This window comes from Zea mays, chromosome 1 (genome assembly GCF_902167145.1).
Source record: "Zea mays cultivar B73 chromosome 1, Zm-B73-REFERENCE-NAM-5.0, whole genome shotgun sequence".
Lineage (NCBI taxonomy): Eukaryota > Viridiplantae > Streptophyta > Magnoliopsida > Poales > Poaceae > Zea > Zea mays.
The window spans coordinates 297,430,929-297,502,373 of NC_050096.1; the positions used below are offsets into that span (position 1 = coordinate 297,430,929).

General features: G+C 45.4%; 6 protein-coding genes and 2 pseudogenes across 6 annotated transcripts; all 8 read left to right on the forward strand.

The window, feature by feature from the left end:
* The first annotated feature begins 14,237 nt into the window (after nt 1-14,237).
* LOC103645695 (rubredoxin-like) lies at nt 14,238-14,927 on the forward strand (annotated as a pseudogene).
* A 905-nt stretch (nt 14,928-15,832) lies between these two features.
* LOC103645696 (uncharacterized) lies at nt 15,833-16,502 on the forward strand. The gene is given in 1 exon segment (XM_020544550.1): nt 15,833-16,502. A coding segment is annotated over 1 exon segment (612 nt). The 3' UTR covers nt 16,445-16,502.
* On the forward strand, nt 17,510-19,290 carry LOC103645697 (tandemly duplicated rubredoxin pseudogenes; annotated as a pseudogene).
* On the forward strand, nt 22,138-23,000 carry LOC109943812 (rubredoxin). Its single transcript, XM_020547315.1, has one exon. It carries the CDS (start codon nt 22,240-22,242, stop codon nt 22,849-22,851), a length of 612 nt encoding a protein of 203 aa, XP_020402904.1. The 5' UTR covers nt 22,138-22,239; the 3' UTR covers nt 22,852-23,000.
* A 155-nt stretch (nt 23,001-23,155) lies between these two features.
* Nucleotides 23,156-24,336, forward strand: LOC103645699 (rubredoxin). Its single transcript, XM_008668713.2, has 2 exons — nt 23,156-23,208; nt 23,886-24,336. The coding sequence occupies exons 1-2, from the start codon at nt 23,156-23,158 to the stop codon at nt 24,247-24,249; spliced, it is 417 nt and encodes a 138-aa protein (XP_008666935.1). The 3' UTR covers nt 24,250-24,336.
* A 997-nt stretch (nt 24,337-25,333) lies between these two features.
* LOC103645700 (uncharacterized) lies at nt 25,334-25,870 on the forward strand. The gene has a single exon (XM_008668714.1). The coding sequence runs from the start codon at nt 25,334-25,336 to the stop codon at nt 25,868-25,870; it is 537 nt and encodes a 178-aa protein (XP_008666936.1).
* A 5,417-nt stretch (nt 25,871-31,287) lies between these two features.
* On the forward strand, nt 31,288-32,261 carry LOC100191984 (photosystem I reaction center subunit II). Its single transcript, NM_001137408.2, has one exon. It carries the CDS (start codon nt 31,408-31,410, stop codon nt 32,005-32,007), a length of 600 nt encoding a protein of 199 aa, NP_001130880.1. The 5' UTR covers nt 31,288-31,407; the 3' UTR covers nt 32,008-32,261.
* A 22,820-nt stretch (nt 32,262-55,081) lies between these two features.
* Nucleotides 55,082-57,137, forward strand: LOC100279743 (uncharacterized). Its single transcript, NM_001152701.1, has 2 exons — nt 55,082-55,412; nt 56,505-57,137. Exons 1-2 carry the CDS (start codon nt 55,232-55,234, stop codon nt 56,963-56,965), a joined length of 642 nt encoding a protein of 213 aa, NP_001146173.1. The 5' UTR covers nt 55,082-55,231; the 3' UTR covers nt 56,966-57,137.
* Nucleotides 57,138-71,445: the final 14,308 nt, after the last annotated feature.

Here is a 71,445-nt window from a genome sequence, read left to right on the forward strand (position 1 = left end):
GGCTCTAATGAAGCACCGGGCTCCGATACCAATTGATAGTCGCCTAGAGGGGGGGTGAATAGGGCGAAACTGAAATTTACAAATATAAACACAACTACAAGCCGGGTTAGTGTTAGAAATATAAACGAGTCCGAGAGAGAGGGCGCAAAACAAATCCCAAGCGAGTAAGCAAGTGAGACACGGAGATTTGTTTTACCGAGGTTCGGTTCTTGCAAACCTACTCCCCGTTGAGGAGGCCACAAAGGCCGGGTCTCTTTCAACCCTTCCCTCTCTCAAACGGTCCCTCGGACCGAGTGAGCTTCTCTTCTCAAATCAAATCCGGGAACAAAACTTCCCCGCAAGGGCCACCACACAATTGGTGCCTCTTGCCTTGATTACAATGGAGTTGTGATCTCAAGAACAAGTGAGAAAGAAAAGAAGCAATCCAAGCGCAAGAGCTCAAATGAACACGGCAAATCACTCTCACTAGTCACTAGGGCTTTGTGTGGAATTGGAGAGGATTTGATCTCTTTAGTGTGTCTAGAATTGAATGCTAGAGCTCTTGTAGTAGTTGAGAAGTGGAAAACTTGGATGCAATGAATGGTGGGGTGGTTGGGGTATTTATAGCCCCAACCACCAAAAGTGACCGTTGCTGGCAGTCTCTGTTCGATGGCGCACCGGACAGTCCGGTGCACACCGGACAGTCCGGTGCCTCTGCCACGTCACCATTGCCGTTGGATTCTGACCGTTGAGGCTTCTGACTTGTGGGCCTGCCGAGGTGTCCGGTGCACACCGGACATGCACTGTTTGATGTCCGGTGCACCGGTATGGGCAGCCCTGACGTCTGCGCGCGCTGCGCGCGCATTTAATGCTGCGCAGGGAGCCGTTGGCGCCGCAGAGAGCCGTTGCTCCGCTGGCACACCGGACAGTCCGGTGCACACCGGACAGTCCGGTGAATTATAGCGGAGCGGCTGTCGTGAAAACCCGAGGATGACGAGTTCCGGAGGCCGCGGTTCGTTGGCGCACCAGACATGTCCGGTGCACACCGGACAGTCCGGTGAATTATAGTGCGCCGGCCTCCGCGAATTCCCGAGGGCGAAGGGTTGAAGTCGAAGTCCTCTGGCGAAGGGTAGAAAACGAAGTCTACGGGCGCACCGGACACTGTCCGGTGCACACCGGACAGTCCGGTGCCTCCAGCCAGAGGTGCCCTCGGTTGCCTTATTGCTCCTTTGTTGAATCCAACACTTGGTCTTTTTATTGGCTAGATGTGAACCTTTTGCACCTGTATAACTTATACACTAGAGCAAACTAGTCAGTCCAATATTTGTGTTGGGCAATTCAACCACCAAAATTATTTAGGAACTAGGTGTAAGCCTAATTCCCTTTCACATATGATGAACAACATTTATCCTAGACATATCTCTATCATGCATATAGGAAGAACTAGAAGCAAACATAGCATATGAATCAAAAGTATCATAACTTCTATAGGCATTTCTAGAATGTCTCCTATCATGATACATAAAGGCATGGTTCTTTTTAGCATTACTAGACATAGGGGCCTTCCCTTTTTCCTTGGCGGGAATGGGAGTCTTATGGCTTGTTAAGTTCTTGGCTTCCCTCTTGAAGCCAAGTCCATCCTTAATTGAGGGGTGTCTACCAATCGTATAGGCATCCCTTGCAAATTTTAGCTTATCAAATTCACTTTTGCTAGTCTTAAGTTGGGCATTAAGACTAGCCATTTCATCATTTAACTTTGCGATAGAAGCTATGTGTTCACTACAAGCATCAATATCGAAATCTTTACACCTATTGCAAATTATGACATGTTCTACACAAGAGTTAGATTTATTTGCTACTTCTAGTTTAGCATTTAATTCATCATTAACACCTCTTAAAGTAGAAATGGTTTCATGACATGTAGATAGTTCACAAGAAAACATTTCATTCCTTTTAATTTCTAGAGCAAGAGAATTTTGCGCGCTAACAAATTTATCATGCTCTTCATATAAAATGTCCTCTTGCTTTTCTAATAATCTATTCTTATCATTTAAAGCATCAATCAATTCATTTATCTTATCTATTTTGGTTCTATCTAAACCCTTGAATAAACATGAATAATCTATTTCATCATCACTAGACTCATCCTCACTTGAAGAAGCATAAGTACTAGTATTACGAGCGCTTACTTTCTTTTCCCTTGCCATGAGGCAAGTGTGATGCTCGTTGGGGAAGATGGCCGATTTGTTGAAGGCGGTGGCGGCGAGTCCTTCATTGTCGGAGTCGGAAGAGGAGCAATCCGAATCCCACTCCTTTCCAAGGTGCGCCTCGCCCTTGGCCTTCTTGTAATTCTTCTTCTTTTCCCTCTTGTTCCCTTGTTCCTGGCCACTATCATTATCAGGACAGTTAGCGATAAAATGACCAATCTTACCACATTTGAAGCATGAGCGCTCCCCCTTCGTCTTGGTCTTTTTGGGATGCTTTTTGCGTCCCTTTAGCGCCGTCTTGAAGCGCTTGATGATGAGGGCCATCTCTTCATCATTGAGCCCGGCCGCCTCAACTTGCGCTACCTTGCTAGGTAGTGCCTCCTTGCTCCTTGATGCCTTGAGAGCAATGGGTTGAGGCTCATGGATTGGACCGTTCATTGCGTCGTCCACATATCTCGCCTCCTTTATCATCATTCGCCCGCTCACGAACTTCCCAAGAACTTCTTCGGGCGACATCTTTGTGTACCTAGGATTTTCACGAATATTGTTCACAAGATGTGGATCAAGAACAGTAAAGGACCTTAGCATTAGACGAATGACGTCGTGGTCCGTCCATCACGTGCTTCCGTAGCTCCTTATCTTGTTGATGAGGGTATTGAGCCGGTTGTATGTTTGGGTTGGCTCCTCTCCCCTTATCATTGCAAATCTCCCAAGCTCGCCCTCGACCAACTCCATCTTGGTGAGCATGGTGACGTTGTTCCCCTCATGTGAGATCCTGAGGGTGTCCCAGATCTGCTTGGCATTGTCCAAGCCGCTCACCTTATTGTACTCTTCCCTGCACAAAGATGCTAACAGGACAGTAGTAGCTTGTGCATTTTTATGGATTTGTTCATTTATAAACATGGGACTATCCGAGCTATCAAATTTCATTCCACTCTCTACAATCTCCCATATGCTTGGATGGAGAGAGAACAAGTGACTACACATTTTGTGACTCCAAAATCCGTAGTCCTCCCCATCAAAGTGTGGAGGTTTGCCAAGAGGAATGGATAGCAAATGTGCATTTGAGTTATGCGGAATACGAGAATAATCGAAAGAAAAGTTTGAGTTAACCGTCTTTCTTTTGTCGTAGTCGTTGTCGTCGTTGTCCTTTTGGGAAGAAGAGGACTCATCGCTGTCGTCGTAGTAGACGATCTCCTTGATGCGCCTCGTCTTCTTCTTCCCATCTCTTCGTTTGTGGCCCGAGCCTGAGTCGGTAGGCTTGTCATCTTTTGGCTCGTTGACGAAGGACTCCTTCTCCTTATCATTGATCACGATCCCCTTGCCCTTAGGATCCATCTCTTCGGGCGATTAGTCCCTTACTTGAAGAGAACGGCTCTGATACCAATTGAGAGCACCTAGAGGGGGGGGGGTGAATAGGTGATCCTGTAAAACTTGAACTTAATGCCACAAAAACTTAGTTAAGCGTTAGCACAGTAATGCCAAGTGGCTAGAGAAGAGTCTTAGCGAAACACAATAACCACAAGAGAATCAACACAGATAGACATAGTGGTTTATCCCGTGGTTCGGCCAAGTACAACACTTGCCTACTTCCACGTTGTGGCGTCCCAACGGACGAGGGTTGCAATCAACCCCTCTCAAGCGGTCCGAAGACCCACTTGAATACCACGGTGTTTTGCTTTTCTTTTCTATATCCCGTTCGCGAGGAATATCCACAACTTGGAGCCTCTCGCCCTTACACTTTGATGTTCACAAAGAAGCACGGAGTAAGGGAGGGATGATCAACTCACACAAGACACAAAGATCACAGCAAATACGCACACACAAGACCCAGACTTGAGCTCAAGAGACTATCACAAGTTTCACACTAGAACGGAGCTCAAATCACTAAGAATGTCGAACAAGTTCGCAAGAATGGAGTGTGAGTGATCAACAATGCTCAAAGGATGCTTGGTGTACTCCTCCATGTGCCTAGGGGCCCTTTTATAGCCCCAAGGCAGCTAGGAGCCGTTGAGAGCATTTCAAGAAGGCAATTCTTGCCTTCTGTCGCCTGGTGAAAGGGAATTAGGCTTACACCTAGTTCCTAATTGATTTTGGTGGTTGAATTGCCAAACACAAATAATTGGACTAACTAGTTTGTTCTAGTGTACAAGTTATACAGGTGCCAAAGGTTCACACATAGCCAATAAAAAGACCAAGTATGGGGTTCAACAAAGAGAGCAAGGGATAACCGAAGGCACCTCTGGTCTGGCGCACCGGACTGTCCGGTGTGCCACCGGACAGTGTCCGGTGCACCAGGGGACTTCACGCTGAACTCTTCACCTTCGGGAAAATCCAGAGGCGCTCCGCTATAATTCACCGGACTGTCCGGTGCTCCAAGGAAATGCGACTCTGGAACTCGCCAGCTTCGGGAATTTGCTCCGCTATAATTCATCGGACATGTACGGTGTACACCGGACTGTCCGGTGAGCCAGCGGGGCAACGACTACTTCGCGCCAACGGTCACTTGCAGGCGCATTTAATGCGCGCCAGAAGCGCGCAGAAGTCAGGCACGTGCGAGATGGTGCACCGGACAATCTACAGTACTTGTCCGGTGTACACCGGACAGCCAGGCGGGCCCAGAAGTCAGAAGCTCCAACGGTCGAATCCCAACGGCCTGGTGACGTGGCTGGCGCACCGGACATGTTCGGTGTGCACCGGACTGTCCGGTGCACCATACGACAGTCAGTCACCACCAAACGGCTAGTTTGGTGGTTGGGGCTATAAATACCCCCAACCACCCCACATTCAAGTCATCCAAGTTTTCCCACTTCAACTACTTACAAGGGCTCTAGCATTCAATTCTAGACACACCCAAGTGATCAAATCCTCTCCAAACTCCACACAACGCCCTAGTGATTAGTGAGAGAGATTTGCTTGTGTTCTTTCGAGCTCTTGCGCTTGGATTGCTTTCTTCTTTCTTTGAGTTTTTATTGCGATCAAACTCACTTGTAATTGAGGCAAGAGACACCAATCTTGTGGTGGTCCTTTTGGGAACTTTGTGTTCCAAGTGATTGAGAAGAAAAGCTCACTCGGTCCGAGGGACCGTTTGAGAGAGGGAAAGGGTTGAAAGAGACCCGGTCTTTGTGACCACCTCAACGGGGAGTAGGTTTGCGAGAACCGAACCTCAGTAAAACAAATCCGCGTGTCACACTTCTTATTTGCTTGCGATTTGTTTTGCACCCTCTCTCGCGAACTCGATTATATTTCTAACGCTAACCCGGCTTGTAGTTGTGATTATTTTTGAGAATTTCAGTTTCGCCCTATTCACCCCCCCTCTAGGCGACTTTCAATTGGTATCAAAGTCGGTGCTTCATTAGAGCCTAACCGCTCGAAGTGATGTCGGGAGATCACGCCAAGAAGGAGATGGAAACCGGCGAAAAGCCCACTACAAGCAATGAGAAAGCTCTATCGGGAGAGTCCCGCAACAAGGAGAAGAAGAAGGAAAAGAAGAAGGAAAGGAAGACTTCTTCTCACAAGTCGCATCGGAGTGGCGACAAAATAAAGAAGATGAGGAAGGTGGTCTACTACGAGACCGACACTTCATCACCTTCTACCTCCGGCTCTGACGCGCCCTCCATAACTTCTAAGCGCCATGAGCGCAAGAAGTTTAGTAAGATCCCCTTACATTATCCTCGTAATTCTAGACATACTCCATTACTTTCCGTTCCATTAGGCAAACCGCCAACCTTTGACGGTGAAGATTATGCTAGGTGGAGTGATTTAATGAAATTTCATCTAACCTCACTCCACAAAAGTATATGGAATGTTGTTGAGTTTGGAGCACAGGTACCATCCGTAGGGGATGAAGACTATGATGTGGATGAAGTGGCCCAAATCGAGCACTTCAACTCCCAAGCCACAACCATACTCCTCGCCTCTCTAAGTATGGAGGAGTACAACAAGGTGCAAGGATTAAAAAGCGCCAAGGAAGTTTGGGACGTGCTCAAGACGGCGCACGAGGGTGATGAACTCACCAAGATCACCAAGCGGGAAACGATCGAGGGGGAGCTCGGTCGCTTCCGTCTTTGCCAAGGGGAGGAGCCACAAGATATGTACAACCGGCTCAAGACCTTGGTAAATCAAGTGCGCAACCTCGGGAGCAAAAAGTGGGATGACCACGAGGTGGTTAAGGTTATTCTAAGATCTCTTATTTTCCTTAACCCTACTCAAGTACAATTAATTCGTGGTAATCCAAGATATACACTAATGACTCCCGAGGAAGTAATCGGGAATTTTGTGAGCTTTGAATTTATGATCAAGGGCTCACGGAAGATCAACGAGCTTGACGGTCCCTTCACGTCCGAAGCTCAACCGGTTGCATTTAAGGCAACAGAGAAGAAGAAGGAGGAGTCTATACCAAGTAGACAACCAATCGACGCCTCCAAGCTCGACAATGAGGAAATGGCGCTCGTCATCAAGAGCTTCTGCCAAATCCTCAAACAAAGGAGGGGGAAGGACTACAAACCTCGCTCCAAGAAAGTGTGTTACAAATGTGGTAAGCCCGATCATTTTATTGCAAAATGTCCTATATCTAGTGACAGTGACAGGGGCGACGACAAGAAGGGGAGAAGAAAGGAGAAGAAGAGATACTACAAGAAGAAGGGCGGCGATTCCCATGATTGTCGGGAGTGGGACTCCGACGAAAGCTCTAGCGACTCCTCCGACGATGAGGACGCCACCAACATCGCCGTCACCAAGGGACTTCTCTTCCCCAACGTCGGCCACAAGTGCCTCATGGCAAAGGACGGTAAAAAGAAGAAGGTTAAATCTAGATCCTCCAGTAGATATGAATCCTCTAGTGATGAAAATGCTAGTGATGAGGAAGATAACTTGCGCACTCTTTTTGCCAACTTAAACATGCAACAAAAGGAGAAATTAAATGAATTAATTAGTGCCATCCATGAAAAGGATGATCTCTTGGACTCCCAAGAGGACTTCCTAATCAAGGAAAACAAAAACATGTTAAAGTTAAAAATGCTTATGCTCTAGAAGTTGAAAAATGTGAAAAATTATCTAGTGAGCTAAGCACTTGCCATGAGACAATAGACAACCTTAGAAATGAGAATTTTAATTTGGTAGCTAAGGTTGATTCTATTGCTTGTAATGTTTCAATTCCCAATCTTAGAAATGATAATGATGATTTGCTTGCTAAGATTGAAGAATTGAACATTTCTCTTGCTAGCCTTAGAGATGAAAATGAAAAATTGCTTGCTAAGGCTAAAGATTTTGATGTTTGCAATGCTACTATTTCCGATCTTAGAGATAAAAATGATATATTGCGTTCTAAGATTGTTGAACTAAAATCTTGCAAACCCTCTACATCTACCATTGAGCACACCTCTATTTGTACTAGATGTAGAGATGTTGATGTTAATGCTATTCATGATCACATGGCTTTAATTAAACAACAAAATGATCATATAGCAAAACTAGATGCTAAGATTGCCGAGCATGACTTAGAAAATGAAAAATTTAAATTTGCTAGAAGCATGCTCTATAGAGGGAGACGCCCTGGCATTAAGGATGGCATTGGCTTCCAACAGGGAGGCAATGTCAAAATTAATGCCCCTCCTAAGAAGTTGTCTAATTTTGTTAAGGGCAAGGCTCCCATGCCTCAGGATAACGAGGGATACATTTTGTACCCTGCCGGTTATCCTGAGAGCAAAATTAGGAGAATTCATTCTAGGAAGTCTCACTCTGGCCCTAACCATGCTTTCATGTATAAGGGTGAGACATCTAGTTCTAGGCAACAATCCCATGTTAAGTTGCCTAAGAAGAAAACTCCTAGTGCATCAAATGACCATGACATCTCATTTAAAACTTTTGATGCATCTTATGTTTTGACTAACAAATCCGGCAAGGTAGTTGCCAAATATGTTGGGGGCAAGCACAAGGGGTCAAAGACTTGTGTTTGGGTACCCAAAGTTCTTGTATCTAATGCCAAAGGACCCAAAACCATTTGGGTACCTAAAGTGAAGAACTAAACTTGTTTTGTAGGTTTATGCATCCGGGGGCTCAAGTTGGATTATCGACAGCGGGTGCACAAACCACATGACAGGGGAGAAGAAGATGTTCTCCTTCTACGAGAAAAACCAAGATCCCCAATGAGCTATCACATTCGAGGATGGAAATCAAGGTTTGGTCAAAGGATTGGGTAAAATTGCTATATCTCCTGACCACTCTATTTCCAATGTTTTTCTTGTAGATTCTTTAGATTACAATTTGCTTTCTGTATCTCAATTATGCAAAATGGGCTACAACTGTTTATTCACTGATATAGGTGTCACTGTCTTTAGAAGAAGTGATGATTCAGTAGCATTTAAGGGAGTGTTAGAGGGTCAGCTATACTTTGTAGATTTTGATAGAGCTGAACTCGACACTTGCTTAATTGCTAAGACTAACATGGGTTGGCTCTGGCACCGCCGACTAGCCCATGTTGGGATGAAGAATCTTCAAAAGCTTCTAAAGGGAGAACACATTTTAGGATTAACAAATGTTCATTTTGAGAAACACAGGATATGTAGCGCATGCCAAGCAGGAAAGCAAGTTGGTGCCCATCATCCACACAAGAACATCATGACGACCGACAGACCACTAGAGCTCCTACACATGGATCTATTCGGCCCGATTGCTTACATAAGCATCGGCGGGAGTAAGTACTGTCTAGTTATTGTGGATGACTATTCTCGCTTCACTTGGGTGTTCTTTTTGCAGGAAAAATCTCATACCCAAGAGACCTTAAAGGGATTCTTGAGACGGGCTCAAAACGAGTTCGGCTTAAGGATCAAGAAAATTAGAAGCGACAACGGGACGGAGTTCAAGAACTCACAAATCGAAGGCTTCCTTGAGGAGGAGGGCATCAAGCATGAGTTCTCTTCTCCCTACACGCCACAACAAAATGGTGTAGTGGAGAGGAAGAATCGAACTCTATTGGACATGGCTAGAACCATGCTTGATGAGTACAAGACATCAGATCGGTTTTGGGCCGAGGCGGTCAACACCGCCTGCTACGCCATCAACCGGTTGTATCTACACCGAATCCTCAAGAAGACATCCTATGAACTCCTAACCGGTAAAAAGCCCAACATTTCATATTTTAGAGTCTTTGGTAGCAAATGCTTTATTCTTGTTAAAAGATGTAGAAAATCTAAATTTGCTCCTAAGACTGTAGAAGGCTTTTTACTAGGATATGATTCAAACACAAGGACATATAGAGTCTTTAACAAGTCCTCCGGACAAGTTGAAGTCTCCTGTGACGTTGTGTTTGATGAGACTAACGGCTCTCAAGTAGAGCAAGTTGATCTTGATGAGATAGGTATTGAAGAGGCTCTATGTATCGCGCTAAGGAACATGTCCATTGGGGATGTGTGTCCTAAGGAATCCGAAGAGCCTCCAAATGCACAAGATCAACCATCCTCCTCCACGCAAGCATCTCCACCAACTCAAAATGAGGATGAGGCTCAAGTTGATGAAGGAGAAGATCAAGCAAATGAGCCACCTCAAGATGACGGCAATGATCAAGGGGGAGATGCAAATGATCAAGATAAAGAGGATGATGAACCAAGACCGCCACACCCAAGAGTCCACCAAGCAATCCAACGAGATCACCCCGTCGACACCATCCTCGGCGACATTCATAAGGGGGTAACCACTAGATCTCGTGTTGCACATTTTTGTGAGCATTACTCTTTTGTTTCCTCTATTGAGCCACACATGGTAGAGGAAGCACTTCAAGATTCGGATTGGGTGGTGGCGATGCAAGAGGAGCTCAACAACTTCACGAGGAATGAGGTATGGCATTTAGTTCCACGTCCTAATCAAAATGTTGTAGGAACCAAATGGGTCTTCCGCAACAAGCAAGATGAGCATGGTGTGGTGATAAGGAACAAAGCTCGACTTGTGGCCAAGGGATACTCCCAAGTCGAAGGTTTGGATTTCGGTAAAACCTATGCACCCGTAGCTAGGCTTGAGTCAATTCGAATATTATTAGCCTATGCTACTTACCATGGCTTCAAGCTTTACCAAATGGACGTGAAGAGTGCCTTCCTCAATGGACCAATCAAGGAAGAGGTCTATGTTGAGCAACCTCCCGGCTTTGAAAATAGTGAGTACCCTCACCATGTGTATAAACTCTCTAAGGCGCTTTATGGGCTCAAGCAAGCCCCAAGAGCATGGTATGAATGCCTTAGGGATTTCCTTATCACTAATGGATTCAACGTCGGAAAGGCTGATCCTACTTTATTCACTAAAACTCTTGAAAATGACTTGTTTGTTTGCCAAATTTATGTTGATGATATTATATTTGGGTCTACTAATGAGTCTACATGTGAAGAATTTAGTAGGATCATGACACAAAAATTTGAGATGTCTATGATGGGGGAGTTGAAGTATTTTTTAGGATTTCAAGTAAAGCAACTCCAAGAGGGCACCTTCCTAAGCCAAACGAAGTATACTCAAGATATTTTAAGCAAGTTTGGAATGAAGGATGCCAAACCCATCAAGACACCCATGGGAACCAATGGGCATCTCGACCTCGACGAAGGAGGTAAATCCGTCAATCAAAAGGTATACCGGTCGATGATAGGTTCCTTACTCTACTTATGTGCATCTCGACCGGATATTATGCTTTCCGTATGCATGTGTGCAAGATTCCAAGCCAACCCTAAGGAAGCTCACCTTACGGCCGTAAAACGAATCTTGAGATACTTAGTTTATACTCCTAAGTTTGGGATTTGGTATCCTAGGGGATCCACTTTTGATTTGATTGGTTATTCGGATGCCGATTGGGCGGGGTGTAAAATCAATAGAAAGAGCACATCGGGGACTTGCCAGTTCTTGGGAAGATCCTTGGTGTCTTGGGCTTCAAAGAAGCAAAATTCGGTCGCTCTTTCTACCGCCGAAGCCGAGTACATTGCCGCAGGACATTGTTGCGCGCAACTACTTTGGATGAGGCAAACCCTTAGGGACTATGGTTACAAATTGACCAAAGTTCCTCTTCTATGTGATAATGAGAGTGCAATCCGCATGGCGGATAATCCCGTTGAGCATAGCCGCACTAAGCACATAGCCATTCGGTATCACTTTTTAAGGGATCACCAACAAAAAGGAGATATCGAGATTTCTTACATTAATACTAAAGATCAATTAGCCGATATCTTTACCAAGCCACTTGATGAACAAACATTTAACAAACTTAGGCATGAGCTAAATATTCTTGATTCTAGGAACTTCTTTTGTTGATTTGCACACATAGCTCATTTATATACCTTTGATCATGTCTCTTTCATATGCTATGACTAATGTGTTTTCAAGTCCATTTCAAACCAAGTCATAGGAGTATTGAAAGGAAATTGGAGTCTTCAGCGAAGACAAAGGCTTCCACTCCGTAACCCATCCTTCGCCGTCACTCCGAGCAACTCTCCATCTTTAGGGGAGAGAAAAGGACTCCGTCTTTGGTATAATCTTCACTCATTCATTTATGACCAAAGGGGGAGAGAGTAATTCTAAAGGGCTCTAATGACTCCGTTTTTGGCGATTCATGCCAAAGGGGGAGAAAGTATTAGCCCAAAGCAAAAGGACCGACCGCACCACCACCTAATTTTAAAAAGAGTTTTTCCATTGGTATGATTCTCAATAGATAAATTTAAAATTGGTATCTTATTATGTTCAAAAGGGGGAGAAAGTAGCATTTCAAAATTGATATATCAAAACCCTGTTGAACTCTAAGAGGAGAATTTTATTTAGGGGGAGTTTTGTTTAGTCAAAGGAAAGGCATTTGAAACATGGGGAGAAAAATTCAAGTCTTAAAAATGCTTCACAAAATCTTATTCATTTACCTTTGACTATTTGCAAAAGAACTTTGAAAAGGATTTACAAAAGAATTTGCAAAAACAAAACAAGTGGTGCAAGCGTGGTCCAAAATATTAAAAATGAAGAAACAATCCATGCATATCATATAAGTATTAATATTGGCTCAATTCCAAGCAACCTTTGCACTTACATTATGCAAACTAGTTCAATTATGCACTTCTACATTTGCTTTGGTTTGTGTTGGCATCAATCACCAAAAAGGGGGAGATTGAAAGGGAATTAGGCTTACACCTAGTTCCTAATTGATTTTGGTGGTTGAATTGCCCAACACAAATAATTGGACTAACTAGTTTGTTCTAGTGTACAAGTTATACAGGTGCCAAAGGTTCACACTTAGCCAATAAAAAGACCAAGTATGGGGTTCAACAACGAGAGCAAGGGATAACCGAAGGCACCTCTGGTCTGGCGCACCGGACTGTCCGGTGTGCCACCGGACAGTGTCCGGTGCACAAGGGGACTTCACGCTGAACTCTTCACCTTCGGGAAAATCCAGAGGCGCTCCGCTATAATTCACCGGACTGTCCGGTGTACACCAGACACTGTCCGGTGCTCCAAGGAAGAGCGACTCTGGAACTCGCCAGCTTCGGGAATTTGCTCCGCTATAATTCACCGGACATGTCCGGTGTACACCGGACTGTCCAGTGAGCCAGCGGGGCAACGACTACTTCGCGCCAACGGTCACCTGCAGACGCATTTAATGCGCGCCAGAAGCGCGCAGAAGTCAGGCACGCGCGAGATGGTGCACCGGACAATCTACAGTACTTGTCCGGTGTACACCGGACAGCCAGGCGGGCCCAGAAGTCAGAAGCTCCAACGATCGAATCCCAACGGCCTGGTGACGTGGCTGGCGCACCGGACATGTCCGGTGTGCACCGGAATGTCCGGTGCACCATACGACAGTCAGTCACCACCAAACGGCTAGTTTGGTGGTTGGGGCTATAAATACCCCCAACCACCCCACATTCAAGTCATCCATGTTTTCCCACTTCAACTACTTACAAGGGCTCTAGCATTCAATTCTAGACACACCCAAGTGATCAAATCCTCTCCAAACTCCACACAACGCCCTAGTGATTAGTGAGAGAGATTTGCTTGTGTTCTTTCGAGCTCTTGCGCTTGGATTGCTTTCTTCTTTCTTTGATTCTTCATTGCGATCAAACTCACTTGTAATTGAGGAAAGAGACACCAATCTTGTGGTGGTCCTTGTGGGAACTTTGTGTTCCAAGTGATTGAGAAGAAAAGCTCACTCGGTCCGAGGGACCGTTTGAGAGAGAGGGAAAGGGTTGAAAGAGACCCGGTCTTTGTGACCACCTCAACGGGGAGTAGGTTTGCGAGAACCGAACCTCGGTAAAACAAATCCACATGTCACAGTTCTTATTTGCTTGCGATTTGTTTTGCACCCTCTCTCGCGAACTTGATTATATTTCTAACGCTAACCCGACTTGTAGTTGTGATTATTTTTGAGAATTTCAGTTTTGCCCTATTCACCCCCCCTCTAGGCGACTTTCACCTGGCGCACCGGATAGTCCGGTGCACCACCGGACACTGTCTGGTGCGGATTTCCTTCCTTATTTGGCGAAGCCGACCGTTGGCAGACTTGGAGCCGTTGGCGCACCGGACACTGTCCGGTGCACACCGGACAGTCCGGTGCCCCCTACTAGCCGTTGGCTTGACCACGTGTCCCGCGCGGATCGTGCGGCCGACCGTTGGCTCACCGGACAATCCGGTGCACACCGGACAGTCCGGTGAATTTTAGCCGTACGCCGTTAATTACTTCCCGAGAGCAGCAAGTTTGCCTGAGTCTGCCTGGCGCACCGGACACTGTCCGGTGCACCCAGACTGAGCAGACTTTGGCTGAACAAAGCCATCTCTTTTCCAATTTGATTTCTCCTGTTTCCAGCACTGAGACACAATACATCAGTCCATAAAACAATGTACTAAGTCTAGAAACATACCTTTTGACTTGATTTGCACTTTGTCCACCACTTTGCATAGATCTACACTTAGGCACTTGTGTTGGATACTAAATCACCAAAATACTTAGAAATGGCCCAAAGACACATTTCTCTTTCAGAGAGAGAGAGAGATTGACGATGGTGTTAGCCTGTGCAGCAGCCAGGCTAGTCCACCCAAGCATTGGCATGGGCATGGTGTCCAAGCAGCACCCAAGAACACCGCCGCCGTCCTCCTGCTGCCTACACATCCACCACATCCTCTACCTTAGGCCCGTCGCCAGCAGCCACCACTTGGCGCGCCACTCCGTCTACGTCACCAAGGACGACAAGCCGCTTGAGCCGCCGCTGCCGGCGGCTGTAGAGACAGAGAGCACGCATCAGCAGGAGGACGAGGACGGCGGGCCAAAGCTGGACCCGAGGCGGTTCGAGGAGAAGTTCGCGGTGCTGAACACGGGGGTCCACGAGTGCCGGTCCTACGGGCACCGCTACGACCAGGCGGCGGGGGACCCGTCGTACCCGGTGCCGTCGGGCCTCCCCTTCGCGCAGCTGCCCGACGACTGGCGGTGCCCCACCTGCGGCGCCGCGCAGACTTCTTCGAGAGCAAGAGCGTGGAGATTGCCGGGTTCGCGCAGAACCAGCAGTTCGGGCTGGGCGGCAACTCCTTCACCTCCGGCCAGAAGGGCCTGCTCATCTATGGCAGCCTCCTCATCGACTTCCTCTTCTTCATCTCCGGCTACTTCCTGCAATGATGACGCCAACAACGACTCTTTCTGATCTTATCTGCTTTCCGTTTGTGTGAATAGAATACTTCGTCCGTGCATGTACTCCTCCCCACTCCCAGGGAACAACATTCATCATCAATCGAGTAGAAACTCTTGGTTTTAGATTTTTTTTGATTTGATGCGGTGATCGTTAAGTTCACAGGAACACCGAGCGCATATCCCCTCCATGGTTGTAATATGTGGGCAACAAAACTACAAACTACACACAAAGCATGTCATAGGCAGAGTGGTAGAGGAGGGTACGCGTGGTGCACACATATCTTATCCACCCATGGCCTGGCCTCCATCTGTGTTCCTGATGCCCGTGGCCATCACCAACCGCCTGTGCTATTTTTAGTGGCGGTTTATTAAGAAAACCGCCACTAGAAATCGTATTTCCAGAGGCGGTTCCTTAAGAAAACCGCCACTAGAAATCATTTTTATCCTTAATTTTTCGAGTTTTTCAAACAACCTCGTATGATGAAACCACCAAAATAAAAGTTGTATATCTCTGAAAGTTATAAAACTTTATAATTGACAACTGTTTTTTTTTGAAATCATTTCGTCTCTCAAAAATTGTATCTAAATTTGTCAAATTTAAAATTCAAATTTTGCAAACGACCTCGGATTAAAAATTATTCAACTTTGTAGTTGACAACGTTTTTATTTGAATTAGTTTACGGTCTCAAATAAGCAATTTACACTCATTTGGTTGTAATATGTGGGCAACAAAACTACAAACTAGACACAAAGCATGTCATAGGCAGAGCGGTAGAGGAGGGTACGCGTGGTGCACACATATCTTATCCACCCATGGCCTGGCCTCCATCTGTGTTCCTGATGCCCGTGGCCATCACAGGAACACCGAGCGCATATCCCCTCCATGGATTCCTGCTTCCCTCTCCTTCCCTAGGCCAGCTCCTAGCTTTCTTCCCTAGCTAGGGCATATACCGTTTCTATCCAGGAGGAGTCCAGAGAGACACACACACACACACAGAGAGAGAGAGAGAGATTGACGATGGCGTTAGCCTGTGCAGCAGCCAGGCTAGTCCACCCATGCATTGGCATGGGCATGGTGTCCAAGCATCACCCAAGAACACCGCCACCGTCCTCCTGCTGCCTACACCTCCACCACATCCTCTACCTTAGGCCCGTCGCCAGCAGCCACCACTTGGCGCGCCACTCCGTCGACGTCACCAAGGACGACAAGCCGCTTGAGCCGCCGCCGCCGGCGGCTGCATAGACAGAGAGCACACAGCAGGAGGAGGACGAGGACGGCGGGCCAAAGCTGGACCCGAGGCGGTTCGTGGAGAAGTTCGCGGTGCTGAACACGGGGGTCCACGAGTGCCGGTCCTGCGGGTACCGCTACGACCAGGAGGCGGGGGACCCGTCGTACCCGGTGCCGCCGGGCCTCCCCTTCGCGCAGCTGCCCGACGACTGGCGGTGCCCCACCTGCGGCGCCACGCAGTCCTTCTTCGAGAGCAAGAGCGTGGAGATCGTCGGGTTCGCGCAGAACCAGCAGTTCGGGCTGGGCGGCAACTCCCTCACCTCCGGCCAGAAGGACCTGCTCATCTACGGCAGCCTCCTCATCGGCTTCCTCTTCTTCATCTCCGGCTACTTCCTGCAATGATGATGCCAACAACGACTCTTTCTGATCTGATTTGCTTTCCGTTTGTGTGAATAGAATACTTCATCCGTGCATGTACTCCTCTCCACTCCTAGGGAACAACATTCATCATCAATCGACTAGAAACTCTTGGTTTTAGATTTTTTGATTTGATGCGGTGATCGTTAAGTTCACAGGAACACCGAGCGCATATCCCCTCCATGGTTGTAATATGTGGGCAACAAAACTACAAACTAGACACAAAGCATGTCATAGGCAGAGTGGTAGAGGAGGGTACGCGTGGTGCACACATATCTTATCCACCCATGGCCTGGCCTCCATCTGTGTTCCTGATGCCCGTGGCCATCACCAACCGCCTGTGCTATTTCTAGTGGTGGTTTCTTAAGAAAACCGCCACTAGAAATCATGGGTTTCTAGTGGCGGTTTTCTTAAGAAACCGCCAGTAGAAATCGATTTCTAGTGGCGGTTTTCTTAAGGAACCGCCACTAGAAATCATTTTTATCCTTAATTTTTCGAGTTTTTCAAACGACCTCGTATGATGAAACCACCAAAATAAAAGTTGTAGATCTCTGAAAGTTATAAAACTTTATAGTTGACAACTTTTTTTTGAAATCATTTCGTCTCTCAAAAATTGTATCTAAATTTGTCAAATTTAAAATTCAAATTTTGCAAACGACCTCGGATGAAAAAAGTGTCAAAATGAAAGTTGTAGAACTTCAAAAATTATTCAAATTTGTAGTTGACAACTTTTTTATTTCAATTCATTTACGGTCTCAAACAAGCAATTTACACTCATTTGGTTGTAATATGTGGGCAACAAAACTACAAACTAGACAAAAAGCATGCCATAGGCAGAGTGGTAGAGGACGTTACGTGTGGTGCACACATATCTTATAAACGCATGGCCTGGCCTCCATTTGTGTTCCTGATGCCCGTGGCCATCACACGAACACCGAGCGCATTTCCCCTCCATGGATTCCTGCTTCCCTCTCCTTCCCTAGGCCATCTCTTAGCTTTCTTCCCTAGCTAGGGCATATATCGTTTCTATCTAGGAGGAGTCCAGAGAGAGAGAGATTGACGATGGCGTTAGCATGTGCAGCAGCCAGGCTAGTCCACCTATGCATTGGCATGGGCATGGTGTCCAAGCAGCACCCAAGAACACCGCTGTCGTCCTCCTGCTGCCTACACCTCCACCACATCCTCTACCTTAGGCCCGTCGCCAGCAGCCACCACATGGCGCGCCACTCCGTCTACGTCACAAAGGACGACAAGCCGCTTGAGTCGCCGCCGGCAGCGGCTGCAGAGATAGAGAGCACGCAGCAGGAGGAGGACGAGGACGGTGGGCCAAAGCTGGACCCGAGGCGGTTCGAGGAGAAGTTCGCGGTGCTGAACACGGGGGTCCACGAGTGCCGGTCCTGCGGGTACCGCTACGACCAGGCGGCGGGGGACCCGTCGTACCCGGTGCTGCCGGGCCTCCCCTTCGCGCAGCTGCCCGACGACTGGCGGTGCCCCACATGCGGCGCCGCGCAGTCCTTCTTCGAGAGCAAGAGCGTGGAGATCGCCGGGTTCGCGCAGAACCAGCAGTTCGGGCTGGGCGACAACTCCCTCACCTCCGGTCAGAAGGGCCTGCTCATCTACGGCAGCCTCCTCATCGGCTTCCTCTTCTTCATCTCCGGCTACTTACTGCAATGATGACGCCAACAACGACTCTTTCTGATCTGATCTGCTTTCCGTTTGTGTGAATAGAATACTTCGTCCGTGCATCTACTCCTCCCCACTCCCAGGGAACAACATTCATCATCAATCGACTAGAAACTCTTTGTTTTAGATTTTTTTTGATTTGATGCGGTGATCGTTAAGTTCACAGGAACACCGAGCGCATATCCCCTCCATGGTTGTAATATGTGGGCAACAAAACTACAAACTAGACACAAAGCATGTCATAGGCAGAGTGGTAGAGGAGGGTACGCGTGGTGCACACATATCTTATCCACCCATGGCCTGGCCTCCATCTGTGTTCCTGATGCCCGGGGCCATCACAGGAACACCGAGCGCATATCCCCTCCATGGATTCCTGCTTCCCTCTCCTTCCCTAGGCCAGCTCCTAGCTTTTTCCCTAGCTAGGGCATATACCGTTTCTATCCAGGAGGAGTTCAGAGAGAGAGAGAGAGATTGACGATGGCGTTAGCCGTTGCAGCAGCCAGGCTAGTCCACCCATGCATTGGCATGGGCATGGTGTCCAAGCAGCACCCAAGAACACCGCTGCCGTCCTCCTGCTGCCTACACCTCCACCACATCGTCTACCTTAGGCTCGTCGCCAGCAGCCACCACTTGGCTCGCCACTCCGTCGACGTCACCAAGGACGACAAGCCGCTTGAGCCGCCGCCGCCGGCGGCTGCAGAGACAGAGAGCACGCAGCAGCAGGAGGACGAGGATGGCGGGCTAAAGCTGGACCCGAGGCGGTTCGAGGAGAAGTTCGCGGTGCTGAACACGGGGGTCCACGAGTGCCGGTCCTGCGGGTACCGCTACGACCAGGCGGCGGGGGACCCGTCGTACCCGGTGCTGCCGGGCATCCCCTTCGCGCAGCTGCCCGACGACTGGCGGTGCCCCAACTGTGGCGTCGCGCAGTGCTTCTTCGAGAGAAAGAGCGTGGAGATCGCCGGGTTCGCGCAGAACCAGCAGTTCGGGATGGGCGGCAACTCCCTCACCTCTGGTCAGAAGGGACTGCTCATCTACGGCAGCCTCCTCATCGGCTTCCTCTTCTTCATCTCCGGCTACTTCCTGCAATGATGACGCCAACAACGACTCTTTCTGATCTGATCTGCTTTCTGTTTGTGTGAATAGAATACTTCGTCCGTGCATCTACTCCTCCCCACTCCCAGGGAACAACATTCATCATCAATCGGCTAGAAACTCTTTGGTTTAGATTTTTTTTGATTTGATGCGGTGATCGTTAAGTTCACAGGAACACCGAGCTCATATCCCCTCCATGGTTGTAATATGTGGGCAACAAAACTACAAACTAGACACAAAACATGTCATAGGCAGAGTGGTAGAGGAGGGTACGCGTGGTGCACACATATCTTATCCACCCATGGCCTGGCCTCCATCTGTGTTCCTGATGCCTGTGGCCATCACCAACCGCCTGTGCTATTTTTAGTGGCGGTTTCTTAAGAAATCCGCCACTAGAAAATCATGGATTTCTAGTGGCGGTTTTCTTAAGGAACCGCCGGTAGAAATCGATTTCTCGTGGCGGTTTTCTCAAGGAACCGCCACTAGAAATCATTTTTATCCTTAATTTTTCGAGTTTTTCAAACAACCTCGTATGATGAAACCACCAAAATAAAAGTTGTAGATCTCTGAAAGTTATAAAACTTTATAGTTGACAACTTTTTTTTGAAATCATTTTGTCTCTCAAAAATTGTATCTAAATTTGTCAAATTTAAAATTCAAATTTTGCAAACGACCTCGTATGAAAAAAGTGTCAAAATGAAAGTTGTAGAACTTCAAAAATTATTCAACTTTGTAGTTGACAACTTTTTTATTTGAATTCGTTTACGGTCTCAAACAAGCAATTTACACTCATTTGGTTGTAATATGTGGCAACAAAACTACAAACTAGACACAAAACATGTCATAGGCAGAGTGGTAGAGGAGGGTACGCGTGGTGCACACATATCTTATCCACCCATGGCCTGGCCTCCATCTGTGTTCCTGATGCCCGTGGCCATCACAGGAACACCGAGCGCATATCCCCTCCATGAATTCCTGCTTCCCTCTCCTTCCCTAGCTAGGGCATATACCCAGGGAACAACATTCATCATCAATCGACTAGAAACTCTTGGTTTTAGATTTTTTTTTTGATTTGATGCGGTGATCGTTAAGTTCACAGGAACACCGAGCGCATATCCCCTCCATGGTTGTAATATGTGGGCAACAAAAGTACAAACTAGACACAAAGCATGTCATAGGCAGAGTGGTAGAGGAGGGTACGCGTGGTGCACACATATCTTATCCACCCATGGCCTGGCCTCCATCTGTGTTCCTGATGCCCGTGGCCATCACCAACCGCCTGTGCTATTTTTAGTGGCGGTTTCTTAAGAAAACCGGCACTAGAAATCGTATTTCCAGAGGCGGTTCCTTAAGAAAACCGCCACTAGAAATCATGGATTTCTAGTGGCGGTTTTCTTAAGGAACCGCTAGTAGAAATCGATTTCTCGTGGCGGTTTTCTTAAGGAACCGCCACTAGAAATCATTTTTATCCTTAATTTTTCGAGTTTTTCAAACGACCTCGTATGATGAAACCACCAAAATAAAAGTTGTAGATCTCTGAAAGTTATAAAACTTTATAGTTGACAACTTTTTTTTAAATCATTTTGTCTCTCAAAAATTGTATCTAAATTTGTCAAATTTAAAATTCAAATTTTGCAAACGACCTCGGATGAAAAAAGTGTCAAAATGAAAGTTGTAGAACTTCAAAAATTATTCAACTTTGTAGTTGACAACTTTTTTCTTTGAATTCGTTTACGGTCTCAAACAAGCAATTTAGACTCATTTGGTTGTAATATGTGGGCAACAAAACTACAAACTAGACACAAAGCATGTCATAGGCAGGGTGGTAGAGGAGGGTACGCGTGGTGCACACATATCTTATCCACCCATGGCCTGGCCTCCATCTGTGTTCCTGATGCCCGTGGCCATCACAGGAACACCGAGCGCATATCCCCTCCATGAATTCCTGCTTCCCTCTCCTTCCCTAGGCCAGCTCCTAGCTTTCTTCCCTAGCTAGGGCATATACCTAGGGAACAACATTCATCATCAATGGACTAGAAACTCTTGGTTTTAGATTTTTTTTGATTTAATGCGGTGATCGTTAAGTTCACAGGAACACCGAGCGCATATCCCCTCCATGGTTGTAATATGTGGGCAACAAAAGTACAAACTAGACACAAAGCATGTCATAGGCAGAGTGGTAGAGGAGGGTACGCGTGGTGCACACATATCTTATCCACCCATGGCCTGGCCTCCATCTGTGTTCCTGATACCCGTGGCCATCACCAACCGCCTGTGCTATTTTTAGTGGCGGTTTCTTAAGAAAACCGCCACTAGAAATCGTATTTCCAGAGGCGGTTCCTTAAGAAAACCGCCAGTAGAAATCGATTTCTAGTGGCGGTTTTCTTAAGGAACCGCCACTAGAAATCATTTTTATCCTTAATTTTTCGAGTTTTTCAAACGACCTCATATGATGAAACCACTAAAATAAAAGTTGTAGATCTCTGAAAGTTATAAAACTTTATAGTTGACAACTTTTTTTTTGAAATCATTTCGTCTCTCAAAAATTGTATCTAAATTTGTCAAATTTAAAATTCAAATTTTGCAAACGACCTCGGATGAAAAAAGTGTCAAAATGAAAGTTGTAGAACTTCAAAAATTATTCAACTTTGTAGTTGACAACGTTTTTATTTGAATTAGTTTACGGTCTCAAACAAACAATTTACACTCATTTGGTTGTAATATGTGGGCAACAAAACTACAAACTAGACACAAAGCATGTCATAGGCAGAGTGGTAGAGGAGGGTACGCGTGGTGCACACATATCTTATCCACCCATGGCCTGGCCTCCATTTGTGTTCATGATGCCCGTGGCCATCACAGGAACACCGAGCGCATATCCCCTCCATGGATTCCTGCTTCCCTCTCCTTCCCTAGGCCAGCTCCTAGCTTTCTTCCCTAGCTAGGGCATATACCGTTTCTATCCAGGAGGAGTCCAGAGTGAGACAGAGAGAGAGAGATTGACGATGGCGTTAGCCTATGCAGCAGCCAGGCTAGTCCACCCATGCATTGGCATGGGCATGGTGTCCAAGCAGCACCCAAGAACACCGCCATCGTCCTCCTGCTGCCTACACCTCCACCACATCCTCTACCTTAGGCCCGTCGTCAGCAGCCACCACTTGGCGCGCCACTCCGTCGACGTCACCAAGAACGACAAGCCGCTTGAGCCGCCGCCGCCGCCGGCTGCAGGGACAGAGAGCACACATCAGCAGGAGGACGAGGACGGCGGGCCAAAGCTGGACCTGATGAGGTTCGAGGAGAAGTTCGCGGTGCTGAACACGGGGGTCCACGAGTGCCGGTCCTGCGGGTACCGCTACGACCAGGCGGCAGGGGACCCGTCGTACCCGGTGCCGCCGGGCCTCCCCTTCGCGCAGCTGCCCGACGACTGGTGGTGCCCCACCTGCGGCGCCACGCAGTCCTCCTTCGAGAGCAAGAGCGTGGAGATCGTCGGGTTCGCGCAGAACCAACAGTTCGGGCTGGGCGACAACTCCCTCACCTTCGGCCAGAAGGGCCTGCTCATCTACGACAACCTCCTCATCGGCTTCCTCTTCTTCATCTCTCGCTACTTCCTGCAATGATGACGCCAACAACGACTCTTTCTGATCTGATCTGCTTTCTGTTTGTGTGAATAGAATACTTCGTCCGTGCATGTACTCCTCCCCACTCCCAGGGAACAACATTCATCATCAATCGACTAGAAACTCTTGGTTTTAGATTTTTTTTGATTTGATGCGGTGATCGTTAAGTTCACAGGAACACCGAGCGCATATCCCCTCCATGGTTGTAATATGTGGGCAACAAAACTACAAACTAGACACAAAGCATATCATAGGCAGAGTAGTAGAGGAGGGTATGCGTGGTGCACACATATCTTATCCACCCATGGCCTGGCCTCCATCTGTGTTCCTGATGCCCGTGGCCATCACCAACCGCCTGTGCTATTTTTAGTGGCGGTTTCTTAAGAAAACCGCCACTAGAAATCCTAGTGGCGGTTTTCTTAAAGAACCGCCAGTAGAAATCGATTTCTAGTGGCGGTTTTCTTAAGGAACCGCCACTAGAAATCATTTTTATCCTTAATTTTTCGAGTTTTTCAAATGACCTCGTATAATGAAACCACCAAAATAAAAGTTGTAGATCTCTGAAAGTTATGAAACTTTATAGTTGACATCTTTTTTTTGAAATCATTTCGTCTCTCAAAAATTGTATCTAAATTTGTCAAATTTAAAATTCAAATTTTGCAAACGACCTCGGATGAAAAAAGTGTCAAAATAAAAGTTGTAGGACTTCAAAAATTATTCAACTTTGTAGTTGACAACTTTTTTATTTGAATTCGTTTACGGTCTCAAACAAGCAATTTACACTTATTTGGTTGTAATATGTGGGCAACAAAACTACAAACTAGACACAAAGCATGTCATAGGCAGAGTGGTAGAGGAGGGTACGCGTGGTGCACACATATCTTATCCACCCATGGCCTGGTCTCCATCTGTGTTCCTGATGCTCGTGGCCATCACAGGAACACCGAGCGCATATCCCCTCCATGGATTCCTGCTTCCCTCTCCTTCCTTAGGCCAGCTCCTAGCTTTCTTCCCTAGCTAGGGCATATACCCAGGGACGAGGACGGCGGGCCAAAGCTGGACCCGAGGAGGTTCGAGGAGAAGTTCGCGGTGCTGAAATCGGGGGTCCACGAGTGCCGGTCCTGCGGGTACCGCTACGACCAGGCGGCGGGGGACCCGTCGTACCCGGTGCCGCCGGGCCTCCCCTTCGCACAGCTGCCTGACGACTGGCGGTGCCCCACCTGCGGCGCCGCGCAGTCCTTCTTCGAGAGCAAGAGCGTGGAGATCGTCGGGTTCGCGCAGAACCAGCAGTTCGGGCTGGGCGGCAACTCCCTCACCTCCGGCCAGAAGGGCCTGCTCATCTACGGCAGCCTCCTCATCGGCTTCCTCTTCTTCATCTCCGGCTACTTCCTGCAATGATGACGCCAACAAGGACTCTTTCTGATCTGATCTGCTTTCAGTTTGTGTGAATAGAATACTTCGTCCGTGCATGTACTCCTCCCCACTCCCAGGGAACAACATTCATCATCAATTGGCTAGAAACTCTTGGTTTTAGATTTTTTTTGATTTGATGCGGTGATCGTTAAGTTCACAGGAACACCGAGTGCATATCCTCTCCATGGTTGCAATATGTGGGCAACAAAACTACAAACTAGACACAAAGCATGTCATAGGCAGAGTGGTAGAGGAGGGTACGCGTGGTGCACACATATCTTATCCACCCATGGCCTGGCCTCCATCTGTGTTCCTGATGCCCGTGGCCATCACCAACCGCCTGTGCTATTTTTAGTGGCGGTTTCTTAAGAAAACCGCCACTAGAAATCGTATTTCCAGAGGCGGTTCCTTAAGAATACCGCCACTAGAAATCCATGATTTCTAGTGGCGGTTTTCTTAAGGAACCGCCACTAGAAATCATTTTTATCCTTAATTTTTTGAGTTTTTCAAACGTCCTCGTATGATGAAATCACCAAAATAAAAGTTGTAGATCTCTGAAAGTTATAAAACTTTATAGTTGACAACTTTTTTTTGAAATCATTTCGTCTCTCAAAAATTGTATCTAAATTTGTCAAATTTAAAATTCAAATTTTGTAAACGACCTCGGATGAAAAAAGTGTCAAAATGAAAGTTGTAGAACTTCAAAAATTATTCAACTTTGTAGTTGACAACTTTTTTATTTGAATTCGTTTACGGTCTCAAACAATCAATTTACACTCATTTAGTTGTAATATGTGGGCAACAAAACTACAAACTAGACACAAAGCATGTCATAGGCAGAGTGGTAGAGGAGGGTACGCGTGGTGCACACATATCTTATCCACCCATGGCCTGGCCTCCATCTGTGTTTCTGATGCCCGTGGCCATCACAGGAACACCGAGCGCATATCCCCTCCATGGATTCCTGCTTCCCTCTCCTTCCCTAGGCCAGCTCCTAGCTTTCTTCCCTAGCTAGGGCATATACCATTTCTATCCAGGAGGAGTCTAGAGAGATAGAGAGAGATTGACGATGGCATTAGCCTATGCACCAGCCAGGCTAGTCCACCCATGCATTGGCATGGGCATGGTGTCCAAGCAGCACCCAAGAACACTGCCGCCGTCCTCCTGCTGCCTACACCTCCACCACATCCTCTACCTTAGGCCCATCGCCAGCAGCCACCACTTGGCGCGCCACTCCGTCGATGTCACCAAGGACGACAAGCCGCTTGAGCCGCCGCCACCGGCGGCTGCAGAGACAGAGAGCACGCAGCAGCAGGAGGACGAGGACGGCGGGCCAAAGCTGGACCCGAGGCGGTTCGAGGAGAAGTTCGTGATGCTGAACACGGGGGTCCATGAGTGCCGGTCCTGCGGGTACCGCTACGACCAGGAGGCGGGGGACCCATCGTACCTGGTGCCGCCGGGCCTCCCCTTCGCGCAGCTGCCCGACGACTGGCTGTGCCCCACCTGCGGCACCGCGCAGTCCTTCGAGAGCAAGAGCGTGGAGATCGCCGGGTTCGCGCAGAACCAGCAGTTCGGGCTGGGCGACAACTCCCTCACCTCCGGCTAGAACCAGCAGAATCTTGAGATATTTAGTTTATACTCCTAAGTTTGGTCTTTGGTACCCCAAGGGATCATCTTTTGATTTATTAGGATATTCAGATGCTGATTGGGCAGGGTGTAAAATTGATAGGAAGAGCACATCAGGGACTTGTCGGTTTCTGGGGAGATCCCTGGTGTCTTGGGCTTCAAAGAAACAAAACTTAGTGGCTCTTTCTACCGCCGAAGCCGAGTATATTGCCGCAGGTCATTGTTGCGTGCAATTGCTTTGGATGAGGCAAACCCTTAGGGACTATGGCTACAAATTTAGCAAAGTCCCTCTCCTATGTGATAATGAGAGTGCAATCCGCATGGCGGATAATCCCGTTGAACACAGCCGCACTAAGCACATAGCCATTCGATATCACTTTTTGAGAGATCACCAACAAAGGGGGATATCGAGATAGCCTATATTAACACCAAAGATCAATTAGCTGATATCTTTACCAAGCCACTAGATGAGAAAAGCTTTATCAAGCTTAGGAATGAGCTAAATATTCTTGATTCTAGGAATTTTGATTGATACTTTGCACACATAGCTTATTTATATACCTGTGATCATATCTCTTTTATGTCTATGACTAATGTGTTTTCAAGTGTATTCTCATGCTTAGTCATAGAATTGAAAGGGAAAATGGAGCCACTCAACTCCATCGGTACTATTTACTCTTTGCCGGTATTCCCCATTTCTCCACATTGGTATAATCTTCACTCATATTTATTTGTTTACCATTGGGGAGAAAGTAAAATGGCTTATATTTCACTCACAAGTATCCGTTTTTGGCGATTCATGCCAAAGGGGGAGAAAGTATTAGCCCAAAGCAAAAGGACCGCACCACCAACGAATTTTAAAAATGAAGTTTTCAAAATTAGTATCTTAATGTGTTTTCAAAAGAGGGAGAAAGTTCTAGTATCTTCAAAAATTTGTAAAACCCCCTTGAACACTAAGAGGAGAATTTCAAAAGGGGTAGTTTTGTTTTAAGTCAAAGGAAAGCATTTGAAACAGGGGGAGAAAAACTTCAAATCTTGAAAATGCTTCTTTCAATCTTATTCATATAACTTTGACTATGTTGCAAAAGGATTTTTGAAAAATATTTTACAAAGAATTTGCAAAAACAAAACTCATAGTGCAAGCGTGGTCCAAAATTTTAATAAGAAGAAAACAATCCATGCATATCTATTGAAATAATCATATTGGTTTAAATTCCAAGCAACCTTTGCACTTACATTATGCAAACTAGTTCAATTCTACACTTTTATATTTGCTTTGGTTTGTGTTGGCATCAATCACCAAAAAGGGGGAGATTGAAAGGGAAATAGGGTCAAACCTTTTCCTAAATAATTTTGGTGGTTGAATTGCCCAACACAAATATTTGGACTAACCAGTTTGCTCTAGAATATATGTTCCACAAGTGCCAAAGGTTCACAACAAACCAATACAAAGTTCAAAGAAAGGGTTCAAAACAAAGGAGCAAAGAAAACCGAAGTGTGCCCTGGTCTGGCGCACCAGACAGTGTCCGGTGCACCAGGGTGAATCAACTCTGAACTTGCCACCTTCGGGTTTCTGGAATTGCTCTCCGCTATAATTCACCGGACTGTCCGGTGTGCCAGCGGGAGCAACGGCTACAAGCGCCAACGGTCGTCTGCAAGTGAACAGTGAACAGTGCGACTACGCGCGTAAAAGTCAGAGCAGGCGCCAGAAGGAGCACCAGACAGTGAACAGTGACTGTCCGGTGCACCACCGGACTGTCCGGTGGCCCCACATGTCAGAGCTCCAACGGTCGAACCCTAATGGTTGGGTGACGTGGCTGGCGCACCGGACAGTGTCCGGTGGCGCACCGGACTGTCCGGTGCGCCATACGGCAGCAGCCTTCCCCAACGGCCACTTTGGTGGTTGGGGCTATAAATACCCTCAACCACCAACACTTCAAAGTATCCAAGTTTTCAGCCATTGCATTCAATACAAGAGCTCTAGACTTCACTCCAAGACACAAACAAAAGATCAAATCCTCTCCCAAGTCCAAAGATCATTCCAATCAAATAGTGACTAGTGAGAGAGAGATATTTGTGTTCATTTGAGTTCTTACGCTTGGATCGCTTTTCTTCTTCCTTCTTTCTTGTTCTAAAGACACTTGTAATCAACGCAAGAGACACCAAGTTGTGGTGGTCCTTGTAAGGGATCTAAGTGACCCGTTGATTGAAAAGAGAAGCTCACTCGGTCTAGGTGACCGTTTGAGAGAGGGAAAGGGTTGAAAGAGACTCGGTCTTTGTGACCACCTCAACGGGGACTAGGCCTTCGAGGGCCGAACCTCGGTAAAACAAATCACCGTGTCACTCTCGCTATTTGCTTGTGATTTGTTTTCGCCCTCTCTTTCGGACTCGGTTTTATTTCTAACGCTAACCCCGGCTTGTAGTTGTGCTTAAAGTTTATAATTTTCAGATTCCGCCTATTCACCCCCCCTCTAGGCGACTTTCAATACTCACTCCTACCTCTCTCCCCACACACAAGAGCACGACCCAAACTCCATTTCTAACTTGAAGAATACCTCCCACTCTCTCTCTCACACATCTCTTGCCTCTCCCATTTCAAATCTTTGGAGAGAAATCTTGGAGTGAGTTTGAGAGCTGCGGTTTTTGTGCTTCATCTCCAAATTTCTCTTGCTCTTCTTCATTCGAGTTTTGGTACTACATCGAGTTCTTTGTGGATTCATTACTCTTGGAGCTTCTAGCTCCTAGACAACTAGGTGTCTCTTGTGAGTCTCCAAATCTTGTGGAAGACCACAAGAAAGTTTGTATTACCCGCTCATTTGAGCAAAGATTAGTGTGTGAGCTTGACCTTTGTGGTCAGCAAAGGGAGGATTAGGGTTGAAAGAGACCCGGCTCTTTGTGGGCGCCTCAACGAGGAAGTAGGGCACCTTGGTGGTGTGACCGAACCTCGGGATAAATCTTGTGTCTCTTGTGTTCTTGTTCATTGTGCTTATACGTGTTCTTTGTTCTCTCACCATTCCGTGAAAGATTTGTTTATATCTTTTCGGTGTGTGGATTTTGAGAAGTGCCCTTCTCAGATCTACTACTTTGAACCATGTGGATCATTTAGGACATCTCATTTCCAAAGTTAACTGGGTGAATTTCGAGATCAATTCAGTTTTACCCAGTTTACTTCTAGTTTTTGTTGAAAAAGTTTTAACTTGCCTATTCACCCCCCTCTAAGCAACTTTCAAAGACAATACTCTTACACTCTCCACCTTCGTTGCTCTTCGCTAAAAACGTTTATATGTATAGTTTTTATGTGTTATAAAAAATATCTCGCCTACTTTACGCTAAAGTAAAAAATTATATCCTCTATGCTAAGTATAGGTCTTAGTTGGCTTAACTTTCCAACTTTGTGTCTCCATGCTAAAAACCTTTGTATGTTCAATTTTACATGTTATAAAAAGATTCTCTCATCTACTCCGTGCTAGAGCATAGGTTTGAGACTGTTTTATTTCTCTTGTAGATCACGATACCGTAAGGTTCCTTTTCCTTAAGCACAAAATATAGGGATTTCATACCCTATATACTGGTTTTTTTCAATGACGAGGTCTTATTTTGCACGACTCTAGAAAAGTTGTATCCTTTCTACTGCCCATGAAGGAAGCAAAGGAGGTGAAGAAAATTAAACTGGTTTTTATCAGTTTCTAATTTATGTTAATGATAATAGAGACAAAATGACTCTTTACTTTAGGACACAAAAGAATTCAAAATAGAAATGACCAAAACTTCACCAAATAGGACCTACATGTTACCACAATATTAAGAGTTTTATTGGATTATTATTCACTCTAAACTTTAGAGTTCTGAAGTTTTGTTTGGTTGAGTTGTGGCTTCTCAAAAAGTTGTTGTGAGTTTGATTGAATCATTTTATCTAAACTTTAAATCTCTAAGGCCTTATTTGGCTAAGTTGTGTGTCGTAGGAAGCTATGACATGGTTTAGGCTGTTAAAAATTTGAAAGTCGTTTTGCTAAGCAGTTGCAGGTTCTGAAAAAACTATTAAACGAACATTACATGTCATCTACCTTCCTCATCACTCAAATCTTTCCCTCTCCCACTTACAAGCGGACCACACTCGTTAACTCTTTCTTCTACCTTCCTTATACAATGTAGGTTGTCGACTCATCGTGAGGGTTGGTCGTGCCACGACGGAGCTTGCCACACTGTCTTTGGGGCTCTCTTCATGAGTCTACAAACAGAGAAAGAACGAAACGACATGTACATAATCAATGGCAGGTGGGTAATTCATGGAATTTTCTAACTCCATAGTAGGTGAAAGCAAACAAAGCTATTATGAAATTTGTACTAGGCAAAACTACTTTTAGTTGTGCTTTGGGTTGAGAGCCAACCCCTTTGATTGCCTTTGGACATTTTAAGAAGCCGAAGCAACTTGGAAAAGCCCAAGCAAAAAGGACCTAAAAGCTCTATTTTTATGAACTTTAGCTCTATTTTTAGATGTAAAGCTATGTTGTAATATGAACAAAAGTTTAGAGCTAACTTTAGACCATTTATTTAGTGATGATAACTAAAATTTAGAGGAGAAGATTCACACAAATGCTAAACGTTGTGAAAACTTTCAAGTAAGGACCACTGTGGCACAAATTGGTTAAGTCCCGCGTTTTGCTGCAATACATTTTCGTTTTAAGCCTCTAACTTGAAGTCCCCACAAAAACGCTCTCATATGAAAAGGAAATATTTTGTTTTATTTTTTCCACTAGGTGTACCTATTTTGGCAAACTATTTATTAACATAAGTTTAGTTCTATCTGTATGCATAAGAGCATTTTCGAGGGACTCTTCATTTTTTCTTTTTATTTGACTCTATATCTACCTCTTTATAAATATTATATTCTATATGTAGTATCTTATTCCAAGAGATTCTCTAGTAAAAAAGTTAGCTTGGCTAGTCGGAATGACTAGCTAAAGTTGACTATAGAGAGTACTAATTTGAAGAGTCGGATAGTTTAACGAGTTAGATAGCTAATCTGTTTGAGAGTTATTTTGCAATTAAATAATTATTTTTTTTCTTCCGTATCAGTATATTAGACATATTCTTGCAAGTTAAAAACAATAAAAAACCGCTTTACCATAGGTGAGGTGTGCCAACGAGCCCGCATCAGCTTTTGGCCAGATCAGTGCGCCGTGCGCTAGCTGCATACTCCTACCGGTGATGCAGTATGGTGCGACCGGATGATGATATTGCGATGTGCCACGCTCGCTTTCGTCGAGTGGAAGATGACGACGCGCCCGCGGTGGCGGTGTGTGGATGCGCAGACTCCCGGCATATCAAAATCCGCACTCCCCATTGGCCGGCCTCATATCCCCTTATCCGCTTCGCCACCCGCGGTCTCGCCCACCACCCGCTCCGGCCGGCTCTTAGCTGCATGCTCGCGCCGCCCTCCTCTCCATCATCCAGTGCTCTCTCCTCTTGCGATTCGCTCGCTCGATCCTAGCTTCCCTTCCAAGAAGCGCAGCGCCCATGGCCATGGCCACGCAAGCCTCCGCCGCCACGCGCCACCTGCTGGCCGCCGCCTGGGCGCCGGCGGCGAAGCCGCGGCAGCTGAGCTCGCAGCTCGCGCTGCCGTCGTCGTCCTCCCGCGGGCCGGCCCCGCTCCGCGCGTCCACCGAGGAGGCGGTGGAGGCGCCCAAGGGGTTCGTGGCCCCGCAGCTGGACCCCAGCACGCCGTCCCCGATCTTCGGCGGCAGCACGGGCGGGCTGCTCCGCAAGGCGCAGGTGGAGGAGTTCTACGTCATCACGTGGACGTCCCCCAAGGAGCAGGTGTTCGAGATGCCCACCGGCGGCGCCGCCATCATGCGGGAGGGCCCCAACCTCTTGAAGCTGGCGCGCAAGGAGCAGTGCCTGGCGCTCGGCACCAGGTTGCGCTCCAAGTACAAGATCACCTACCAGTTCTACCGCGTCTTCCCCAACGGCGAGGTGCAGTACCTCCACCCCAAGGACGGCGTCTACCCGGAGAAGGTCAACCCCGGCAGGGAGGGCGTCGGCCAGAACTTCCGCAGCATCGGCAAGAACGTCAACCCCATCGACGTCAAGTTCACCGGCAAGGCCACCTTCGACTAATCACACTTCACGTACGCCGCACGCCCCAGCCGGGATCCAAATTAAAGAACTTCTTCTTCTATTAATTACAGTATATTGTAATTTGGCTGCTGGTACGGTGGTGGCATGATTTGAGATGTGCATGATGATCCTTGTGTAATTTTATTACCAAGTCTCTTCTTATATTTACATGTTCATTTGCTTGCTTCTTGCATAACATAACGCCTATCGACAATGACCATCATTAGTTTTAGTCCTACGTGTATTTGATTCAATCTCTCCGTGTTTATAGTATAAATTCAACCAAACTAAAGAAGTTTGAGTCAGCTTGATCCTAAAATTGCACCATGCATATTTAAAACAACTTGGTTGCAGGGGTTAGAATCATCAATTAAATCAAAGCAAGAAGTAGAAGCATCTTTCTTAATTATTTCAGGTATTTTAACTAAAGATGCTACTGGGGTGCTACCAATGTTTTACAGCTTAGTATTTAGCTCATTATTGTGTATGCTAAGAATTTCCATTTTCTCTAGCAAATTTTCAGTAGCTTCTTGGGAGCTAGCTAACTTAGCCTTAAGTTTTTCATTCTTTTTAATAAGGCCATCATTGGTAGCAGTGAATGAAGCACTAGACTCTAATAGATCAATTTTAGTTGATAGCTCACTATTTAAGTTTGCAAAAGTTTCAAATTTTTCTAGCAAACCTTTATAATCATTTTGAAAGCTAATCAACTTATTTTTCAAAGTTTTAAGTTCAGCTTTTTGTTTAGTGCAAACATCTTGAAAAATTCTACGGCTTCCGCAAGCTCATCTATGGAGAGCTTTCCCTCACCTTCATCGTCACTACTACTTTCATCACTAGAGGATGGAATACTTTTGTTACCTCTTGCCATAAGGCATTTGAGTGATGACCGTGATGAGCGTGATGAGGACCGGTGGCTGCTCGTCCTTGGAGGTTCATCTTCACTTGAAGAATCATCCCAAGTTCTAACACTTGTTAGCGCCTTACCTTTGCTCCTCTCCTTTTTGGGTTTGGCCATATTTGGACAGTTGTCCCTGAAGCGGCCCTTCTCCCCACATTCGAAGCATCCTCTCTTCCTTTGCTTTTTCCTGTCAATGTTAAAGAGAAGATCTTCGACCTGCAGGGGCACACCCATTAGATTCACTACAGGAAAACGCTCAGTTTCCGACGGCCTAAACCGTCGGAAATAAGTCCTGAACCGTCGGAAGTAGTTACTTCCGACGGCTTAAGGCGGGTCCCGTCGGAAGTAACGCCGTAGAGGATACCCAGTCGGAAGTATCCGCGCTTCCGACGGGGCCGTCGGAAGTAAGTTTATTTCCGACGGCCAGGGTGGAGCCGTCAGAAATAAAGCGAGGTGGGCCCCGCAGATGGCCGGCCGCCGGCACCTGACGCCGTCACGGCTTATTTCCGACGGGGCCGTCGGAAATAGGGGACCGTCGGAAGTAATTAGAAAACAGAGAAACAGAATTTTCCTGCCTTTTGTTTTACAAACAACCACACACATTCAATCTCATACAATATCCAGTTTCATCCAGAATCACATACAATACCACACAAATATGCATAATTCATCGTTTCACATGAAACACACAATTAAATTGACAAAAAGTTCACCCGTCCACAAATTAAAGCACAAGTTCACATGTCCACAAGTTCACAAGTTCAAAATAGCACAAGTTCACAAGTTCACAATACAAGTTCACAAGTCCATAGTACGAGAAAAACACAAGGAGACAGGCTACTCAAATGGAGGAGGTTGATCAAATGGAGGGGGTTGATTTGATCCGCTAGCTCCTCCGATGTTTAGAAGACCGTCCACAAAAGAAGCGACTGCATCTTCAGAGTCCTCATTTCCCGGAGTTAGCAAGTTTCCTGGAGGGACCTACAACATTCAAAAAATGTGTTAGTAGTTAAATTCTTGTTATGCAACGTCAAAAGAAAAAGTCAAGTAATATAACCTGAGGTGCAGGTGTGGGCCAACTAAATTGTGGAGTCGGTACAAACTGCGGGATAGGTGGAGGAGGTGGCATAGTCATCGCTGAAAAATCTGGACGTTGCCCTAGTGCTATTTGCTGAAAGAAATTGAAAGCTATGTTACGAGGATATATTAGAAAATATGTGCTCCAATTATAGTAGAGGCTCACGAGGATCTAATTACCTGCATCATCTCCTGCTGTCGTGCAAATTGAGCAGCCCAGTACTCTTGTTGTTGCTTGTTATACTCCTCCTGCCGCCTCAAAGCTTCCTGCACCCGGATCAGCTCGGCGTTTCCTTGGGTACTAGAGCGAGGACCACGGCTAGACGACCTCGATGGGCGAGACCTTTCAGGCCTCACCTGAGTCGAGTCGATAACACTACCAAACATGGGGTAACTACAAAAAAATAGAAAGAAGTTAAACACGTAACACATCATGTTAGAATAGATCAAATCGACGAATTAATAATAGCAAACTCACCGTCCATGAGGTTTTCCGCCTCCACTAGCATACACAACCTGAGGATCGATAGGCTGATTCATCCAATCATAGTCTTGCCCATGCTCCGACATCATGGAAGCACCATATGAGGCCTAACAAATAATAAACAATGCAGTTATATTTTTCTCGACTCTTAGAATAGAAGTGCATTGTAACTAGTTGCGAAAGTCTCACCACACGCTCAGTAGCTGACTGAGAACACAACTGTTCTGGATTTGTAGGATCCGACCCCCTGTGACCTCTAAGGTAAACCTGAACATCACTCGGCGTAACACCAGAACTAGCTTCCTACAGGCAAAAGAAAATAACATAAAACACATAGAAGATTCATGATATGCACGACCATAAATTACACTTATCATGCGCTTTGCCAAACGAACGTGGCCATCACCACCATATCTGTGGTGAACATCATGCCCACGATTTGAGTTGTTTCTCAATGAAACACCTTTAAATCCATCTGTTGCCCAATATTTGCATACAGCCCGCCAACCAGCCTCATTTGATGCCATCCATGGCACCGAGTCTGAAAACTTTATTTCGATCCAATGTATTGTTAGTACTAACACTTGGACATGAATTAGGATAAAAACAATTTACCTCAAGATATTCTTCTTCGGTTAAGTATTTGTTTGATGCCTCACTTTTGGAACGTGGCCGACGTCCTTCCTGCCTTAATATGTAATCAGAAATGACCTGGATCCGAGCATAATACATCTGATCCCTAACCAAGGTAGTCGCGCTCTTGTTAAAAATGATCCGTGCACGATCGTTCATACTTCCATCTTCAGGCAACCTGTAACGTTTCTGAAAAAACAAGAAACAAGATTTTTAGCACATTGTATAGTTGAATCAATTCAAGTTGGGCTAGAGAACATACCCAGAACTCATGCCACACAGCACCTTGGGCATTCCTATGTTCCGCATTGAACGCGAGCCCGTACTGATCCCAAGACATACAAGGCACCTCAACGCCTTTCTCCATCACTACACCAGGCCAGAGATATTTGCATATACTTCCCAAAACTTTATTCACCTGTGTGCGACGTCCTTGACCTTGAAAAGATGCATCAATCCAAGACCTGCAACCACATTGTACAAAAGAAGCATTAACAAATTTCATATAATGTATGAACAAATATTTAAGATTAGAATCAACTCACTCGTCGCCACATGGTACGATCAGAATCTTATCCTCCTCACGAGCAGGAACTTTAGGAGGAGGCACCCAATGTGTTTTCCTCGACTTCCGTGCCCGAGAAGACCCTCCACCACTAGAAGCTCCAGCATCACTGCTAGGCCATGAGTCCCATCCACCTGCTGACCCTCCACCCTCAAACTGACCACCACCGGAAGACCACCCATCTCCAGCTCCACCTCCAGCATCATCTTCCTGCTCATAGTCTGCATCGGCCGCATCGTAATCGGCCGCATCCTCACCCCTCGCCTCCTCCTCTCGAGTTTCGTTAACATCCTGCACATGAAACACTTTAATCATTAGATTCATATAAACATTACTATATTGAAATAAAATAATAATTTAGAGTAATCACACCTGTCCCTGCATATCAGGTGGAAGATGTTCCATCAAAGCCTGTCGTCTGTTGCTCGAGAGCGACTCGGTACCCTGGAACAGACACTCCTGTGCTTTGCTTCTTCCTGAAGAAGAAGAGCCCTTCGTCATGCCCTTCACAAAATTCTTCAACTTTCGAGCCGCCATCCTGCATATTGAAAATTATATTAGTATAACAATAAAGAGATAACAACATAGTATAACAATAAATTAAATTTTAATTCATCAAAATAAATATTTACTTCTTAATCATATTCGAAATCAGGATTAATTTGTTGTCTTCTCAAGCGCGTCGACTTTCTCTCGGGTGTCTTTTTCTTCTTCGACTTTCGTTTCCTTTTTGGAGGAACTATTGCATCATTAAGATCGCCCGCTACTGAATCTGGCTCTATTGTTGTTTCTATATTAAAAACGGGTGGAACTTCAATTTCTTGATAAATTTCTTCAACATCAGGTTCCACCTCATTTTGTCGATAACTTGTATCACCCTTTAAATATAATCTTTCACGGGGATTTACGTTGTACACTACCCACCAGTCTTTAAGATCGATACAGGGATATGACATATAATACACTTGGTCCACTTGAAAACCAAGAACAAATTTACTACAACCACGAGTCATTATACGCTCGTGTTTGACTTCTACCATACCAAATTGGTTTTGTCGTATCCCATGTTTAGGATCGATCCAATCACATTTGAAGAACATAACTTTCAGATTTTTTCCCCCAGCGAAGTCGAATTCCAATATATCTTTGATAGTTCCATAATAATTCATCTCCCTTCCTTGCTCATCAAAAGACCAACATACCACACCAGTATTTGTTGTCGCAGCTAAAGGTCGAGTACATTCAAATTTGGTTGAACGAAAACGATATCCCTTGACATCATAACGACCATAGCTTCTGACTTTGACAAGTGCACGTGACATCTGACGTAAGTCCTCGTCAACGTTGGAAGTTTTTTCGCACTGTCAGTTACGAAAATAGATCAATAGGAGGAACTATTAAAAAGATAAACTATGAACACATAAGAAAACGGATGTGATATTTACATGAACTCGAAACCAATTAATGAAATTGGGAGTGCCTTCTTTTCCTTCGCGAAGCATGATTTCATACAGCCTCGTCGACAGTTTACCCTTATTCTGTCGTTCGTACTCGCTGTTGAAAAAAAGTAAATAAAAGAGTTACGAGGAGTAATGAGCACATGTTGCTCTTCAATTTGAAAATCTATGCTTACTTGAAGTATGGAGTCATCTCTTCCATGTTTTCATACATGTAGAGTAATGCATCCAACTTTTCTTCACGTCCAATGTGATATTCAGTTGATGCTCCAACTGTCCTTCCCTCGAATGACAAAATTTTGAGTTTAGTGCATGGACCAGCTTGATCAACATTATACCTTAATGTAGGTGCATTTACATTGTGTTCTTCTGCAAAGTATACACTCGTGAAGGCTGATATCTCTTTATATTTAAATTCTTCAGCAATACACCCTTCAACTCTTCCCTTGTTGCCAACCATTGCACTAAGCTTCTTAAGTGCCCTTTCTATGTGATACATCCATCTATACTGCACAGGACCCCCAATCTTAGCTTCATATGGAAGGTGTACAAGTAGATGTTGCATCGGATTGAAGAATCCAGGGGGAAATATTTTTTCCAATTTGCAAATAAGGACCGGAATCTCCTTCTCTAATTTCTCCATCACATCTTTTTTAATTTCTTTAGCACAAAGTTGTCTATAGAAGTAGCTTAACTCAGCTAACGTCGTCCACACATCATTATTCAAGTAACCCCGAAACATTACAGGAAGTAATCTTTCCATAATAATGTGATAATCATGACTCTTCAATCCATTCATTTTTCCTGTCCTCAAATTCACGGACCTTCTGAATCCCGCGGCATACCCATCTGGAAATTTTAAGTTTTTCAACCACACTATCACCTCTTTCTTTTGCTTAGATTTTAGACAAAATGACGCACGTGGCTTAGCACCACTCTGAAGCAAGACTAGGCTTGGTCGGTTACAAATTTTCTGTAAATCTTTTCTGGCCTTTATATTATCTTTGGTTTTATCAGGAAAATCCATACATGTACTAATAATGCTTTCAGCAACATTCCGCTCTTGGTGCATGACATCAATGTTGTGCATCAGAATCAAGGCCTCCGTATAAGGGAGTTCCCACAAAGAACATTTATGTGTCCAATTATGTTCTATTCCAAATCCCAGGTAACCAGTACCATCTGGTTTCAAATTATCGAGCGCAGCATGAATCTCTGCGCCACTCAAACGCTTCGGTGATTTACCTTCTGAAGCAATGGTGTATTTTTGAAATTGATTTGCCTCAAATCTGAACGGGTGATCGAGAGGCAAGAAACATCTGTGGCAATCAAAGTAACAGATCTTCCCACCAAACTCAAGACGAAAACAATCTGTATCCTTACCACATATTGGACATGTCAACTTTCCATGACAACTCCATCCAGCAAAAATACCGTAGGCCATGAAATCATGAATCGACCACAAGTACGCAACTCGAAGATTGAATCTCTCTTTCTTGTAGCAATCGTAAGCTTCGACTCCTTCCCACAATTTTTTCAACTCATCGACTAAAGGTTCCAACATTACATTGAGATGTTTTCCAGGGTGTTCTGGTCCAGGAATGATTAGACACAGAAACATGTAATCGTATTTCATGCAAAGGTGAGGTGGAAGATTGTATGGAACTGCAAATACAGGCCAACAAGAATACGGCGATGCAGTCATATTGAAAGGTGAGAACCCGTCCGTCGCCAACCCGATTCGAATATTTCTAGCTTCACTAGCAAAATCCGAATCAAAATCATCAAGCGCCTTCCACGCATCACTATCAGATGGGTGCATCATAACTTGAGGGTTCTCGTGGTCACGTTCTTTGTGCCATCTCATCTGCTTAGCGGTGTTTTTTTGAGAGAAACAACCGTTTTACACGAGGCGTGAGAGGCATGTAACGAAGTTGCTTCTTTGCTACTTCTGTTGTCAATTTATCTCCATCTTCATTTACGACCTCAACGAACCTTGATTTGCTGCATCTCAAACATTTGTCTAATTTTTCATTTTCCTTCCAGAAAAGCATACAGTTATCTGGACAAACATCAATTTTTTGATACTCCATACCTAAGCCAGAGAGTAACTTTCTTGACTGATACACGTCTTTGAGCATTTTGTGATTTGGTGGTAATACGTCGCTGATCAAATTCAAAAGTTCATTTAAGCAGTTGATGGAGAATGCGAACTTAGACTTGATAGCCATAAGTCGCGTCACAAAAGCAAGAATGGTTACTCTCGTGTGTTCGTGCAACGGCTCTTCTGATGCCTTGAGAAGTTCAAAGAATTTTTTAACTTCCGGCGGTTGAGGATCCTCAGGATTATCTGGAAACACTAAATCGGGATCCTCTCTTAAATCCTGAACCATCTCCTCCATTCGGTCTAAATCCGGGTCAAAATCGTCTTGACCTTCTGAAGCATATCCACGGGGAAGCTCCTCACCATGATGCACCCAAACTTCATAATTTGGCACGTAGCCATTTTTGCAAAGATGACCAGACATCTCTTTCTTGGTTTGACGTTGATAATTTTTGCAAACACTGCATGGGCACCACACTCGACCATTTCTTGGCGAAGAAAAAACACGATTGATAAAATCTTCGGTTTTCTGTATCCACTCAAGTGAAGGATCATTTTTTCGCCAGCCTTCATACATCCAGCGACGACTATCACCCATCGTTCGACTAATTAAAGATCAAGACAAGTTCATTAATTTCTAGATATATTATCAGCCGGTGGTCCTACAATTATAGGAAAGTATAGGTCCTAAACCCACCTAAGAGTGAACGACATATCACAGATTTATGATAAGTCAATGAGTTTGAACGAAATTTCGGCAGCATAACCCCGTTGTTCTCCATTGCACGCCCGTAATGGTGCAACGGAGAACAAGAGAGTTATGCTGTCGAAATCTCGCTCAAACTCATTGACTCATCATAAATCATATTTGATATGTCGTTCACTCTAAGGCTGTCCAAAAAGGGACAATTTCGATACAACACACTACTTTATTAAGCAATGTGTTGGACCGAAACGGGTGACGCATAAGTTTAGACCTATTTTAGTTAAGTATCGCATTATACTACAACATCACATCAAATTATACTACAGCATCACATTATACTACAACATCACATTAATAAAGTTAGAAATTACCTGAATTGCCCACAGGAGTGACGACTGGCGACCGGTGTGAAGCTGCGTGCGCGCGCTCACGTGCGGCCGCGTTTGGCCCCGTGCGAACGGCCGCGTGCGCGCGCTCACGTGAGAAGACTCGACGACGGCCTCGGGCGGCCTTGCCGACAGCGTGCGGCGGGCTCGGGGACGGCTGCGGCCTCGGGGCAACGGCCGCGGAGGCTGTGGACGGGGCAGCGGCCTCGGGCGCGGACGACAGCGGCCTCGGGCAGCCTCGGGCGCCCTCGGCGGCGGCGCTGGCCAGGGGCGGGGCGGCGGCGGCGCGCAGTGCAGGCGGCGACGGCGCGCTGTGTGCGGGCGGCGGCGGGCGGCTGCAGCGCGCTGTGCGGGACCGCGCGCCGGTGCGGACGCTGACGCCGGGCTGAAGCGGACGATGCTTGTTTGTGTGTGCGGCCGCGGGGCCGCGCGGGGTAACGGTCGTTAGGGGGCCTCCGCTTATTTCCGACGGCCTAGGTGGCGGGCCATCGGAAATAGAGCTATTTCCGACGGTTTAGGTGGTGGGCCATCGGAAGCGTACCTATTTCCGACGGCTGGCCGTGGGCCGTCGGAAATAGCTCTATTTCCGACGGTACCCTAGGAACCGTCGGAAATAGTGGTGGCCGTCGGAAATATAGCGTTTTCCTGTAGTGATTAATCTTGTGGATCATCCCCATTACCTTTCCGACGTGTCGGATTGTTTCTTCGTCCTCGGAGGATGATGTGCATGGTTGATTATCTTCATCATCATCACTTTCTTCTTCTTCCTCTTCTTCACTTGAGGAACTTGGAGTGGGAGCCTTCTTTTTGCCCTTCCTTTCATTACATGCAAAAGCATATGGCCTTGAGGAAGTTGGCTCCTCTCCCCGACATATTTTTCGCGACATCTCAAAAGCCGCGATTTTCCCAATCACAATGGTCGAGGTCATGTTGCTCAAGTCCTCCATGTTGTGAAGGATAGTGATGATGCTCCCATATCTTCGTTGTGGTAGTAGGGACATAATCTTCCTCACAATGTCTGCATCACCTAGCTTATTAATGCCAATAGAATTGAGCTCATTGATAATTAGATTAAAACGAGAATACATGTCTCTCACAAGCTCATCATCTTTCATAGCAAAAGAATTATACTCATTTAAGACTAGGCAATGTTTTTGCTCACGGACATTGGATGTGCCGTCATGGAGCTCATGCAATTTTAGCCAAACCTCATTAGCATTTTCAAGGTAAATACTTGATTAAAAATATCCAAGCTAAGAGATTCATACAAGCAATTTTTGGCTCTAGCATTTAAATGAATTTCTTTTTCCTCACTCGTGGTGGGTTTCTCGGGATTCTTAGGGGGTTTCATCTCGTCACGAGTGACTCTCCAAACACCTAGATCAACGACCTTTAGGTAACAAGCCATTCTAGCACTATAATATGGGAAGTTAGTGTCGTCGAAGTGTGGTGGCCTATGGGTATCCATCCCTTCCTCTAAAAAGTGTCGGCACTTTTAGCGGTGAAGCTAAAGCGTTTCAAATGAGCCAAACCGGGCTCTGATACCACTTGTAGGAAACGGGTGACGCCTAAGAGGGGGGGTGAATTAGGACTTCTAAAACTTTTACTAAACTAGGCCACAATGAAATCCCTAGAGCAAAACCTATGCAAATAATCAAACTAGAGAGTGCAATCTAGGTTTTGTCTAAGTGTTGCTATCTCTACCGCAATTGCTAAGTTTCAATCTACACTAGATAAGTATGTATACAAGATTGAAACTTAAATGCTTAATATAAATGCAGAAACTTAAAGAGCAAAGTAAAGAAGCAAACTCTCGTGGATGACGCCGGTATTTTTACCAAGGTATCCGGAACCACGCAAGGTCCCGACTAATCCTCGTTGGTGCCCCTACGCAAAGGGAAGCCCACGCGAGGGCCAAGCACCACGGTCGAGTAACTCCGTAGAGAGCCGTGGGCCTTCTCCACGCACAAGTGGTGCTCCGCTTCCGGCTCCTCTCGGACACTCCCCGCCGTCTCCACTATCGAGCTTCTGGCCAAAACGCCGCGGGCCTCGTTCCCTCCGGTACACGGTGGCGGTCGTGACACAAATGCGGTTGTTACGGTCTCGCAAGACTCTCGCCGCACTCGGTACAATTACAACGGCTCGCGCAAGAGCCGAGGGGTTGTGTGGTTTTTCTAAACTCACTCAACTAACTAGGATTCACCTAGAGCAAGCGCTAAAGCGGTCTAACTAACCTAAGCACTTCGCAAAGCACCTACGCTAATCACCGAGTGATTCTATTAAGCACTTGGGTGTTTGAGCTCTTGGAAATGTGCACTATATGCCTTGGTATGTTGCTTGGGCTCCACACCTTCAAATGGCCGGCTGGGGGTGTATTTGTAGCCCCCAACACAAATAGAGCCGTTGGAGAAAAGCTGCTGTTCTCTGCGGCACACCGGACAGTCCGGTGGTGCACCGAACAGCGCACTGTAGCCTGTCCGGTGCGCCAAGCCGTTGCTCTGTCAGAGCAGGTGACCATTGGCGCCGCAGGCTTTTCACACTGGACAGTCTGGTGCTCACACCGGACAGTCCGGTGGTCTTCTCTACGGGTGCCACCTGGAACTAGCCGTTGGGCTACAGTTCCCTGGTGCACCAGACAGTCCAGCGTGTGGGCACCGGACAGTCCGGTGTGCCACCAGATAGTCCGGTGCTCCACGCACAGACAGTCCGCAGCAGCACACTTGGACTTTTCTTCGATCTTTTTAATGTCTTCTTTTGAGTTGTTGCTTTCCTCAACTCCTTAGTCCAAGTAGATCTTGCATCCTGTGAACTACAAACACAAACACTAGAAAACTCATTAGTTTACTGATTGTGTTGTTCATCAAACACCAAAACTCAATTAGCCAAATGGCCCGGGGTCCATTTTCCTTACAAGAACGAAAACGGATTCAAAAAACAGAAGGAAATAAGAATTAGGGTTTCTGTCTAAGGGGCACCGGACTGTCTGGTGCGCCCTCTGTCAGTGGGGCCAGTCTGGCCCAGGGAAGACCTACCCCCCAAAAACCCGAGAGCGACGAGTTCAAAAAAGGAATTTTAGCCGGCACAACGGACTGTCCGATGTGCACCGGACAGTGACTGTTCACTGTCTGGTGTGCCATCTGCCCAACGGCTAGCTGTCAGAACTAGCTGTTGGAAGTGACCGTTGGCGCACCGGACTGTCCGGTGCCCCCATGCACAGGAAGGGTTGGTAACGGCTAGTTGGTGGGTGAGGGCTATTTGAAAGTCGCCTAGAGGGGGTGAATATGCGTAATCTGAAATTTACAACTTAAAACACAAACTACAAGCCGGAGTTAGCGTTAGAATTAAATCCGAGTCCAAGAGAGAGGGGAAAAATCAACCAAGAAATAAAGCGAGTGAACACGGTGATTTATTTTACTGAGGTTCGGTTCTAAAGAACCTAGTCTCCGTTGAGGTGGTCACAAAGACCGGGTCTCTTTCAACCCTTTCCCTCTCTCAAACGGTCACTTAGACCGAGTGAGCTTTCTCCTTAATCAAACGGGTCACTTAGACCCCGCAAGGACCACCACACACTTAGGTGTCTCTTGCTTTGATTACAAGTCACTTTGAAACAAGAATGAGGAAGGAAGAAAGTGATCCAAGCAACAAGAGCGCAAAAGAACACGAACACACACTCTCTCAAGTCACTAGGTGGTTGGAATAAATTCTAGACTTGGAGAGGCTTTGATCTTTGGAAATGTGTGTTGGAGTGAATGCACTAGCTCTTGTATTGAATGAGAACTTCTGAAAACATGGATGCTTGGAGTGGTGGTGGTTGGGGGTATTTATAGCCTTCAACCACCACAAAGCCGTTGGGGATGGCTGCTGTTGATGGGCGCACCAGATAGTCCGGTGCGCCACCGGATTCTGTCCGGTGCATTGCCACGTCACCCAACCGTTAGTGTTCTGGAGCAGTTGACCGTTGGAGGCTTTGTCCTCTTGCGGCACCGGACAGTCCGGTGCCACACCGAGTAGGTCTTGTTCACTGTCCTGTGCGCCTCTGACTCTACGACTCTGACTCTGCGCGCACTGTTCTTCATTGTTCATCTGATTTCCAGCTTTTGCAATCGACCGTTGCGCGAGGTAGCCGTTGCTCCGCTGGCACACCGGACAGTCCGGTGAATTATAGCGGAGTGCGCCTGAAGAAACCCGAGAGTGGCTAGTTGGACTCTGTACGGTCCTGGTGCACCGCACACTGTCTGGTGGCACACCGGACAGTCCGGTGCGCCAGACCACATCACACTTGGTTTCTTTGCTCCTTTGTATTTGATCCCTAACTTGAATATTTATTGGTTTGTGTTGAACCTTTATGCACCTGTAGAACATATACTCTAGAGCAAACTAGTTAGTCCATATATTTGTGTTGGGCATTCAACCACCAAAATTAATTGTGGGAAAAGGTTAACCCTATTTCCCTTTCAATCTCCCCCTTTTTGGTGATTGATGCCAACAGAAACCAAAGCAAATATATAAAGTGCAGAAATGAACTAGTTTGCATAAGGTAAGTGCATAGGTTACTTATAATTAAACCACTTGATAATATTACTAGATATGAATGGATTGCTTTCTTTTATTTAACATTTTGGACCACGTTTGCACCACTTGTTTTGTTTTTGCAAATCCTTTTGGAAAATCTTTTCGAAGTCTTTTTGCAAATAGTCAAAGGTATAGAAATGATCTTGCAGGAAGCATTTATAAGATTTGAAATTTTCTCCCCCTATTTCAAATGCTTTTCCTTTGACTAAACAAAAACTCCCCCTGAATGAGATTCTCCTCTTAGTTTTCAAGAGGGTTTTGAAAATATCAATTGAAAGATCAAATAGATACCAACTTGAAATATACTAATTTAAAACACAGTTGGATACCAATTGAAAACTTCTCGAAATGAAGTTTTTAAATTTGGTGGTGGTGCGGTCCTTTTGCTTTGGACTTAATATTTTATCCCCCTTTGGCATTAATCACCAAAAACGGAGAACTTTGAGAGCCCTTTTGCATTTTCTCCCCACTGATAAACGAAATATGAGTGAAAGAGTATACCAATCGGAGAGATGGTGTAATATCGGCAAAGTGTAAATAATACCGATGGAGTTGAGTGGAAGCGATGTCTTTGCCGAATACTCTATTTCCCTTTCAATCTAAAACTTAATACAAAAGATGCTCATGGAAACATATTAGTCTTAGCTTAGGCACAAGAAGAATAAGAAATAAGTATATGTGCCAAATGAAAGAGATATGATCAAAGGTATATAAAATAGTTATGTGTGCAATGTTTCAATAAAAATTCCGAGAATCAAGAATATTTAGCTCATTCCTAAGTTTGCTAAAAGTTTTCTCATCTAATGGCTTGGTAAAGATATCGACTAGTTGTTCTTTAGTGTTTACATAAGCAATTTCGATATCCCCCCTTTGTTGGTGATCTCTCAGAAAGTGATACCGAATGTCTATGTGCTTAGTGCGGCTATGTTCAATGGGATTATCCGCCATGCGCATTGCACTCTCATTGTCACATAGGAAAGGGACTTTGCTCAATTTGTAGCCATAGTCCCTGAGGGTTTGCCTCATCCAAAGTAATTGCGCACATCAATGGCCTGCGGTAATGTACTCGACTTCGGCGGTGGAAAGAGCTACTGAGTTTTGTTTTTTAAAGCCCAAGACACCAGGGATCTTCCCAGAAGCTGACAAGTCCTTGATGTGCTCTTCTTATCCATTTTACACCCTACCCAATCAGCATCGGAATATCCTATTAAATCAAAAGTGGATCCCTTGGGTTACCAAAGCCTAAACTTAGGAGTGCAAACTAAATATCTCATGATTCTCTTCACGGCTTTAAGGTGAACTTCCTTAGGATCGGCTTGGAACCTTGCACACATGCATACGAAAAGCATAATATCTGGTCGAGATGCACATAAATAGAGTAAAGATCCTATCATCGACCGGTATACCTTTTAATCTACGGATTTACCTCCCGTGTCAAGGTCGAGATGCTCATTTGTTCCCATGGGTGTCTTGATGGATTTGGCATCCTTCATTCCAAACTTCTTAAGAATGTCTTGAATGTACTTTGTTTGGCAGATGAAGGTGTCGTCTTGGAGTTGCTTGATTTGAAATCCTAAGCAATACTTCAACTCCCCCATCATTGACATCTCGAATTTTTGAATCATGATGCTACCAAACTCTTCACAAATAGACTTGTTAGTAGACCCAAATATGATATCATCAACATAAATTTGGCATATGAACAAGTCTTTTTCAACAGTTTTAGTAAAGAGTGTCGGATCGGCTTTGCCGACTTTGAAGCCATTAGTGATAAGAAAGTATCGCAGGCATCCATACCATGCTCTTGGGGCTTGCTTGAGCCCATAAAGCGCCTTTGAGAGCTTATAAATATGGTTAGGATACTCACTATATTCAAAGCCGAGAGGTTGCTCAACATAGACCTCTTCCTTAATTGGTCTATTGAGGAAGGCACTTTTCACGTCCATTTGATAGAGCTTAAAGCCATGGTAAGTGAAAGTCGCCTAGAGGGGGATGAATAGTCGGAATCTGAAATTTACAACTTAAAACACAATCTACAAGCCAGGGTTAGCGTTAGAATAAAATCCGAGTCCGGAAGAGGGGGGAAAACAAATCAACCAAGAAATAAAGCGGATGAACATGGTGATTTGTTTTACCGAGGTTCGGTTCTTGAGAACCTAGTCCCCGTTGAGGTGGTCACAAAGACCGGGTCTCTTTCAACCCTTTCCCTCTCTCAAACGGTCACTTAGACCGAGTGAGCTTTCTCCTTAATCAAATGGGTCACTTAGACCCCATAAGGACCACCACACACTTGGTGTCTCTTGCTTTGATTACAAGTGTATTTGAGAACAAGAATGAGGAAGGAAGAAAGTGATCCAAGCAACAAGAGCTCAAAAGAACACGAACACACACTCTCTCAAGTCACTAGGTGGTTGGAATGAATTCTAGACTTAGGGAGGCTTTTGATCTTTGCAAATGTGTGTTGGAGTGAATGCACTAGCTCTTGTATTGAATGAGAACCTCAGAAAACCTAGATGCTTGGAGTGGTGGTGGTTGGGGGTATTTTTAGCCCTCAGCCACCACATAGCCGTTGGGGCAGGCTGCTGTCGATGGGCACACCGAACAGTCCGGTGCGCCAGCCATGTCACCCAACCGTTAGGGTTTTGGAGCAGTTGACCGTTGGAGCTTTGTCTTCTAGTGGCACCGGACAGACCGGTGCTGCACCGGACAGGCACTGTTCACTGTCCGGTGCGCCACTGATGACTACTCTGACTTTTGCGCGCACTGTTCGCGCACTGTAGCGTTGCAGGGTGTCCGTTGCAGTGAACCGTTGCGCTGGATAGCAGTTGCTCCGCTGTTACACCGGACAGTCCGGTGACACACCAGATAGTCCGGTGAATTATAGCGGAGCGCGCCTGGAGAAACTCGAGAGTGGCGAGTTTGAGATTGTACGGTCCTGGTGCACCGGACACAATCCGGTGGCACACCGGATAGTCCGGTGCGCCAGACCAGGGCACACTTGGTTTCTTTGCTCCTTTGAATTTGAACACTTTCTTCAATCTTTTTATTGGTTTGTGTTGAACCTTTATGCACATGTAGAACATGTATTCTAGAGCAAACTAGTTGGTCCATTATTTGTGTTGGGCATTCAACCACCAAAATTATTTATAGGAAAAGGTTTGACCCTATTTCCCTTTCAATCTCCCCCTTTTTTGGTGATTGATGCCAACACAAAGCAAAGCAAATATATTAATGCAGAAATGAAGTAGTTTGCATAATGTAAGTGCATAGGTTAGAATTAAACCAATTTATAATTTCACTAGATATGCATGGATTGCTTTCTTTTATTTAACATTTTGGACCACGTTTGCACCACTTGTTTTGTTATTGCAAATTATTTTGGAAAATCTTTTCAATGTCTTTTTGCAAATAGTCAAAGGCATATGAGTAAGATTGCAAGAAGCATTTTTAAGATTTGAAATTTTCTCCCCCTGTTTCAAATGCTTTTCCTTTGACTAAACAAAACCCCCCTGAATGAAATTCTCCTCTTAGTGTTCAAGAGGGTTTTTACCAATTTTTGAATATTCCAATTTGAAAAAGATCAAACACATTTCGATACCAAGTTGAAAAATCCTTGAAAGTTTTTGAAATTAGGTAGTGGTGCGGTGGTGCGGTCCTTTTGCTTTGGGCTTAATATTTTCTCCCCCTTTGGCATTAAATCGCCAAAAACGGAGAACGTTGGAGCCCTTTTTACTTTCTCCCCATTGGTACAAGTAAATGAGAGTGAAGAATTATACCTATGTGGAGAGTTGTGGAGTAACGGCTAAGGGTGAATAATACCGATAGAGTTGAGTGGAAGCCTTGTCTTCGCCGAAGTCTCCATTTCCCTTTCAATCTACGACTTAGTATACAAATATACTTGAAAACACATTAGTCGTAGTCTTGGCACAAGAATAATAAGAAATATGCATTTGTACCAAAATGAAAGAGATGTGATCAAAGGTATATAAATGAGCTATGTGTGCAATATTTCAATCAAATTCCGAGAATCAAGAATATTTAGCTCATTCCTAAGTTTGCTATAGGTTTTCTCATCTAATGGCTTGGTAAAGATATTGGCTAATTGTTCTTTGGTGTTTACATAAGCTATTTCGATATCCCCCTTTGTTGGTGATCTCTTAAAAAGTGATACCGAATGTCTATGTGCTTAGTGCGGCTGTGTTCAACGGGATTATCCGCCACGCGGATTGCACTCTCATTATCACATAGGAGAGGGACTTTGCTCAATTTGTAGCCATAGTCCCTAAGGGTTTGCCTCATCCAAAGTAATTGCGCACAGCAATGGCCTGTGGTAATGTACTCGGCTTTGGCGGTTGATAGGGCTACTGAGTTTTGTTTCTTTGAAGCCCAAGACACCAGGGATCTTCCCAGAAGTTGACAAGTCCCTAATGTGCTCTTCCTATCAATTTTACACCCTGCCCAATCGGCATCGGAATATCCTATTAAATCAAAGGTTGATCCCCTAGGGTACCAAAGCCCAAACTTAAGAGTGTAAACTAAATATCTCATGATTCGCTTCACGACCCTAAGGTGAACTTCCTTAGGGTCAGCTTGGATCCTTGCACACATGCATATGGAAAGCATAATATCCGGTCGAGATGCACATAAATAGAGAAAAGATCCTATCATCGACCGGTATACCTTTTGATCTACGGATTTACCTCCCGTGTCGAGGTCGAGATGCCCATTTGTTCCCATGGGTGTCTTGATGGGCTTGACATCCTTCATTCCAAACTTTGTAAGAATGTCATGAATATATTTTGTTTGGCTGATGAAGGTGCCTTCTTGAAGTTGCTTGACTTGAAATCCTAAGTAATACTTCAACTCCCCCATCTTAGACATCTCGAATATTTAAACCATGATCCTACTAAACTCTTCACAAGTAGATTTGTTAGTAGACCCAAATATGATATCATCAACATAAATTTGGCATACAAACAAATCATTTGCAACAGTTTTATTAAAGAGAGTAGGATCGACTTTGCCGACTTTGAAGCCATTAGTGATAAGAAAGTCTCGCAGACATTCATACATGCTCTTGGGGCTTGCTTGAGCCCATAAAGCGCCTTTGAGAGCTTATACACATGGTTAGGATACTCACTATCTTCAAAGCCTGGAGGTTGCTCAACATAGACCTCTTCCTTGATTGATCCATTGAGGAAGGCACTTTTCACGTCCATTTGATAGAGCTTAAAGCCATAGTAAGTAGCATAGGCAAGTAATATACAAATTGACTCATGCCTAGCTATGGGTGCATAAGTTTCACCAAAGTTCAAACCTTCGACTTGTGAATAACCCTTGGTGACAAGTCGGGCTTTGTTCCTTATCACCACACCATGCTCATCTTGCTTGTTGCGGAATACCCATTTGGTACCTACAACATTTTGATTAGGACGTGGAACTAAATACCATACCTCATTCCTCATGAAGTTGTTGAGCTCCTCTTGCATCGCCAGCACCCAATCCAAATCTCTTAGTGCATCCTCTACCCTATATGGCTCAATATAGGAAACAAAAGAGTAATGTTCACAAAAATGAGCGACTCGAGATCGAGTAGTTACCCCCTTATGAATGTAACCGAGGATGGAGTTCACGGGGTGATCTCTTTGGATCGCTTGGTGGACTCTTAGGTGTTGTAACACCCTAGGTGTTTATATTCCGCTCGACAGCGAGTACGGATGTAAGCACGTAATCAGTGGATAAAACTGATGCCAAAATTTTAAACATCTTCGCCTATTGCAATTTTAATATCGCATCTGTTCCGTCTGTCGTGAGTGCGACATCATTATTATTTCTATTTGTCTGGGCTCTTCCGAAATTTTCGTGTTGTTCGGAAGATAGTCGTTCCAAAAATCGGTGTGTCCGATGAGTATTTAAAATTCATCGCTCGCGCGAATACGACTTCGGAAGTCCGACTCACTTGGATGATTTTATCCCAAATAAATTAATTCGAACTTGACAACTAAAGTGTTGGGGGCAAAATAATTTGTATCGCGTGTTGTCTGAGAAAAATCGTGCGCGAGGTTATAATCTAATTAATTCTTCAGCACGTTGTTTCGATGACAAAAATCGCGTATACATTAGCGGCTTTGGTTTCGGCTAATTTCGGTCGAATCACGCATAGTAGATTAAAATATCGGAGCTGAACTCGAATAATTTCTAATCGGTTTAACTTCAACGAAATTAGTCGTAACTTAAAATACCAAAGCTGAAATCCATTTGATTCGATATGTTGTTTCTTGCCTCGATCTCAAATTAGATTTTCGCGGCCCATGTCGCAATAATTCAGACTACGGATGAATTATTAAGTTTCGAATCAAATCAACTGTGTTTAGACATCGGATAAATTTAAATAATTGCTATTGAAATTAGCTAACTAACAAATAGTTGGCTAACTATTAACCAATTTTAGCTGGATTGAACTAGCTAATAGCTAATTGATAGTTGGGCATATAGCTAATAATTAGCTAGATTATTAGTCGATGGTGTTTGGATGTCTACCTAAAAGTAGTTACTATTAGTTGGATTGTTTAGATGTCTTCAACTAATTTTAACAGCTAAACTATTAGCTCTAGTGCATTTAAACGGTGTCTAACTTCTATCGAATCATATTTATCTATCCTCTATGTCGCACTTATGGAGTGTTTGAATATAGTAGAGCTAATAGTTAGTAGGCTAAAAAATGCTAGTGTAATTAGCTAGATAACTACTCCCTCCGTTCCTAAATCTCCGTCGCATGAGCGTTTTGCATTTTCTACAAATCTCTGTCGTATTAGCTTCGTTCTTGGTTTGCTCAGTAGTAGGCACCTTGTTTCCTGTATTCATCGTTTCGTTTCTACAGTGGCGTCATTAATGCGCTGCCAGCCCACCATCCCGTTAGCTTCTTTATGGAGCATCAACGTGTGTTGCCGCTCCACTCCACGCTGTTGTGCTGTCACGCGCGCACTTCGTGCAGTCACACTGGTGCTTGCCATGGAGGATCAACTAGAATCGTTTGTACCAGAGAAGCTCGTTCGTGGTGTCAACTGGGCGCCGGATTCAAGCGACGAAGAAGACAAGGATCAATAGAAGAATACTGCTGCCAAAGAAGATGATGTTGATGTTGTTCATGCTCTAATGCAACTTGCATCAACACAGGTAACCAAGTTTCAATCTGACAAGGAAAAAGAAGATTGTGCTACCTTGCTGCTCCATGTCTATCTTCCTCTTTTGTATGGACAACATGAACAACAAGTTTACGATGCCTCTGTAACTTTGTTTTGGATTGGATGTGGCCTTGTTCATGGGTATGCCTTTGTTTAGTTTTTTTTCTTGATTTTTTATGTTGGATGTAATCTGAACAGTGTAAACAAGTTTATCATGAGTTGAAGGTGAAATCTGGAATTTTTTATTTTGCTTGCAGTTTGCATTCGAGCTAATGAACCTGATATCACTAACAAAAACCGACACATGCTAATTGTATCTGGACTAAAACAATTCTAAGTATCGACGAATTGCATGGCTTGATTATGAAGCTGCAAAGAGCACTTCAGAGTAACGGGAAGTCGTCCTTGCAACTCTAGGGTCTTCTTCTTCATGTGAGGAATGTTGTAGTGTTGGCCGCCATTTTGCTTCATGATCTCTATCATACAACCCTGCTGGGTTAGGAAAATTCGGTTCGATCTATCCACAGGATAATTCTGATAAGACTCATCAACCTTTCTGAGAATTTCGCTAATGTTGTTTGGTGTACCTTTCTCAAACAAAGATTGGATTGCAGCAAAAAATCCAAGATCCAAAACATTCAGATCAGGTGAATTAGGAGGCTGGCATGTTAGCCTAATGTCCCAACCATCTTCTTTGGCGGCTGTCACAAACGATGGATCATCTACACCAATGTGAGTCCTTGCATTGTCTTGTTGGATGAAGATTGGCATCCCTCTTTCTTCAGCTGGCCACTTCGCCTTCAAAGCTGGTAGAACTGTGTTCACCAGAAAGTTTCGACTCACATCCTTTGTTACCGACGTCATGGGTTTTGTTACAAGGACACCTGCAAATGCAAAGACAATGTTATGTAAAGCATATGAAAATGTTGCAGATAAAATTACATTGTCTTACCTCTCTCCCTATTTTGACTCTTTCTTTTTGCTGGTTCTACCTTGACAAAAGGGAAAATCCCTATTTTACCATCAAATGTGCAATTTTCATTTGCTTCATATCTAGGCCTTGTAACCACAGCTAGAAACATTACCTTTTCTATGAAATTATTACTTTTAACACAACGCTGGGGTCTTTCTTCATCATTGGTCAGATAATATTTTTGGTTCTTTCGTGTCCTATAGAACCATTTTTCATCAATGTACACAACATTGTACAATGGCTTGAAAATAGTGAACCATTAATCATGGACAAACAGTATTTTACCCGAGCTATTTTGTTCTCATCAGTCAAGCTAAACTTAAGGTCATTAGTGTGACGACAAAAGTAGCCTTCTTTGTAACGCTTATAAAGAGTGTTTTTCTTCACACCTAAAGCATTTGCGAGGTCTTGAAAGGTAGAGCGTTGTTTTAGAGGAATGTTTTTTATGGCCTCTATATCAATTTGTACTCGTTTTCTTCCACGGTTCTTGGAGTACTTGTTTATAATTCCTTCTGTTCCACCAATGGACCGTACAACTCTTAAAGGCACTCCAAATTTTTCAGAAACCGATTTTGAAACTCCACGGCCAAGAATAGGTGGAACAGTTTTTGACAACAAGTCAAGGTAAATGACGATCTTTAGGTCATCAGGATAGAACTTCCTTTTCTTGTCATTAGAACCTGCAAACATAATGCTGAAACTGAAAACTAGTCCTTGTACGTAACCACATCTAGAAATGGTTGTATTAGACTTTTTTATGAAGCAATATCTAAACTGAAATGAACTGGACGCTCATACAATGAAAGGAAAAGAAGCTTGAACTTACCGTCTGATGCTGCTGCATCTCCCTGCATCGGAACCTGAATGCCATCTATTGTTGTTTCTGAAGAAACATAAATGCCATCTGCTGCACCATTACCTTGCACTTCATCTGCTACAATTTCGTGATCTGTGGAACAAAAGAATAAAGAGGAAGAATGAAACCATAACGGGAAGGGGACATGTCAAAACAGTAGAGTAAAATGATTGAAGAAGGAACACCTTCTATTCCGTCGTCCCAGACCATGTCGTAATCGAGTTCATGAACAGGGCCATCAAACTCTGCAACACTATCCCAATCTATGGGTTGTAGGTTTAAATCGATCCCTAATCCAGACATTGCGATAGCATCAATGTGGAAGAGTTCGCTGGAATGACCTGGGCATGGCGATCCTACTGGGCGATTTATATACGCCATGGGAGAGAAGTGGCGGGCAATGGAAATTTGATGTTTTTGGCGGCTAAATTTTGTTTCTTCAGGAAGATCAAACGAAAAATCAAAGTTGCGCTGGGTGTGTCCGTGAGCGCGCGAAAATACGTGAGCTACGTGAGCGGCTGGGTGGGACCACATACGCGAGCGCACGGTTCTGAGCAAATGAATTAACGCCGGGCCATTAAAAGCAACGGAGGGAGTAGCACGGTTATTTGCTGTCCCTTGGTCACTGTGCCCATGGCTTACACGATGGGAATTTAGGAACGGAGGGAGTATTAGCTAATTTATTAAAAGTAGCTAATATAGCTAGACCTCTAGTGTATTTAAACACCCCCTTAAAAAACATATCTGAGTAAAATATTCACCGTCGCCGCTATCCCGTTGTATAGCACATGTGAAATAAAAATGGTTGAAAACAGATAAAAAGAAACGCAATTTTTTTTGCATGCATGCCGGGCGTTGTCGCTTGCATGTGACGAAAAAGATCTCCCAACCCCAACTCCAACTCACCAGCAGAGCCCACTCACTCACTCACTCATGGCACCAGAGGCCTCCACGCCCAACCACACAAGCAGGCTCATGATCAAGACTTGGGTTCACGGCCAGCTTTTGAGTTTGCTTTACTCAAGGAACATGCATGAGCCAAAACATAGCTAGCACTGGAACAATCCAGCTGCCAGCACTTGACCAAGCAGCACAATCAAAGTCTCTACTCTCTCGCTATAAAATGCATGGTGACGGGTGCACCCAGCGCAGCAGCAGCATCCGTGTGTATAGATCGGCAAGCTAAGCGCGGCTACACATAAATATATTCCTTTCCCTCTCTTGTGCTCTTGGCATCTCGTTGCTTTCGAGCACAAGGTCGTCAGAGGCCAGGTGTGGCAGCTTGGGCAGGAGAGGTCGAGCAGCAGCAGGCCGGTGCAGCTAGCAATGGCGGCCATTATGGGCGTGAAGAAGGGTCTGCTGGTGCTGGCTCTTGGGCTCGCCATGGCCGCTACCTCGTCGGCCGTCATCTACAAGGTCGGCGACACCTCCGGGTGGACCATCCTTGGCAACGTCAACTACACCGACTGGACTTCCAAGAAGAACTTCCGTGTCGGAGACACCATAGGCAAGTTCCATCTTAATAATTAGATCTCTCTTGCTCAAAGCAGCCATCCATTTGTGCTATAGCTACACTTCCTTTTCTTAATTTTTGTCAGTCTTGCTCCAGTTGATCATTTACGTACGTATACACGCTGCACGGTCCTCATATAATCTGCAATCTGCTTCATGCATGTTTACTGAAATTCTTCGTTGATGCAGCAGAAGTAGCATTGGTCACCGTCACTACTTTACAACATGTCCTGCTACCTGTCTTCGCGCGTTTAGATGAAGAGTCTCGCTTTAAGCCTTTAGCCATGGCAATGGCAACGGGAATTCTGCCTTTATGCTCATTGCCTGCTAGATCTGTCGGAGAGCACTGCCTGAACTTCACAGCTCGCTATCTTGTGCATGACTATATATACCATAGATCCAGTCTTAATCTGAGACTCCTTTTTTCCCAGTATTTGCTAATTAAAATCAGGTTGTCTATACTCGATGGATTAGCGTAACCGAGGACCATATGCATGGTTATCATGAAGATATGCTAAAGAAAGGATAGTACCATCAATTGCCGAACTATCATCTAGATGCAACCACCATATGCATGTATATCAGTATACTACTGTCAACACATTAGTTGTAAAGCGAATGAACTTTGGCAAAATTTCAATCATGAGTAGGGTGCAAGCATGTTTTTTTTTGAGAGCATATCCTGTAGGCAAAGGACGTCGGTGTTCCCATGCGCAAAATGCATCTAACTCATCCGTTCTGTATCCAACGGTGTTAATGTGTTATGACATTTTTGCAAATAAGTCCTCCCACGCTCTCCACGTTAGTGTTGTTCATTAAAAAATACCCGGTACACCGTTGGATATTGGACGGATGGGTTGGATACATTTTGCACATGGGAGCACCGGCGTCCTTTGCCTACATGATATGCCCGGCCGCGCGTTTTTTTTCCCCTCATTCCAGTCACTTTTGCTTCTTCTGTTTCTGTTCTTTGCGTGGCCATTGTGGCATCGAAGATCATCACGCGCTACCAAAAAAGAGCACGTCGTCTGTTGTGACGACGAGCGAGCATGAACTGAGCTGATGGAATCGCCGCCCGCGCGTGCAGAGTTCACGTACCCGCCGGGCATCCACAACGTGCTGGAGGTGAAGAAGGCCGACTACGACAGCTGCACCAACTCGACGCCGATCGCCACGCACAGCTCGGGCGACGACAAGATCGTCATCAAGAGCCCCGGCCACCGCTTCTTCATCTGCGGCGTGCCCGGCCACTGCGCCGCGGGCCAGAAGCTCAACGTCCGCGTCCTCAAGACGCGCTCCTCTGACGCCCCTTCCCCGGCGCCCTCCGCGCGCTCAGCAGCAGGCTCGGCGGCGGCGACCCCCAGCCCCACCACCGAGACGACCGGCGCGTCGTCGGCCTCGGGCGGCAGCAGCACGCCCGACGCCACGACCGCGCCTGCGCCCAATGCCAACGGCGCGGGGGTCGGTGCGGCAGGCCACCAGAACGTCGTCGTCGTCGTCGTCGCTATGGCGGTGGCGGCGCTCGCCTCCATGACGATGCTACACTAGCTCACCACTCCCTATCCTACATATTATATATAGTGGTCTCGTGTGCATTTGTCTATATGCGATTTTTTTGGCCATGATGCCTGTGGAGGTTTTCGTTTCTTGTCTCTGTTGTTAGCTGCTGATGTGGTGTGGTCGTGTGGATTATACATATTGTTGAGACGTTGTGTTTTCCTCTGCTTTCTTGTCTCCAACGTTCTTAGTATTTTCCTATTTGACTTGCAACATCCACGGACATCCATTCATATTTGGCTTGAATCCAACAACGACTTGTGTTTAAACTGTGCCACACTTCTACAACAAATCGAGGCTTGTGTTGCCAACAAATGGCGCGAGTGTAAAGCAATGCGTACAGTGCATTTATTTTGTTCAGATAGTTCGTCAGAAATTGGAACAGCACACAATGCAAGCTACAAGAAGCTACTAGCGTGGGAAGATGAAAAATCTTCAGCAAGGTTAATAATAGTTCGTCAGAAATTGGAACAGCACACAATGCAATTGCAGAGCTCAAACTCAGCCCTGATGGCCAAATGCTCAGTGTGGTTTGGACCGAATTGGTCAGCCAATCCTTAATCATCTAGCGCAAAATACTTCACAGGTTTCAGCACACTGTAGATCTCACTGTACACGCCGAGCTGCAATCGACAAGCCAGGGATGAAAAACATAAACAGCACTGGATCTATCTCTACATATATATTCCTGTGAAAATTTAACTTCTATTGGGACTCGAGTATATATGGTGCAAGGTATACCGGATCTCCAAGAACTTTGTATCATCTTGAGGTTCTGATCTTGGTTTTAATTTAATCTTCCATTATCTGGAAAAAGGGTATACCGGATCTGGTGAATGGCATGTGGCCTCTATTGCATAGGCCGCATCAAAGGTGTTATCAGCTATTGGCAGTTTCATGAAGCCCCCCCCCCCCCCCCCCCCCCAATTATCAATGGAAGATAAGACACTAGTGTTTCTTCTCCACTAACCGGAACTAACGAATATAATGAAGAAAACTACCAATGCCAATATACCTTCACAAAGCAGCATTGCTCACTCAAACCAGCTTTAAAAATGAGCTCCTGCAACCAAAAACTAGATGTTTTTTGACAGAGGTAAAGCCGGCTTTTATAGAAAGCGAAAACAAAAAAAAATCTCATATCCATATATGCTATTTTTTTGTATGTCAAAAAGGAAAATAATAAATAAAAACCCTGCACCTTGAGATCTAGTACTCATTGTTGTTCAATCCAGTTATCTGTGCTGAGCTACAATAAACAGAAATAAAAATTCACATATATATCTTTGCATGATTGCAATGAGACTTCATTGCAGATCATTGCCTGAAACTGACAATTTCCTTTTAAGGGCTTGTTCGGTTAGGTCTTAATCCATGTGGATTGAGTGGGATTGGATGGGTTTGAATCCCAAACAAGTCAAACTTCTTATTAATTTTTTCCAATCCCATCAAATCCATGTGTATTGGGAATAACCGAACAAGCCCTAAGGGATGATTTGATGACAAGGAATATTACATTTTTCTGGTTACCAAATCAGCCTTAAAGATCCTCTAATTCCACATCCCACGTCCAAGACCTACAATAAAAGTTTTACTAGCTTGTCATGGATAAGATGCTAAAGACTAAGGAAAAAAGGTCTGATACACTGTTAATGTGACTTATTAACTAGATGTGTTTTGGATGAACTGAGGCAGTGTACAGGTAGTATCAGAGGAAAACGCAAATGTGCCCTAGAGTTTACTTGCAATGTATACCTGTATTTTTTAACAGTACTGAAGCTTAATACTCTATCCATTCCAAATTATAAATCGCTTTGACCTTTTTGATACATCAAAGTTGCTATGTATCTAGACAAGTTATGAAAATAGCTATATTATTTCTAAAAGTAAACAAAAACTATTATATCTAAAGAAAAATTCAGCAGAAGCACACATAAAAACCTCTGCCGCCAGTCTCCAGAACGCCCGATCTGAGGGCTGAAGGCCATGTCCACACGATGTGGAAAAAAAGAAGCAGCGGAACTTACTCCCCAATTCAGCAATGGCCATGATTGTGGCCGCCTCCATGACCCATGAAGCCCAAGAACTTGAGAATCATGCTCTCCTACAGACGCACAAACGGTCACACATAAGCAAATTCAATGTTTGTATTTGTACGAACACAAAGATCATTCATCTGTACCACAATTTACAATGCTTCTAAAGCAAAATTTAAGAATATATAATTAATGTAGGCAACAACTAATATGCAATCAGTCATTAGGTGCAAGCGTGCAAGCAGCTCTCTTGGTCCGTTGAATCTAGATCCAACCGTATGTGTAATCATGGTTTGTTAGGAGCTTTTTATAAAGTTATACGAGGTGGTAGTAGGAGGATTTAAATGCTAAATATAACATACAGTTAGATCTAAAAGACATGTTTACACGCTTGCACATAATGACTGCTTGCATATTAGTCGTTGTCATTAAGGTAATACATGTTATGTTTAAATAATGTACACTTAATTAATCAATGTGCTGGAATAACTCGTAAAACAATTGTTTCCTTGGCTACATATACAGTAAACATACATATATTTATAGTAAATCGAATTTTATTATGTTCAATTTGGAATGTACTTGTATTAAACTCTGCTATTCTATACCCACAATAAACCTGCATAAAGAACACTCTGAGGAATACACCACAAAATACAATCTCTAACTAAAGAATACACTTGGAGCAATGAAACTTTACCAAATCCTCGTTATATTGTTTGCCTGCTGACCTTTGCTTTGGACCTGAAACAGCAACATAAAGATTGACATGTTGGGATTTGATTTATTAGTGTGTTGGCACATGTAGGTCTGAAAACAAAAAAGATTTAGTACCCAACTATTATGAACGCTTTATAAAAAGTAATGTGAAGTGACATTACGGCAGGTTCAGTTAATATATATAGTTGTACCCTGCATTTAGTATACCAGCACGTCTTAGGTATGCTAATTCAAAAAAGCATCCTGGCATTTAAAAGTATAACTAACTGCAGAAATATATATAACATACATGACTACATGATTCTTATTCACTGTTATGTCATTTTCATTCTTTGTTCTGCATTTCTCATTCCATCCTCCCCACACAGCCCATTCTTATCGGCTGTCATTCCCTGTTCTGTCTTTCTCATTTCCTCCGTCCCGCAAAGCCCATTCTCATTATGATTCATACGTACAGCCCACGTCTAGCTAAAATTTAAAAACATTCCATCCTCCCCGCACAGCCCATTCTCATGGGTTGTTATTTCCCACGTACAGCCCACGTCTAGCTAAAATTCAAAGCCCATTCTCATTATCATTCATGCGTACAGCCCACGTCTAGCTAAAATTAAAAAAACATTCCATCCTTTCCGCACAGCCCATTCTCATGGGCTGTCATTTCCCACGTACAGCCCACGTCTAGCTAAAATTCAAAGCCCATTCTCATTATCATTCATACATACAGCCCACGTCTAGCTAAAATTAAAAAAACATTATGTCGGTACCCTGAATCAGGGGTACCCCTTACTACAGTATGGGGGTACGGTGTCCATGTGGCTATCTTTAGTCGCACAGTAAAAAGTGTTGGGGACCTTCGGCGTCCGAAGGTCCTCAAAAACAGAATTTAACAGTATTTCTGTAGTACAATATGTGAACAGGTACCCTCAGACTAAAATCGGCATTGCAGCAGACCGGAATAATACGAAGCTTGATACAGAGCCGAAGGTGTTGAGCAGGAAAGCTTCGGCGTAACGGCAGAGAGTGAAACCGACTTAAAGATGAAAAGGCTATTCAGACCTCAATAGATTACTATAGAGTTATTGTCAGATGTAAAGGGCATGAATGTAATTTTGTAAGGGCTGTGTCCCGTGTCTATAAATAGGTGAACAGTATCCCCGTACTGTTCACGCTGACTTGGCATTCGCTTTTTGCGTTACGCTTGTACAATCATTTCCTTCCGATTGAAGGTACACCTGTTGTTCGATAATATTTTTGTTTATACTCAATGATAATAAATGATTGTTCATGTTTTCCTTTACATTCTTCACATTTCATCCTTCGTCATTATTTGATTAATTTATGAAGGTATGTCCTTCATAACCTTCGTCCGCAAGTCATTATGTCCTAAGGGAAATAGTGCTTCGGAGGACGAAGGGCATTAACGATTAACACTTTCTATGTTGCCTTGTTCTTAAACTCTTAGCACTTAAGAACAAGTCCCCAACATTGGCGCCCACCTCCGGTGAACTCACTTCCATTTCTTGAGCTTTTCAACATCTTCGGCAAGCATCACCTTCGTCATGCCGCCGAAGAAGGCTCCAGCACCAGGGGCTAGCACGCTGCAGCCGTTGGACCCCAATCAAGACGTCCTTTCTCTTAGAGAGGCACGAAGCCAGAAGAGGAAGGCTGCCAGTCCAACACCTCCAGAGGATGATCTAGATCAGGAGATTCAAAATCTGGAAATCCTTCAGCAGCAGGTTCAACGCAAGAAGGAAAAAATGGCCAGGGTAGCTGAATTGCAGAGGCAGATAGACGAAGCCTCTGAAGAAGTTCGTCATCTTGCTCAGGACGAGCAACATCGAAGGCCTCAGCATCAAGACCTTCATCAGGACGGTTTTCCCAACGAAGATGATTGGTATGATAATTTTCATCATGGGAATTTTGTTTTTGATGATGCTTCTCCTCTGTCCGCTGAGCTGCAGGCTACACCTTGGCCCCCGTCCTACAAGCCGCCTCAGCTCCCTGTATTTGATGGCCACTCAGACCCGAAGCAGTTTTTGATGAGCTACGAAGCAACAGTGTCTTCGTATGGTGGCAATGCTTCAGTCATGGCCAAATCTTTCGTTATGGCTGTCAGAAGTGTTGCTCAAACCTGGTATTCCTCCCTTCGGCCAGGAACGATCACTTCATGGCAGAAACTGAAGGATTTGTTGTTAACCAGCTTTCAAGGATTTCAGACGAAGCCGGTCACTGCTCAGGCTTTGTTCCAGTGCACTCAGGACCACGAAGAATACCTTCAGGCATATGTCCGAAGGTTTTTGCGTCTGAGGGCACAGGCACCAACGGTGCCCAATGAAATTGTCATCGAGGCCATGATCAAGGGGCTTCGGCCAGGTCCGTCAGCTCAGTACTTCGCCAGGAAGCCTCCTCAAACTTTGGAGAAGCTTCTCCAGAAAATGGATGAATACATTCGGGCTGACAATGATTTTCGCCAAAGAAGGGAGGAGGCTTTCAGGTTTTCTGAAATGACCAGGGGCTTCGGAGGAAGGTTTTATCCAAGGCATGTGAGATCAATTCACAATTCTACACAAAATGATGACAGAGGAAGCCAACAGCAAAGGCCACAATGCTCCTCACAGGCTTCTGGACAACAGCAAAGCTCCTTCCGGCCACCAGCTCCAAGAGGCAGAGGCGCCAGGGGCTTCGGAGGAAGATTTGGCGATCAACCGAGAAAAATCTTTTGCTTATTCTGCGGTGAGAACAAAGGCCATACTACCAGGATGTGCCATGTTACTATACAGAAGCAAAAGGAAATAGCTGAAGCAGCAGCACAACAAGCCCAGCCGAAGCAGGTCATGCATACAGCTTTGTATCATTCGCCCTACATCCCAGAATATGTGGGCAATCATCCTGCAGTCTCTGCTGCTTCGGCAAGTCAGCCTTCAGCTTCCTGGCAGCAGCCTCCGCCTCCACCTCCGTTGCAACAAGGCCAGCAGCCAGAAGGGAGCCAATATGCTCCACATCAAAGGGACTTCAGAGAACAGTCCGAAGCTCGCACGGTCAACAGCACCGTGCCAGAGTCAAAGCACATCTATTGACAAATATCCTACCTTAATAGCAATCTTTTTCATTCAGTTTTATTTTCTGTAATAAAGGACATTGTTTAGGTTTCATGTAATTAGTTTCGTTGATTCCTACAAGAAAAATATGTTTTCTTCACAGGTTTGTGATAATAAAAAGGACCTTCGGACTATCGAAAATCCTTCGAAGCAACAAAAAGTCGTTCTAAGGAACGCAGAGTAAGTCTGACGAAGTCACAAAAAGTCGTTCCGAAGGGAGCGCAGTGTAAGTTTTCTGCTCCAAAGTCGTTCCAAAAGGAATGCAGAGCATACAGCGAAAAGTCAACGCTGATACCGCCTAAGTAAAAGGCGAAGAAGCTCCAAAGACGTTCCTAAGGGAATGCAGAGCTTATACCGCCCAAGTAAAAGGCGAAGAAGCTCCAAAGACGTTCCTAAGGGAATGCAGAGCTTATACCGCCTAAGTAAAAGGCGAAGAAGCTCCAAAGACGTTTCTAAGGGAATGCAGAGCTTACAGCGAAGAATCAGTGCTAATACAAAAATGTTGTGTGGGGATATGTGTGTATCTTTCGGAACAAATGTCATCTACGTAACATAACATCATCACATCATTTTGCATAGCATAAGCATCATACATCATGTTGCATATGGCACAAGAAGGGGACACAATATTGATCTTCGGAAGTATGATTTGAAAGAGTGAAAATCGTGGTCACAAGGAGACACAATCTTCATCTTCGGAGTATAGCTTCGGAGAATTTTTTCACGAAGCTTGGATATTCTTCGTCTAAGCACTATGGACATTGTTGTGATACATAAAAATTTTTCTTCACGAAGCATGAAAAGAAGGGAAGGTGTTTTTTCGTCGAAGACTCAAAAATGGTACGTGTTTAAAGTTTCATGCATCGTAAAGAATTGAATCATAAAACAAGTATATTACATACAGGATTACAGAATATTACACAAATCATATATCAAATGTTTTTTGCAATAGCACTTAGTCTTCCCTAAGTACTATCTCTGCAGCTTCGTTCAGCAGTCGATCGACAACCTGATCCATGATAGCTTCGGCCATCTTTTTAATTTCGTCGTCATCTTTAGGCTGAGGGCCCGAAGATGCTTTAGTAGGATCTGAGTGAGGACGGGATACTATTACATCACTATTACAGATCGCGAACGAACTATAAAATTAAAAGTTATAACGCGATGAAAACTATTCGTCAGTACCTATTTGCCCTTCGGGCTCTGCGTTTTTCTCAGCAGCCTCGGCTACTTTTCTAGCCTCATGAATCCCTTTCTCGCTTTTCTGAATGATTTCTTGGGCCATTTCTCTACCACCGTTGTCCCAGATGTCGGTGAAAAATTTTCCCCCAACCGCGCTAGCTTCGGCTGAAGGATCTTTTATATCTTCAGTGGACAAGGTGGCTTCGGACTGCGATAAAATCTTTACATGTTCACATCCTTTCCCCTCCAAAATGGTGGCAATCCCTCTGGCACCAGAAAAAGCGCAGATGTCCCCGCGACTATTTAAAATTTCTTCAAAGGCCTCCGCCTCATGATTGATCCATTCCAGGGGACCTTCGGGGTTACCTCTTATAAAGTTTTCTTCTTGCGAAAATGCGCCAACGCTGGCGAAGCTAGTTTTTATTTTCTTGACACACTCTATAGATTTGTCGAAGCATTTCTTCTTGGCTGACCGAAGCTCTTTAACAGTTTCTTCTAAATGATTTGCCCATTGGTCGCTGAGTTCTCGCCTTGTTTCTTCAAGTATGCATTCCTCTTTAGCTCTGGCTAATTGTTTACGAAGGTTTTCAATTTCACGCTTCTGAGCTTCGGCCTGACCTTTGAAAAGAGCTTCGTCTTCTTTTATTTTATTTATTAAGGAATGCAATATTTTGTCTTTTTCGAGACCTTCGTTCCTCAGTTCAATTACTTCGGAACGAAGGTTGCTCAGGGCTATAGTACATCCTCCGTCCTCAGCATCTTTCTGTGCTCTGAGGGCATTGCTGAGTATCAGGCCCTGCAGACAGGAATATGTCTGTGTCAATAGTTTTAAACAAACGAAAAATTTTTGAACTCAACAAAAATATAAGAATTCCATTTGTCGCACCTTTAAACTGTTGTAAGCTAGGCTGTCAGCCAGATCGTTCTTTGACAGCACCGAAAGTCCGTCTTCTAAAGTTGGGAATCCGAAGCTTCTGCTCACCTCCCGACAGACAGAAATTTCCTTGCTGTCGGGGAGGCAATACAAGAAATCTTCTTCTCCACTGCCATTAAATATCAACGCCCCCTTTGGATATTTCAATTTTTGGGCATAGTGTTGGGCCTCTTGTTCTTCTTTTTCTGATAATTTTTTCCCCGAAGCATGACGAAAAATATAATCACGAATTTTGGGGGATGCTTCGGGGGTAACAACACCAGTTCCTTCAGCAAAAGTTGGCTTTGTTATTTTTTCTGCCTCACTTTCCAAGGTTTTTGCCTTTGTGGGCTCTGAGGGCCCAGCTTCGGCTTCAATTTCTTGCTCTAGAGCTGCAGAACCAGAAATTTCAGCTGTTGTTTCAAAAGTAACAGCAGCCTTCTTCGGAGGTGTGCTCGAAGATATGATCGTTTCCAGTACATCTAGCACATTAGCCATTCTTTTTCTCTTCGGAGTTGCAGCTGGCACTTTCTCATTTTTCGATGTCCCAATAATTGCTGAAGGACTCAAGATTTCTGATGTTTTGGAGTCCTCGGTTGCTTCCTTTACCTCTTCCATTTTTTCTGTGAATGGCGCTTCGGCCTTCTCTTTCGTTTCTGGTAACAAAATTTTTGATTGCTCCAATTTTGTCTTCGTTGGTACTTCGGCTGTTTCTGCGACTTCTGGCAGCAAGGTTGGCTCGGCTGGTTTTTCAGCTTCGGTGGCCGAAGAAGTCTCTCCGGTAAACTCAGGCACCGAAGCTGGTTCAATATAACGCGGCCGATGCGTAAGAACCTTTATCTTCTTCCTTTTCGGTTCTGGCTCGCTAGGAGCAGCTGCAGTTTCTTCTTTTGCAGAGGTTGTATTTTTTCTCTTCTGCCTTCGAATGGGGTAGCGATAGTCAGGGTAGACAAACCCGATGGCATCAAATACCCGATTCAGCCTTTTCTTTTTTCGGCCTCCGAAGGCTGCTGACATTGCAGTATCTTCGGCCTTCGAGTAGGTCCCAAGCAGCTCATCACTTAAATTGTCAATGCTTTTCAACCACTCATCATCTGGCTCAATAAATTTATCTCCAAATTTAAAAGTGTACTTAAACCTGACAAGTCCACCTTCGTCGGCCTCTTTAATGGTTTCTTGTGGCATTTCCCATTTCTCCGCAAGCGGCCACACCCGGAAGGCAATATGTTCTTGTACTAAATCTCTTGTTCCAATAAAAGAGCAGATGACGCCGAAGGCCCTCTGGCATTCTTCGGCAGCTTCATTCATTTCCACCTTCGGCCTCCGAAGGCCGAAACTTTGCCAAATAGGACGCATAATTATACCTTTGATGTCTTCTCGTGCTGATAGGTCATTCTTCACATAAAACCATTCTGTCATCCAATCCCCGGGCCATCTCTTCCGAAAGGTTGGTACGGGACAGCTTGCCCCGGACCGAGAGACGAAACTGTAGCAGCCAAAGTTATTGTGGTACTGTTCTTTGCCCCAAGGCTTTGTTTCATATAATAATTCATGTATATTACAGAAGCTTCTTGCGTCAGGCTTCAGACCTTGGCTTCTCGTGGCCCACACGAAGATATTTAGCCTTATAATAGCCTCTGGAGTAAGTTGATGAAGATAGACTTCGAAGATTTTCAACACCTCCACGACGAAGCTGCTCAAGGGGAATCGCAATCCGGCTTTCAAAAAGCTTCGGTACACCACAACTTCATTTTCTTCAGGGTGTGGACAAGTCTTTTCCCCTTCGTCCGCCCTCACAATGGACAGATCCCGGAAATACCTTCCTCTCATATTAACAAGATGATTCTCTTTGATAGTTGATTTACCATAAACTGAATGGCTTGGTCGCCAGGGGCGATCTTCGGAGTCTTCGCCACCGCTGTCCACATCATAACTTTCACTGTCACCAGTATCTTCAGACAGCCCTTCCAGAATTTCCCTGGTGATCTTTTCTGTGTTGGTCTTCGACATTGCTATAAGAAACCCTAAGTTCTTCTCTTCATCAAGACTCAGCTTCATCTCAGCAGCAGCCTTCTTAGCAGCTTCAGACATCTTCGGAAACACTAAAAAACTGTTTTAAAAGCCGAAGCTTCAAAGCTAAAAGCTCAGCAGATCACAGTGCACAAGAGCTAAAAAATGAGTGAGCAGGAGTGGTTGGCCAGAAAGCGTGCAAAATAAGTTTGCGGTATGGCCGTATTTATACGCTTGATGCGTTGAAAGTTGAAAGACCCCACTTGTCATTGAATGTTGCTATTCTAGCAAAGGGAAGGTGTTTTTTCGGACCTTCGGCATAAAGCCTTCGTTCATATCGCAATCTGAATTTATTATTTCAAACAAATTAATATTGCGAGGGGCTACTGTTGGGGACCTTCGGCGTCCGAAGGTCCTCAAAAACAGAATTTAACAGTATTTCTGTAGTACAATATGTGAACAGGTACCCTCAGACTAAAATCGGCATTGCAGCAGACCGGAATAATACGAAGCTTGATACAGAGCCGAAGGTGTTGAGCAGGAAAGCTTCGGCGTAACGGCAGAGAGTGAAACCGACTTAAAGATGAAAAGGCTATTCAGACCTCAATAGATTACTATAGAGTTATTGTCAGATGTAAAGGGCATGAATGTAATTTTGTAAGGGCTGTGTCCCGTGTCTATAAATAGGTGAACAGTATCCCCGTACTGTTCACGCTGACTTGGCATTCGCTTTTTGCGTTATGCTTGTACAATCATTTCCTTCCGATTGAAGGTACACCTGTTGTTCGATAATATTTTTGTTTATACTCAATGATAATAAATGATTGTTCATGTTTTCCTTTACATTCTTCACATTTCATCCTTCGTCATTATTTGATTAATTTATGAAGGTATGTCCTTCATAACCTTCGTCCGCAAGTCATTATGTCCTAAGGGAAATAGTGCTTCGGAGGACGAGGGGCATTAACGATTAACACTTTCTATGTTGCCTTGTTCTTAAACTCTTAGCACTTAAGAACAAGTCCCCAACAAAAAGCGTCCGACCCCACCACGTGGGCAGCTCCGGGGCCACCACGTGACCAGAGGAGATAATATACTCCAAGGTATCAACAATGGGTCCGGACCCATGGGAAAGTGCCGGACCCCTGGATACACAGACCGGACCTACGGGCGAGGTTTAGGACCTCCACAGGTACAAACCAAACCCCTGGGACAGGTCCCGGACCCCTGGGGGGTCCGCCCTACTCACAGGAGGGTCCCGGGATTCCAAGGCAAAGAATACCCAGGCCTTAATCAAGGCCAGGTGGGGTCCGGTGCTGACACGTGTCCGGACCATACCACGTGCGCTCCCACTCCCCGCTCAGACGAAGGCCCGATGCTGTCACGTGGCCTACTGCCCGTGACGTAAGCCAGCGGGTGGAGCCAGACGTAAGGCCTCTAGGCCGCGTGGCCTCTGCATTTAATGCGGGTGAGGCGCGCCGCCTGTCCACTCCACTGGCGGGCGATGTTCCGCCTCAGCATTAAATGAGCCCTGTCCACCCCGCTGGCAGGTGATGTGCCGCCTCAGCATTAAATGAGCCCTGTCCACTCCGCTAACGGGCAGCGACCAGGCCGTCCTGCAGGCGGCATGCCTGTCCATTCCGGTGGCAGGCAGTACGACCGCGCTGCGGCATACACTGTGCTCATCATCACTCTTGTGTTGCCAGGGAAGCTTCCGCTGCACGTCAATACTACGAAGACCGCACATATCAAGGCGCAAGGAGATTGCACTGGCGACTGGATTAGTCGCTCCAAGTATTACATCTGTTATGTTCCTGGGCCCGCATATCGAGGCTCAGCACTCTTGTACGTGCCCCCCTTTGAGCTATAAAAGGGGAGGCACGCAACGTTACAAGACAGAGATACTTAGACTCTCAGACTCACAAGTTCATACAAGCTCTTAAGCTCAAATACATCACACAGTGGAGTAGGGTATTATGCTCCGGCGGCCCGAACCACTCTAAATCCTTGTGTGTTCTTGTGTTTGTTCATCGCTTAACAGACAGGCAAAACGCTTAGCCCCTCCTCATCTTAGGATTTAGAGTGGGTGCATTCCGCCACCCGACTGGAGATTTCCTCTCTGACATTTGGCGCGCTAGGTAGGGGGCTAGGATTTAGGTTTTTGCTTGTTTTCTTCATCAAACATGATGGTGCAAATCGTCGAGCACCGCGCCGAGACTTCGGACGATTTCCTAGTGGAGGAGGAAGTTGCTTCTTCCACGCCACGGGTTCCCAACCGCCCAGTGCCGGGCACCGCTGCTGTGCACGCTGCACAGCAGCATACAACTGCGCAGACATCCCGGACTCCATCGAGGGCTGCTCCGGGGGGCGTTGTTTGCGGCTAGGGAGTTGCTGCGCCACCCTCCAAGCTCCACGGCCTCACCAGGGGCCATGAAGCAGTGACGTGACGACGTCGACCGGCTGCTCGGCATGGCGCACTCTGGCTCGACCAGGTCTAGGCCACGGTCATCCCGGTCAACATGAGGCGACGACGTCTTTACGCTCACCCTCTATGAGGGGTGCACAGACCAATGACCTCCGGGCAGAACTCAACCGCAGGCGTGCGGGAGAGGATGCCCGGGTCTCTCTGGAGAGGGCGCGGGAGTCCCGCCGACAAACTTTGAGGGTCGCGAAGACGCTCGAGTCTCTCTAGAGAGGGCGCGTGAGCGTCGTCTAAACATCGAGGGTCGCAACCTCGACCAAGACTTTGTTGCGGTAGCACCGTAGACCCCGGTGGGCGCTCGGTCCCAGGCGGGTGTCCCTTTGGTCGGCGTGGGCTGCGCCGCACTCGCGGATCATCTCCGTGCGGCAACCTGGCCATCCAAGTTCCAGCAGCACCTACCGGAAAAGTACGACGGTACGACCAACCCGTCAGAATTCTTGCAGGTGTACGTCACCGCCATTACGGCAGCGGGTGGAGACACCGCCGTAATGGCAACATATTTTTATGTTGCCTTGTCTAGGCCTGCCCGGACTTGGCTCATGAACCTTACCCCAGGATCAATCTACTCCTGAGAAGAGCTCTGTGCGCAGTTCGCAGCGAACTTCGCCAGTGCTTATCAGTGGCATGGCGTGGAGGCTCACCTCCATGCAGTAAGGCAGGAGCCCAGGGAAACCCTCCGGACCTTCATCTCCCGCTTCACCAGGGTACGAGGGACTATACCCCGTATCTGCGACGCTTCCATCATCACCGCTTTCCACCAGGGGGTGCGTGATGAAAAAATGCTGGAGAAGTTGGCCACGCATGACGTGGAAACTGTCACCACGCTCTTCACTCTGGCCGACAAGTGCGCCAAGGCTGCCGAGGGTCGTGCATGGCACTCTGCACCACATACCGGGGTTGCCCATATGGGTGGCTCGGGTGCCGTCTCTCAGGACGGCAAAAAGAAAAGGAAGAAGAACCGTGGCTCCGAGAGGCCGCCGTCTGCTACTCCGGTCGTTGCAGCTGCGACTGGGGACCGAAACGAGCGCAACAAGCGCCCAGAGGGGTAACAGCGGCTATAGGTGTACATTCGGACCGCCCGGCCCAGCCCGGCTCAAGCCCAAAAAGACCCGTATTGTTTGAATTTCGGGCCAGGCTGGCCCGTTTGAATTTCGGGTCATGCTGGGCCGGCCCATGGGCCTAGCCCACGGCCCGGCCCGTAATTGGTTAAACGTGTCGGGCTCATTTCAGGCGGCCCGAAATTATAAAAGCCCGAAATTCAATTTTTGGCCTGAAATTCACATTAGGGCCCGAAATTCAGTTTTTAGCTCAAAATTTACATCAGAACCCTAAATTCAAAAAATAATAAAACAAATAAAAGATAAGACAAATAAATTTGAACAAAAGCAAACTTAATATTTGTATTAAAGTTACCACAGCTATGCAATGACTATCTCGTTTACAAATCATTTTGTTAGAAGGAAAAAGAGTATAATCAGCTCTATAAAAAGTTCGTAAGTTCAGTTTATTGTCTAATGTTCATAACAAAAGTAAAATTACATCACATACTCTAATTCAAAGCTACAAAAAAACATCTAACTAGCATTATCTCTAGCTTTGTATTCTTTATCAAGTATATGAAAGTGTGGAATGAAGTGTGGTTTTAATAAAAATATGGGCCTTTTGTGCCTCTATATGGGCCATTTCGTGCCTGCCTTAAACGGGCCGTGCTCGTGCCCGCCCATGGGTTGTGACCTCGGCCCAAACCCGGCCCGAAATAACAGGTCGTGCCGGCCCGGCACTAAAATATTTTGGACCGTGCTGTGCCTGGGCCGTGCTTTTTTCCGTGCTTCGGGCCGGCCCATCAGGCCCGGCCCAAATGTACACCTATAACAGCGACTCATGCCCTGTACACCCCAACAGCCGCCATAGCGCCGCGGAGTGTCGCAAGATCATCGAACTCGCGAAGCGCGTCAGCGAGCGGCGCGAGCAGACCTCCAAGGACGACTCCCCTCCTCATCGTCGGCCTAGCAAGGAAAGGGTCGACAGCG

Excerpts from the sequence above, each read along its gene's own strand:
- LOC109943812 (XM_020547315.1), top strand. The coding sequence starts at position 22,240 with ATGGCGTTAGCCTATGCAGCAGCCAGGCTAGTCCACCCATGCATTGGC.
- LOC103645699 (XM_008668713.2), top strand. The coding sequence starts at position 23,156 with ATGGCCTGGCCTCCATCTGTGTTCCTGATGCCCGTGGCCATCACCAAC. Across the intron at positions 23,209-23,885 it reads GTGGCCATCACCAACCGCCT|GGACGAGGACGGCGGGCCAA; the intron begins GTGCTATTTTTA and ends GCATATACCCAG.
- LOC103645700 (XM_008668714.1), top strand. The coding sequence starts at position 25,334 with ATGGCATTAGCCTATGCACCAGCCAGGCTAGTCCACCCATGCATTGGC.
- LOC100191984 (NM_001137408.2), top strand. The coding sequence starts at position 31,408 with ATGGCCATGGCCACGCAAGCCTCCGCCGCCACGCGCCACCTGCTGGCC.
- LOC100279743 (NM_001152701.1), top strand. The coding sequence starts at position 55,232 with ATGGCGGCCATTATGGGCGTGAAGAAGGGTCTGCTGGTGCTGGCTCTT. Across the intron at positions 55,413-56,504 it reads CCGTGTCGGAGACACCATAG|AGTTCACGTACCCGCCGGGC; the intron begins GCAAGTTCCATC and ends CCGCGCGTGCAG.